This window comes from Filicampus tigris, chromosome 4, assembly GCF_054856515.1.
Source record: "Filicampus tigris isolate MCC_2025a chromosome 4, RoL_Ftig_1.0, whole genome shotgun sequence".
In the NCBI taxonomy this organism is placed as follows: Eukaryota; Metazoa; Chordata; class Actinopteri; order Syngnathiformes; family Syngnathidae; genus Filicampus; species Filicampus tigris.
The window spans coordinates 384,921-440,155 of NC_141220.1; the positions used below are offsets into that span (position 1 = coordinate 384,921).

Here is a 55,235-nt window from a genome sequence, read left to right on the forward strand (position 1 = left end):
AGGAAGGTTCAGAGGAAGTATGCAGAGCGATCAAAAAATAGAGAAATAGAGGAGGCTGACACTCGAAGACACTCTCTTCAGAGCTAAAGCTACAAAGAGCTCATCATTACATGATCAAAATAACAGTGACGATGAGACCGTGTGCGGGTGCACATAATTTTTTTCATGGGTTACTCACATGAGTATCAGTAGATTGACTTTGGTACTCACTAGTGGTTCAACGAATCACATAAGTCAGGGTTCAGATCGGTCATGGATTTTGAGTCACGGATCGGATTTTCAAGATGGCCGAAAGTGTGCCTGTGTCTTTGGCGACCCTCTTGACAATTCGGCTCATTTTACTGTTTTGGCTGATTGGTGCTTCATTCACAACGCTCTGCTTGTGTATGATCACCAAACTTTATTGGACTTGTGATGCGGCGTTGGCAGTTCGGGTGCGTTTGAGCACAACAGGAAAGAGACGTTGCCCGCTTACATCGCGTGGACGTCTTCCATCTCCCAGCGCTACCACCGCTGCGAAAACGGCTCCAGGGCAAACGTGGTGGCAAACTAGCGAGGCTAAAAAGGGAGCAGGTGCATGCTCCTGGACGCACGGACGTACTCCGCCGCAATGCCTCGCCCGGCCGGGCCTTGCGCTCGCTAGCATTAGCTCTGGCAGCACTGGAAAACATTACATCAAAGAGCACAGTCTTATGATCAGAGAGCACATTGTCCAAAACTTTCAAATTTGAGACCGATAGAATATAAGAAAGGACAAGGTCTAAAGTATGTCCTTGTTTGTGAGTGGAGCCAGCCACGCACTGCACCAAATTAAAAGAGTAAATGAGTCTTAAAAAGTCCTTTGCCAGTGGTTTTTCAGGACAGCACACGTGAATACTAAAGTCCCCCATTAACAGGATGCAATCATATCGCAACATGATTTCGGCGAGGAGATTTGAAAAGCCATTCAGAAACTCCCTGTTGTATTTTGGAGGACGGTATATGACAGCGCAGAGCACAGGGACGGCACTGGCAACTTCAAAGAATGTGCCCTCAAAGCTGCTGAACGCTGTGGTGAATATACACTGCTTACATTTAAATTTGTTTTTAAAAACAGTCGCAGTTCCTCCACCTCGGCCTGAAGTTCTCGGCGCATCCAAGTAAGAGCATGCAGGTGGTAATAGTTCAAGCATCGCACTGCACTCACCGGCGCCAGTCCAAGTCTCTGTCAGGCAGAGGAAATCCAAATGGTTGGAAAGAAATAGCTCCCTCAGGATAAACGATTTGTTCGTCAACGACCGGGCGTCCAACAACGCTATCCTTGTGGGAGCATCAGCAGCAGCAGATACGCGTGTCACCTCCTGCAGTTCCCGTGTCGACCTCTTGGGGTCGGTCTTCATCCAGCATTGTCAATGTTTGTTGGGCTTGCCCCCCAGCTGTGGAGGCTCCAAAAGGTTTGTTTTCAGGCCGTTCAAATCCACATCCGTTGTCTGGAGAGGTTTTCAGGTGACGACAAGTGGACCTTTATCAGTATTTTGGGTCTTCCTGAGTCCTAGCATGTCCTGGTTAAGTCAAATGACAGGGGTATAAGTCGCACTGGAGTGTAAGTCGCATTTTTGGAAGAAATTTATTTGATAAAATCCAACACCAAGAACAGACATGTCATTTAAAATTTAAGTGACGAACAATTTTAAATAAAAATACAATAGAGACCACAACAGGCTGAACGTAGCTTACGTTACATTACACAACGCCCACCCTCCACTCCCCGGAAGCCAAGTTGTCTCCATCGCGTAACGCTAATAAATGTGTCCATATAAATCAAAATAATAAAATTGTACACACATGTAGAATTACAAGAAAGTTACGGTAATGTTGGGGAATTTAATGAGCCATTTACAACAGGTAAGATAAATTAAAACTCACCAAAACGGTCGTAGATCGATTCGATCGCTTTGAAAGTGTGTATTACACAAGTTACGCACGGTGTTTGTTTTTGTTCAAAAGCGTTTCTATGTTTTTTGTTTTTTTTTTTAAGAATTTCATTGGCCTTTGAATGCGTCAATCACCAGCTTAGCAAGTTTGGTTGTGAATGCAAACACAATTAACGAATCGTCCATATGCAGGGCTGGTACTATTTACGCATGTAATTTGTTCATTGGCTGTTGTTGAACTCCTGACACGGGAAACATTTGTTTATTGGATCAAGTAAGCAATCAATCAAACATAAGGTCCAGCCTATCTTTTGAAATCCCATGTTGCTAAAGCCATTGAAGGAAGTGCATCTCAGGCTTGTTGTGGACTGTGGGTCTGCATAGAACATATTCTCGAAAAAAATACGTTTGGGTATTATATGCTAAGGAACAAATTGAGTGCCATGAAACCCATCCATCCATCCATTATCTGTACCGCTTCTCCTCACAAGGGTCGCGGGGCGTGCTGGAGCCTATCCCAGCTGTCTTTGGGCAGTAGGCGGGGGACACCCTGAACTGGTTGCCAGCCAATTGCAGGGCACACAGAGACAAACATCCGCACTCACAATCACACCTAGGGGCAATTTAGAGTATCCAATCAATTTACCGTGCATGTTTTTGGAATGTGGGAGGAAACCGGAGTGCCCGGAGAAAACCCACGCAGGCACGGGGAGAACATGCAGTGCCTTGAAACATTTTCAGTATATCACCATTGTACTACAAAAAACAACCGGAATAGACCCACAAAGGTCTGCAGTTCCTGACAGACTTTCGCAAATGAAGACATAAAGTGTTAATTAAATGACACATTTTTGTTACCACAAAATGTTTAAAATTGTTCAACAACATCTGACAAGTTTTTCACATTTCTGTGCATCCTCTGTTGTAACAATGTCCTTGCAATGTAAGCGCATGAATGTGACAAATTAGGACTAACCAGTGCTGGTAAAATATATGTGGCGGAATTCCTTTCAGCACAAATACACTAAACGCTGCAGTCAAAATGCAAGCTCTTTATAGAGACAAGGGAAAACAAATTCTGGTAACATTAGTGCTTCAGTATCTTTAATAAATTACCGGTAATAAAAACATTTCTTCAACCCACTAAAGCAAACCCTGTACAGGATAAGCGGTGTGGAAGATGAAAGATGGTTTGCTGATATACACTGTTACACGTTTCCATATTATTTCACATATATATTTCAAATATATTTTATAATATAATAAATATATTAGTGTACAGATTTTTCCATATGTTACATACATTTACCAAGGATTCTACCATATATTGCTCGTAACTTTACATATATTTTCATGCATTTCCATGTGTTACCATATATTGAATATATATGTGACACTATATCTTTACAGATATTACCAATACATTTTCCGATATAAATTACAGTACATGGTTGTGCATATATATATATATATATATATATATATATATATATATATATATATATATATATATTCACAACGCATGGCGAATTGAAGCGAATGCTGAGCTTGACTCACTGATGCTACTATACTGTACTATGCTATGCTATATATATATATATATATATATATATATATATATATACATACATATATATATATATATATATATATATATATATATTCACAACGCATGGCGCCAGATATCATTGAAGCGAATGCTGAGCTTGACTCACTGATGCTACTATACTGTACTATGCTATGCTATATATATATATATATATATATATATATATATATATATATATATGTATATGTATATATATATATATTATTATTAACACATATATTAGATAGTCATAGTAAATATATTTTAATATATGGAAAGCGGCAATTTTTGGGATATTTTGCATTATATTACAATATATTACATGAATATATAATATGGGCTATAAGATCTGTACAATATATGGATCATTAATATATAACTCAATGTATTGACAATATATAATATATTGGGAAAATAATATATTGGAATATATTGCATATATTTCAAATAATATATTGGTAAATATATTTTTCTTTCGTAAGGGAGAGCTCAGGATTTCACGACACTGTGCTGGCATGCATGGGAAATGTGGTTGACTTGCCAAAATACTACCACTTTTGTCCACATGGCGCTGCCATAATCAACAAAAACCGACATATGACACAGTGTTGCTTTAAATCCGAAATGGGCATATTAGACATCAGGTGGGTTTTTTTGGGGGGTTGTTTTTTTTGGTTTTTGGTTGTTGTTTTTTTAATGAGCAAAAGTGTTTTATAAAATAAATGCAGTGTAAGTTCTAATTATCTTTTTTTTTTTTTTTTTTTTTTAGCTGATCCGAAAAACAATCTGATCAGTGACTCTAAAAAAGATCTGAACCGTAATTTATGTGATTCGTTGAACCACTAGTGAGTACCAAAGTCAATCTTCTGGTACTCATGTGAGTAACATACCTGTCAACTTGTACATTTTCACCGTATTTTATACGTTTTTTGGATCATTTCAAATTGTGAATGCAGTATGACAATTTTTGTACGGGAAAAAAAACATTAAAAACTCGTTTTTAGACCGATCTCGTCTTGCCCACATGGCTCTAATCCGCAGCGTCCGTTAGCGATTCCGACTGCAAACCTCGGCCGACTTTCACGAGCAAAATTCCTCCAAGGCCGGTTGCCCGTGGGTCGGCCTTCTTTTATGTGTTAAAACTTCCATAATTCAGTGCCAGTAGCACTTAAAAAGATTCTGACAGAATTGAGGAGAAAAATTCAAAGTGTGATCTTCAAAAAGAGACCAAAACTATGCCGATACGCCAAATGGTTCATGTACAGCATCAAATTTACTTTGGTGCATCTTTCATTCAGGTAAAACTGCCAGGTGGAATTGCAAAGGGCTATATCCAAAAATGTACGGGCATATTACAACTTTTGTAAGTTTCCGCACAGCCCGGGGTTGACAGGTATGGAGTAACCTATGAAAAAAAATTATGTGCACCGCTGCTCATATGCGTTTTATGTCAGCCATGAGGGTTTTCAACTTTCTCTGCTGCTATTACAGTGAATACGGACTAATCACGTTGACTTAATGTGAACGCGCACCTTTTTTTTTTCCACCAACCATACTGCAGATCGTGCACAGCCCAAACCGTGATGCTTGAGCCGTACCGATCACGGATCAAAGATGATCCGTTGCACCACAGACGCAAAGGCGTGTCATGACTCACATGGCGTTACGCATCAGTGATTTCTGTTGCGCATGCGTACCTGCGTACCAGTTATATGCACCCCTAAGCATATGTGTACTTCACAGTCACAGACATATATGTGAATGGACTAGCAATGCCGATTACTTGCCGTCGGAAGAAGTGAAGCCACCGGCGGCCATCTTACATTGCCATTCGCTAAGTCCACCTAACTTGAATCCATTGATTTCTCCACTGCGTTTTCGGAGATTTCCGGCTGTCTGATCTGTTAAATATGCAAGACGGATCTGGCAGGAGGAGGTGCACTGTCAGGGGTGGGGTTTTTCTTTTTCTCTTTTTTTTTCTTTTTTTTATTTCTCTCAATGACGTAACATACCTGCAAGCAGAAGCGAGTAGCTTACTCATCACAAGCGGATGAAGAACTTTTACTATGACGTCTTTAGAGAACGGTAAGTGACGCTTCGTTATCTGCGAAAATCTACATACTTAAACTGTTATTAATGTCATTACTTGTGAATTAAGCAAATTATACAATGAATGTTTATGGTTGCAACTTTCTAAGTAATAACTTTGGTTGTCGGTACCCACGTAAATTTGAGATGAAATATTTATTTTCCATGAGAATGGGTCTGGATATCTGGATATCTCTTGACCGCAAGGAGCATTCCAAGTCCTCCATTATTCTTGCCGGCCTATGAAATAGCCGCGCATTAGAGGCTAGGCTAGGCTAGCTGCCAAACTGACCTGGAAGTACATAAACACGCATTTAAAACAAAATGCGTTCCCTCGCAAAAAACTTTGTGTTATCTTGCAATTTTTGCGAGGGAACGCAATCTTTGCGAGGGAACGCATTTTGTTTTTGTGAGGGAACGCAAAGTTTTTTTGTTTTTTTTACTTCCATGTCAACTAGGGGCTCCGTAATAAAGCACTTTAAGACAACCACCACTGTATACAAAGTGCTGTACATGGAGCAAAAGTAAGTCATACAACAACAATCAATAAAACAAATAAATAAAAAAAATAATGAAGATAGTAAAACCAAAACCAAGTCTCATGCTGAGTCAAAAGCCAAAGAATACAAATGTGTTTTAAGATGAGTTTTAAAGATGGGAAGCAAGGGGAATTGCCTAACGTTTATTAAGAGGTCACTCCGAAGCGAAGGACCGGGAACAGAAAAGGCTCGATCCCCTCTGAGCCTTTGCTTAATCTTTGGTACCTCTAAAAGCATCTGGTCCGCAGACCTGAGGTGCAGGTGTGTACTGCATAGGGATGCAGGAGCTCAGAGAGGTAAGCTGGGGCGGAAAAAAAGGCGAATGACAGACGGCAGAAAGATACCTGCGCTGCAGACGGACAATGAATAACGGACGCTCAATTTGTAGTAAAATGCCCAATGAAAATGAAAAGATGCTCTGTACTTATGTGTCACCTCCTACATTTTTTTTTTCGTCATAGTTGCATATTAATTTAATACTAGTGTGGCTCAAAGTAACGAAGACGCGTTCTTTATGTGTTTCTACATAATAAAGATAAATGCTGACATTTTGTTTGTGTTTTTTTTAGAATGACAAGCCTTCATTGAGGAAATGGTGATGTGTACTACTAATGCAAAATTTCAACCTTGGCAGGTTGGTACTGTTTAACTGTATAATATGTCCATATGTTATCTTTGTTATAACAAGTGTCACATTTATTTGACTTTATTTGAGGTCTCATTTCATCTGTGCAATATCGATTTTGCACAGACTGATTGACACAAGATCTGAGGTTGGCCACCTCCTTGAGGCACTGCTATGGAGATGTCCTCAGTGACCAACCAGGCTGGATTTTGAAGAGGACCTACATCTCCAAAGGCGTCTTCCTGCAGCGCTTCATCATTTTAAATGGACGTTTCACACTATTTCAGTTTACATTGTATTACACTGCATTATGTGTTAGTTGTTGCCACTCGGCATCTATTGCAGCCTGGTCATCCTGGAAGGGGAATCCCGCACGCCATATGCGGTCCCTTCTCAAGGCTTCTAACTTTTCCTTAGCGTCCTACGGGTTAAGATCAGGTGGGATTGTTCAGTCAAAGTCTCTCAGATTCAGCTGTGGTCATTGGTGTTGTGATAATTTTGAGAATTGACACAGTTTCGGATAAGGTATCCTGTAAGTTGTCATAAATCAACTGCAGCAGAGACAGTGTTGCCAGCATGCAACTGAGTGACTGTACAGGGACTTCGGCTGCAGTTTCTATCTTGATTTGCTGAATTTACTGAAAACTGTGCTGTCCACAAGCTATAAGGTTCACTCTTGCAAAATCAATCCTACGCTTGAGCCACCGCGGTATCACAAGCTTCCTTCACAACTGCTGTAGTGTTTTTACCCCGTGTCTTCAGCAGTGGCTCCCTCTCTTGAGCGATGACATCCACTTTTTCTCAGTCGACTCACACTGTCTTTGAAGCTATCCATAGCACGGTCGACTGTGGCTGCATCGACACTTTGTTTTTGCAGTGTGTCTAAATATCCACCGGCTGATGCGGTCCCAAACGATTCATTTATAATTTTTGCTCAAGTGGCAAAGTGCTAAATTTACCCTTTTAGTACGAAAGGTAGAAAAGTACAAGTGACAGCCCACTTTATCAACAAATCTATTTAATTCATATTATTGGTTTGCTATTTCTGTCTTTTTGCTCCCGATGAAAACCAACCAAGCTTACTGCTATATACTGCCGTCTGCCAAACTGAGCTTGTGATTGTGTCTTGGCGTCACGTCAAGTATTGAACCATTGCAGCTACGTCACGTGACGGCACCATGACAGACGGTGGAAGTGAATGACTGCCTTATAGAAGTGAACGTAAAATGGAGCAATTTAGCGATTGTTATTGTAAGTTATTTTTGCCCATCTAGCTATGACATCCACCAATTCAACAGAAGTTCGCCTGTCGATAGAAGTGGCACATTTAGTTGGTGCTCATAGAGTGCGATATTTACAGAAGCTGGAGTTGGCAAGTTTAGAAACAGACCCTACCTTCTATTGCCTGCTCTGTTCACTGATTTAATCAAATCCCCGACTTTGCCGTAATTCAGAGGCACGATTTATTTAAAGGGTTTGAACTTTCCCTTTCCCCCGCCCACAGTAATGCGGCCTCCTGGGGGGGACGAAAGTTCTTTCAAGCCGGCGATGAGGTGGACACGTCTAGGTTATTAACTGCCATAGTATTACGGAGTCAACCCATCTCCCTTCGTCCACGCGCTCTTAATGAGTGACCACTTTTAGAATTAAAGCGAATGATCTGACCACTCACGTTTTTTGGGCAGCTCTACCTCTAAGAATTGTTTGTACTGAGTACGACCTAGAAAATTTAGCTATCCTTGTTAGGATCGCTCGGGATTTTTTATATTGAACCGGAGTACCTATTTAAATTCATTCATGGCATATACCGTTGTTATGGGTGCAGTTATTCATTAAAAATGGTTGGATGGTTGAAATAAAAGAAAATAAAAAGGAGTCATCTGTCATCTTTCACACCGCTTATCCTGTACAGGGTCGTGGGGAGGTGCTGGAGCCTCTCCCAGCTGACAATGGGCGAAAGGCAGACTACACCCCAAACTGGTCGCCAGCCAGTCGCAGGGCACGCACACACACAGACACTGTCACTGAGCGGGAACTGATCTCACGCTGCCCGCACACAACTCAGGCGTGTGTACCACTACACCATCAGTGACCTTTAATAAGGAGACAAAGAATATTTTATAAATTTAAAGAGAATTTCAATAAAGGAATAATACATCAGAATAATAATAATAATCATGAGTCAAAGTTGAACACGCCAGATGCGTACTACAATCAATAATCATGAAAAAATGTGAAAAGAAATGGTTACAATATTCAAATAATAATCAGAAATGATCAAATCTAGTGATAAAAGATAATAATCAAAATGGAAAAGGACATCCGTCCATCTATTATCGATACCGATACCGACAAGGGTCGCGGGGCGTGCTGGAGCCTATCCCAGCTGTCTTCGGGCAGTAGGCAGGGGACACCCTGAATTGGTTGCCAGCCAATCGCAGGGCACACAAAGACAAACATCCGCACGCACAATCACACCTAGGGGCAATTTAGAGAGTCCAATCAACTTACCATGCATGTTTTTGGAATGTGGGAGGAAACCGGAGTCCCCGGAGAAAACCCACACAGGCACGGGAAGAACATGCAAACTCCACACAGGGAGGCCGGAGCCGGGATCGAAACCGCGACCTCTGAACTGTGAGGCGGACGGGCTAACCAGTCGACCACCGTGCCGCCCGAAAAGGACATCCTTTTATCATAATTGAAGTTGGTATAAGTCATTGGTCTTATGACCAAAAAACAAGTTTCCATCCAAATCTGAACTCCTAATAATTGAGATAATTCAACAAAATCCAGGTGTTAATTGTCACGTTCATACCAAGTGAGATATTAGTAAACAACGCACACAATGAGGAGAGAAGACACTCAACACAATATTGTCTTTTTACTTGCAAGGAGAGTGCAGGGAAGTGTACGATTCAGTTCCTAAAACCCTCTGGCTGGCTCCTGCGCCTCCTCTCTTTTTATTTTCTTAGGAGTCCCTGATTATTAAGGTGTTCCAGCTCTAAGGGAAAGGGGAGCGAAAACGGCTGGAACACACTGAACTTGTTTTGCCAATGTACATGTGTGTGTTTGTGCAAGTGGGTGTGTGTGGGTGTTGGGGTGTGTGGGTGTGTGTGTGTGTGAGTGTCATTATCATACATGTGTGAAAGCAAAACACACTAAAAGCAAGCTGGGCCTAGATTAGAACAAAGCTAAAGCTAAACAACTATTCCTACAATATCCTTCATAATACACATGTGAGACAAAGGCATCATAACACATGAATCATTATATACATTATATACTTGCTCCCCCACCTTTGAGTGAGTTTATTATGTTAAGATCCAGCATCAGTGGGAAAAGAACCAGAGCTTTCACTAGAGGTGACTGTGCAGTACCAGATAGACAAACTACTTTAAGTAATCAAGTTTTATCAGTTAAAGGTACTGTGGTCTGGAATGAGATTCCTATTCAAATAAGAGACTGCACCACTTTTAGCACTTTTAAAGTCAACCTAAAAAAGTGATTGAAAAGAAACCAAATTTGTGAGCGCTAATTTTAAATCAAGTTTCTATTTGCCCCCTTGTTAGTATTATTACTATAAATTTATTTTTTGGTTTTGTTTTGTATGTCACTGATGTGTCAGTTCTATGGGCTGATTTCTTTCTGTCTTTCTCTTTATTGGTGTTATTGTAATGTCACTTCTTTTGACCTGCTAGGGACTGCAGATGGAAAGTAGCCGTTGGCTAATTCTGGCATATTTACATGTAAATGTTCATTAATAGGCACTGTATCTTTTGAATAAATAAATTACAAATTATTATACTTACAATATTAATTATGGAAAGAATAAACCTTAATAATAAAAGGGCATTAATTTAAGAAAATGATTAAACAAGGTAATTGGAATTCAGAAAAGTAAGCTGTCTAACTGGCTCTCTCTCTTAAACGCAATAAAGTGTTGTTCCTATTATTACCTTATCATTGCTGTAATTTGGTTACGTCCAAAAGAAGATAAATAAGTCCTTTTGTCTTACACTAGAGAATCAAAAGGCAAAAATCTATCTTTTATCCGTGCAGCTCCTCTCTATGCCCCACAGAGGGAAAAGAGAGCAATGATCTCTGAAGGCTGAGTCCTTTTATAGGTCATCATCCTTCTTGAAGATTCAAGATGAGGTGAGATTAGATAATTCCACTGAAAAACACGTGATTCCCCTGACATTATTTCATCGTTCAAATCAAATGTGAAGAAACATTTATACTTGTTCCTATGTTAAGGCACATTTCAGGTAATGGTCACAGGTGCAAGAAAATTACAGATGATATCTATGAAGGTGCACATCAACACAAGCCGGCCTTACCTTGCTGCTTCTACAGATGCATTGCTTTCCTGCACTTGCTGTGGCAATGAGTTTTGGAGATAAAATGTCCACATTGTGCTAAAGACATTGGAGTCCTTGTTGCCACAGATAAGAAACATTTCTGCATTGACAAGACAAATTGGTCCTACACCTTGAGCAGAGATACACACATACTACTATCAGGTGCAAGCTCAGTTGTTTGTAACAGAGCAAAAATACTGTGATTTCATGGTGTGGTCTGAATCAGATTATTACTGGTAAGAGTTTTTTTACAGAGACAGTACAAAATGTAGAAATGTTGTATCGGTCACTAATTATACCTGAGCAATTGGCCAAAATTGTTTTTATCAGACATCACACAAAGTCGGGGATGAATTTTAAGGCAAACCAATTTACACAATTTAACACTTAAATGACACTTTTCCTGTCTAGAATTGTATATGTTAAGACTACACTATTTTTGTATTAAAAAAAAAAAGTATTTGATTTCAAAATATGTGATTCTGTTCTTCAAATTAGTTTTGATTCAGATGTGTGAACCATTTACATTTTTAAACATCTTGAAGCAATTTAAATTTGAGTTAAAACAAACAAATAGCGCTACTATCAGGTTTACACTTAAAGCTTATTTTTTTACAAGGCTATGTTCTTTAGACAGTTGGTTGCATCCATGTGAGATTGCAACATGAACTGTAGTCTTTGCACTGTTTTTTACAAAGAACATCTGTTTAATTTCTCTTTGTTTATTGACTATTAATACAATACAATACAATACAATACAATATGCATTTCACAACAGCTAGAGCTGTAACAAAGCACTTTACATACAAACAACAAAATAGCCATAATACAATACGTGAAATCAATAAATTAACATAAAACACGATATATAACAGACACCGGAAAAGAGCCGAAAATTTCAGGTCTCAGGTTGGATCAAAAGCCAGCGAATAGAAATGCGTCTTCAACCGGGTTTTAAAAGTGGACAGAGAGAGGGCTTGCCTAACATTCGATGGAAGGTCATTTCAAAGGGAAGGACCAGCAGCTGAAAAGGCTCGATCCCCTCTGAGGCTCCGCTTGGTCCTCGGCACCTCGAGCAGCGCCTGGTCCACAGACCTAAGCCTGCATGAAGGTGCATAGGAGTGGAGGAGCTCAGAGAGGTACGCCGGGGCGAGGCCTTTCAATGATTTATAGACAAATAGGAGAATCTTAACCCTTGTATTGTGTTGGGTTCAAATTGACTTGAAAATGTTTGACACCAACACAATACAAGGGTTAAATTGAACCCTTAAATCCACCGGGAGCCAGTGAAGGGAGGCCAGAATTGGTGTTGTGTGCTCCATCTTCTGAGCTCCAGTTAGTAGGCGGGCAGCAGCATTTTGGACCAACTGGAGACGTTTGAGAGAGGACTGGCTGACTCCAAAATAAAATGCATTACAGTAATCTAGCCGAGATGTAACAAAGGCATGGATGACTGTTTCTAAGTGCTGATGGGAAAAGAAGGGCTTTACCTTCGCCAGTTGTCTCAGATGAAAGAAGCTGGATTTTACAACAGCGCTGATTTGCTGGTCCAATTTAAGATCACTGTCCATTTTAAAACCCACGTTTAAGACTGTCGGCTTTAGCTATGAAGCCAGGGGGCCCACCGGTAAACAAAGTGGAATGTAAACGAGCCACTGGGACTGTAAACCATAACTTCTGTTTTCTTTTCATTGAAATTTAAGAAATTCGCTGACATCCAGTCTTTGATGTCCTCTAGGCAGGACAAAAGTAGTCTTATGGAGAAGTCTTTTGCTCAGTGGGATATAGATTTGACAGTCGTCCACATAGCAGTGGAAGGAAATACCAGGTTTTCAAAGGATGGAACCCAGCAGCAAATACAATGAGAACAGCAATGGCCCCAAAATAGACCCTGTGGAACACCATACGATAGAAGGGCAGAGCATGACTCAGAGGAACCTAGGCTAACAGAAAAAGGCCCCAATGATGTGCATACTTTCAGATTTCTAATGAAGTTTGAGAGAATTAGAGGCTTCGGTTCTGGAAGAGTGCTCCATTTTTTTTGCTTTATTTCTTGCCTCATGTCAAACTTCTGGAGAGTCATCAGCGCACGTTTTTTTGGAGGGCGACCTGGGGTGGGGAAAAAAACAGATGGCACATAGTCAGGTGACAAGGGGTCCTGGCTCTTCTTTCAAATAAATCGGGATGGCAGTTAGCTTTAGCAACTGTAATGCTTACCCCCATTGTTCAGTGATGTTTACACATAGGACCATAACAGAATATATCAGGGCTCTTGGTAGAGAAGCAACTTTTTTCTTAGCAGCTCACCTCGTTCAGATAGGCGCATTTATAAAAGAAATCAAACAGTATTTTATCTTAAATTACTGGTAATCATTCAATCACTTCATGGTGTCAATGGAAAATCTGCTCAAGATTTGAAACTTAACAGACAAGTACACGTTGATGTTGACATGTCGACTACTAGCATGAAATAAATGACTATAATTGCGAATCTGATCATTTGTTATGTTTGTGTCCAGCAACATGCAGTAATTTAATAATTATGAGTAAAACATATGAACAGTGATCTTCTAACCCTGTAAAAATTGATTGCTGCAAATCCTCGAATAGGGCCTGCGCACGTCGCTACTGGAGTAGCCGCTATGTTGGGTGCACACTGGAGGCGACGTGACTACTGTCATTACACGTAAAACGAACTCGCTGTGTTTCTCGCTTGATTTAGAAGGGCTGAAATATATAAACATGGTGAACCGTTGCTGTGTTAGGGGGTGCAGCAATGCCACCCACGGTCGCAAAGGAAGAAAATTTAACAATAGATGGAGGTTTTATAGGTTTCATGCTTGGTGGAAGACTGTGAGAAGCCTAATTTTGGACACGTCAAAATGAAGTCGGATGGCTTGGTTATTGGCTGTAAGATGAAAACATTTCACCACAAACAACCTTCCGCCTTGTGAATGATTATGATTATGCTGAGTATTATATTATTATGATTATTAATGATTATGCTCTGTACATTTTCATAGTGGTAAGTTAATATTCAAGTTTATAATCCTCTTACTTTCTCTCTTTTCCGGCAGTTTCCGGCGCCGCGAGAGTGTCAGCCCGCTACAGTAGCTCCGGCTCATCGGTGAGCCTTTTCGTGTGTTTTCGTTCTTTAATATTACTCTACCTCATACCTTTTTCATATAGTTGATAGTCGTAACTTGCGTAGCAATGGACACCCAAACTGCGGTATTCTTGCTGCTGCTGATGGCTATTTTTTGCGCGAACGTGTCCGGCGACTTGGCGCGGAGCCGAGCCCCCATTGTTTACAGCCGGAATCAGCTGTTAGCACTCCGTACTAACCATGCGCCGGCTCCCGGGGCGAGACCCGATATCCCCCGTGAGCTGAGGAGGAAGAGACGGGGATCTCGTGCGGGGGTTAAACGCCGGGAAAGGAGGAGACGATACCATCCCGTCCTCCCGTCTGTTATCATGGGGAATGTTAGATCGCTCCCCAACAAGATGGGCGAGCTAGCGGCGCTTACCCGGCACGAGAGGGACTTCCGGGAGGTTAGCCTGATGCTATTCACGGAGTTGTGGCTAACAGCGCTAACGCCGAACGCGGTCGTAGAATTGGACGGCTTCCAAATCATATGCGCGGACAGGACGCTGGAGAGTGGAAAGAGGAAAGGAGGGGGGCTGGCTGTGTTTGTGAACGATAGATGGTGTAATCCTGGGCACATCACGATTAAGGAGCAGCTTTGCAGCAGGGATATTGAGCTGCTTGCTGTTGGCATGAGGCCATTCTACATCCCGCGAGAGTTTAGTCATGTGATCGCGGTGACCGTCTATGTCCCACCAGCTGCCAGCAGCGACACAGCCTGTGATGTCTTGACTGCAGCAGTGAGCAAGCTGTAAACACAGCACCCAAATGCCCTGGTACTCATCTCTGGTGACTTCAATCATGCCTCCCCTTCCTCCTCTCTGCCTTCATTCACACAGTATGTCACCTGCCACACCAGAGACAATAAAACACTGGACCTTTTCTATGCCAACACCAAGGAGGCATACACATCACTGTCCTTCCCCCCGCTGGGCAAATCTGATCACAACCTGGTGGCTCTCCAGTCTGTGTCCAAAACTCTGGTCCGCAGGCAGCCAGCTGTGACCCGCACGGTTCAGATATGGGCTGGAGAGGCCGAGGAGGCCTTAAAGGACTGCTTCAGCACAACTGTGTGGGAAGTATTCAGCGATGCTCACGGGGAAGACATTCGTAATCTTACGGACACTGTTACAGACTATATAAATTTCTGCATGGAGAACACCATACCAACCAGGACAGTAAGGTGTTTCTCCAACAACAAACCCTGGATCACACTAGACATAAAAGCTCTCCTGAAGGAGAAGAGGAGGGCTTTTGCGTCAGGCAACATAGAGGAGCGGAAGACTGTGCAGCGCCTGCTGAGGAGGAGGATCAGAGAATCTCTGAATCTCTTTTTCAATAGGTTCGATCAGATGCCTGCCTCCAATCAGTCTCTCCTGCTGCAGCCTCCACCTACTCCTCCTGCTGGGCGTGTCACCCCCTCCCCCCTTTTCTCCACAGTCTCCAGCTCCCAGCTACATAAGATAGCCAGCACTCCCTCCTGCCCTGCCTTGGCCTTCACAACATCTCAGGTGAGGAACCAGCTCAAGAAGATGAAGGCGAGGAAGGCAGCGGGTCCAGATGGCATCAGCCCCCAGCTCCTCAAATCCTGCGGAGACCAGCTGTGTGGAATTGTCCAGCACATGTTCAACATGAGCTTGAAGCTGGGCAGGGTCCCCCAGCTATGGAAAACATCCTGCCTGGTCCCGGTGCCAAAGACCCCCCACCCGAAGGAGCTCAACAGCTTCAGACCAGTGGCGCTGACGTCCCACCTGATGAAGACCCTGGAGAGACTGGTCCTTGTCCACCTGCGCCCCCTGGTGAGTTCCTCAATGGACCCACTCCAGTTCGCATATCAGCCTGGCATCAGTGTGGATGATGCCATCATCTACCTCCTCCACACTTCACTCTCCAACCTGGAGAAGGCGCGGAGCACTGTGAGGATCATGTTCTTTGATTTCTCCAGTGCTTTCAACACCATCCATTCCACCCTACTGGGAGACAAGCTGGAGCGGGCGGGGTTGGCCAACCACCTCACCACATGGATCCAGGACTACCTCACAAACCGGCCACAGTATGTGAGGACACAGGACTGTGTGTCTGACGTGCTCTTCTGTAGCACGGGGGCCCCACAGGGAACTGTCTTGACTCCTTTCCTGTTCACCCTCTACACCTCGGACTTCAACTACAACACCCCTACCTGTCACCTGCAGAAGTTCTCTGACGACTCTGCGATTGTCGGCCTCATCACAGGCGGAGATGATCGGGAGTACAGAGAACTTACTCAGGGTTTTGTGGACTGGTGCCAGCAGAACCGCCTCCTGATCAATGTGGGGAAATCCAAAGAAATGGTGGTGGATTTCGGTAGGCGCCAGCACTCTTCACCTGCACCAGTGAATATCCGGGGAACAGATGTTGAGAGAGTCTCAACTTACAAGTACCTGGGTGTTCATCGGAACAATAAACTGGACTGGTGCGACAACACAGACGCCCTCTATAGGAAGAGTCAGAGCAAACTCTTCCTACTCAGGAGACTGAGGTCTTTTGGGGTTCGGGGACACTCCTCAGGAACTTTTATGACTCGGTGGTTGCATCGGTCATCTTCCAGGGAGTGGTCACCTGGGCAGGCGGCGTCTCGGCCCGGGACAAGAAGCGGCTGGACAAACTGGTCAGGAGGGCTGGCTCTGTCCTGGGCTGCTCCCTGGACTCTGTGGATTCGGTGGGGGACAGGAGGATGTTGGCCAAGCTGTCATCAATGCCGGGCAACCCGGTCACCCCCTCCAGGGCACCCTAACAGCACTCCACAGCACCTTCAGTGACAGACTGTTACACCCTCGCTGTGCAAAGGAGAGATTCCGCCGTTCCTTCTTGCCTGCTGCTGTCAGACTCTTTAACAAGAACATTGTGTAGTCTCTACAAACTGGTGGACATTAGTGCAATTGTGCAGTCCTCCACCTGAGCTCATATCGTGCAATACCCAATATTCCCCACTACTGTAATACCGTGCAATACTCAACATTCCCCACTACTATTAGTCTAGTTTTATTTTTATCCAATGCTGTTCCTTACATTTCACTACAGCACTGCAGCACTGTCACTTACTTAGAGTATTTTTCCTCTGTACTATGTACAGGCCAAAATGAGTGTTCCTCATACTTTTTATGTTGATGTATGTTGGTGTGTATATACATGTGTATATACACATGTTACTGCTTATATTTACATAGGTTTGATCCCGAATGTTTGCTGTCAATGTTGTACATTAATGGCTACATTATGCCGCCGTCCCTGTGTGACCTATATCTTTGCTGCTGTAACAATGAAAATTTCCCCACTGTGGGATCAATAAAGGCATTCTTATCTTATCTTATCTTATCTTATCTTATCTTATCTTATTAGCTAGACTACAAATACTCACCCCGAGGTCTCCCCGGTGCAGCGGCCCTCTTATGCAGGGACATTAGCTAGACTGGGGATACTACCCCAGTCCTAGGTCTCCCCGGTGTAGCAGCCATCTTGGGCAGGGACATTAGCTTGACTAGGGATACTCACCCCGAGGTCTCTCTGTAGCGGCGGCCATCTTGGACAGGGACATTAGCTAGACTGGGGATACTCTCCCGGAGGTTTCGCTGGTGCGGCGGCCATCTTGGACAGGGACATTAGCTAGGCGGTATACTCACCTTGTCGTCACCCCAATGTGGCGGCCATCTTGGGAGAGGACCCTAAATAAACAGGAAGTAACCCAAATGACCCAGAAATCGACCGGAAGTGACCCAAATGACCCGGAAATGGACCGGAAGTGACCCAAATGACCCAGAAATGAAACAGAAGTTACCCAAATCACCCAGAAATTGACCGAAAGTTACCCAAATGAGCCGGAAATGGACAGGAAGTCACCCAAATTAGCCGGACATGGACCGGAATTGACCCAAATGAGCCGAAAATGAACCAAAAGTGACCCAAATGACCCGGAATTGAACCGCAAGTCTTTTTATCCCTTCAGATTTTTTATGTCCTCCTCATTCCAGGCTATTCTCTATAATTCGAGGTCATTCAACTTCATTCAGTATAATTCAACTTCCTTCCACTTTTTTCAACTTCATTTAGTATCATAAAGAATAAAGAAAGAATATTAAAGTAACACCATCTAATACACTCCTATTAATTCACAGCACGCATAGACGTCTCAATTCACTGTATCGAATAATTAAACAACTAAACCATATAAACAATTCACATTTACCCGTTTTATCATCACGAGAATATCTAACAAACTTGCCGAAATGACTAATTTGACATGACATCACTCACGAGCATGCTGTAGGTGTGCAGTAATCACCTGACAGGATTCAGGAACATTAAATGATCAAACTAACCTTTTGGCAGTTAGACACAACAACTAACGTGACAGAATACAATCAATCTGCAATTATTGAGTTTGCTGGCACGAACAACAGCTCTAGCTGCGTCAAGAAAAAAGAAATAAACACTCCCGTCTCTCGCGTTCGACATTACACGCTGGACTCAAAGACTACTCATCGTGAAGGACATCTCAAACACTGCACAGAGCTTCAATGAAAGTATCAAATGCCAAAAACTACTAAATAATAAAACAATGTGGGCTTTCTCACAGACTTGATGATGTTTTGAAGCTGGGCAGGTGTTTATTGGGGTTTAAGAAAAGTGTACAATGGAAAATAGTTCATGAGTATCTATAGTGCCACTGACAAATGTAGAACATTTATCATTAATGTGAATGTAAATTATATATTACTTTTGTTCTATTAAATTTGAGTTGATTTACGAGACAGTGTAGGTTAAGCAATAATAAACCTGGCGCTTCAACCTATTCTAACTTTTTGTCAATTGGTGTTCACAAGGGTTTTTGTATATACATTTTCCTCTACTATGTATACAATTGAAAGATAAATTACTACTACAATATTGAATAGGTCTCCATCACACTTATATTTAAACTTTAAATATTAGGTAAACCCATTCCAAAACAGTACAATACAATATACTTGAACAACACACTTTCCCCTAGCGTTCACAACGATTTACTTAATACAATATGATGCCATGCCCAAATATTCACACCTATTCTCTGCGCCCCAATGCAGCACATCAAAGAACTCTCTTCCAGCACAACCAAGCTCCTGCGATTGCACTTTATTACCGGCTAGTATCAAAGATTGAAGCTACTCATTTATTGTACCATTTCTGCTTCGCATACAATATTTTGAATATTTACTTTTAATAAGCCATTATAGTGTCCGAACTTGCTTGTACACACATCAGGGGAAAGAGAAAGAGCAAGAGTTAGTGTTTGTGTCGGGATAAGCAAGAAGAAAAAACAAAATAATACACAACCGAGAAATGCTTTTAATAATTTGAGTGGATATTTACATTAATGTTTCTATCGAAATAATGAATATTTAAAATTGAGCAGGTCTTATCAGGAGATTTGAGTGGCAAGTGCTTCTGTTACTGAAAGGTCCTTCCCAGGTCACACATCAAGAATGACACTCTGACCCAAGCAAGGCTCATGGATTGCTTATGGGGAACATAAACTCCTTTATTGACCTTTATTCATTCCAATGGAACCCTAAAAATGTAACTTCACACAACACAATATGAAAAGTCAACTTAACAATAACATACCAAAAGTGGTCAGCAAGAAAAGAAAGGAAAAGTTATAGACCAAACAAACGGCCCTTCTTATCAGCTGAAGGGAACAGAAACACACAATGAAATGGCAAGTGGGTCAGGAAAAAAGACAAACTGAGGTTTGGGACGGTTGGTTTAGAAAGAATCAAACATAGGGACGGAGGGCCAATCAGGGCCTCTATGTTTGTCCACTCCTATTTGTCATCGGGCATCTTCTGCCACCATTTTAAGATGGTCCGCCATTTTGTGTTCACTTAACTATGACTCAGCACAAATTCCACTACCTCATATCAACGTTTACATATGTATACTGTATGTAGGGCTGCCAACTCCCTGAAAAATAAATAATGGACACCTCATCGGCAGGGACGGCCAATCTGACTGCCTTCAACTAGGCATGGGTGTATTGATACCAAAATATCGATGCACCAATCCAGAGTGCTCAATTTTAAACATCGATCCTCAAGATGAAGTATTGATATTTGCAATTAATTCATATATATAATATATTTATTCATCTATAATTTAGAAGGTTGTCTTGTCATACAATGAGAATTTTAACTATGTGTTGAAAAGGGCAAAGAGCTTTCTGTCTTGGCAGAAACGTCTGACTACTGCAGAGTAAAGTGCTAAGCAAGACATTCCACAGTTGAGCTCACCTTTAATCAGTTCAGCAGAACATTTGTTTCACACATTTGTTTTGTGTTTTTTTTTTTTTTTTTTTTACTATTTTTATAGTTAAAGTGCATATCGACTGCCAGTACAGTAAAAATTATGTATACCTGTTTGAACCATTTCTTTTGTCCATGCTATGCTGACATTCATTGCCCATCCCCATATTAACCTTGATCAGATGGATTAACAAAAAAACATTCTTTACATGCCATATCTATCTCTGGCTATAAATAATTTACATTTGTTGTTATTATATTTAGAGCAAATTAACTGTATTTTTTTGTAATGAAGATATAGAGACCTTAGAAAGTGTATTATTTGTACATACATACATTGTACATACACCAAAATGTTGATTGTTTGCACGATTTTGCATTTCTCATGAGAAGCATTGTTTCATTTTGATAGATATTGATTAAAAAATATACGTGGATGGAGATAGTAGGCTACTGTGGTTAGTTGCGTGAAAAATAAAAGTTAAAAAACTTTTTTTTTCTACTTTCACAAGATAATGTGAAAGTATTACATATATCATTTGTATATATTTCATTAGGGTTTCGAATGCGTACCAAAGATTGTGCAAAGGCATCACTACATCTTTCGTCCTAGTGTAGTTGCCGTAGTTAGCGAGCAAACTTCTCCAACCTTCTGCGCATGTGTGACTTACATCGTGCAGGGGTCACAAATAGTGGATTGACAACTCTATCTACTTTGGCAAGCAACATTACCCTGACCAAGGATCCCTCATCCTGATACGCACAAATGTCCTGTCATCTCATTGGTCACAGAGCAGGGGAGGGCCTAGGACCATTACCGTAAGTTGTCATATAAAGGGAACTGTTGTTCATTAATTCCATCGACATTTTACGGACTATTATTGACTCTCACGATATTACGGGACAAAGTGAGTCCGTTTACAACTCAATACAGGACGCGTACTTGTATTTTTAAAGACGTGACGATTCCGTTTTTCAAGGGTCGGTTGGCAACCCTAATGGTTTGCTTCACTTCACTATTTTTGGCATCCTTTTACAATTCTTCCAGTTTGTCCACTCCTCCAAGCAGTGTTCCATCTAATCACACCCACACAATAAAAATAACAATGCAACAATTCCTGCTTATACAACCTCCATTTTAAACTCTGCTAGATTTTAACGTAATTTGTTTTTAACCCTCTGTACTGTAACACTTTGAGATGTCCCCCATGATAAATGAAACACATTATTATAATTATCTAAAAATTTCTCTGTCAAACAGCAAGGTCACTCATTTTATTTCGTTTCTCCTTATTTCACAGCTGTTTGCAACACACGACAGTCAGGCTCGTACATCACCGCAATGTGGACCAAACATTTCAAGACGTCCGTTCCACATCTCCCCACCTCAATCTGACGGTCACAATTCAGAACTTAAGAAAAATCGCTTCATCTCCATGCTACTTGATACTAATAATATTCTATTTTCACACAATACACAGAAGTAAGCAAAATTCAAATACTCATAGGAGGCGATTACAACATAAACAATGCTCAAATAAAACACCATCAAATGACACTCAGAAGGCATGTGCAATCCGAACGTAAAAAGCAACTCAAAATAGACAATTTAACATGCAAGATCACAATTATTGACAAAGGCAGATAATCTTCCCCCTCTTGATTAACTATTGATTAGAACTGGTGACACGGACGATCTTCGATCACTCTATCTCGTGAACTCTGTATATACGTCACAAGCCTTCGTTATGGGGTCGCCCGCAACACGCTGCTAATCAGCTGTGCGTTCCTCAGAGGCCCTCAGTGGCTCTCTGGTGCCCTCGGCACAGGGCTCCCAGGCCCTCATGGTGGCTACCGCTGGCCAAACGGTCACACCTTCACTTTCACTAAACTATGTTAAACAAACTGTACAGCAATCACACCAACAAGCGCAAACAGGACAACTGCACACTTAAAGCATTTTTTACAACACTGCTTGAAGAGGAAATCAACACAAACATTTAATTTGAAGAATATGTTCTATGCAAGCCCACTAGTTGAAACAGGGCACTCTGATAAATATTGCTTTTGTGGAATAAATGTTAATCCACTCGTTTTTAGCCATCTCTGGGGGTGGCCATTTTGTCTTCTGTCGACTGAAAATGACATCACAACTGCTAACATCGACCAATCACGGCTCAGATTCAGAAAACAGGTCAGCCGTGATTGTCGTTGTGAGCAGTTGTGATGTCATTTTCAGTCGACAGAAGACAAAATGGCCGTCCCCAGAGATGGCTAAAAACGAGTGCATTTTGCTGCTTAACTTAACCCCCTGACCCCTACACAGTCATGCAGGCGATTTAAAGGAATCGTATGGTCGACTGTGTCAAAAGCAGCTGTCAAGTATAAAAGCACTAAAATGGCTGAACAACCAGAATCAGTTATTAAAAACAGATCGTTAAAAACCTTTAAAAGTGAACACTTTGTGCTATGCCAGGCTTTGTAACCTGACTGGAACATGTCAGAAATACAATGAGTATCAAGAAAAGGTTGTAATTGACAAAGAACACACTTTTCCAACACTTTTGCCATAAAAGGAAGTTTGGAAATCGGCCTGTAATTAGAGATATCTAAAGAATCAAGGCCAGTTTGCTCAATTACAGTATGCTTACAAAACGAAGGTACAACTCCAGTGGCAAGACTGCTATTCACAATATTGCAGACATTAGAGCCAATACTTGCCCAAGTATCTTTAAAAACCCTCGGATGAACCGGGTCGGTGGGACAAGATGAAGGTTTTAACTGACTATTCTTGTGAGAAATGGTAATGACTGAGAACAAACTGAGAAAACACAGCAGGGGAGATTTATAAAAATATTAACTGTTGGGAATGAAATATTGGCACTAATGAGAGTAACTTTTTTAATGAAGAAAGCTAAAAAACTGTCACAGCTTTCCGAGATGGATTCTAAAAAAGTGTATTTTTTTCAATAATGTCTGAAAAGTATTTCACTCTCTCCAGTTTTACCACTTTTTGGTAGGATCTAAAGCTGTTACACAAAGTTTGGTAGAACTCCTGCCGGCGGTCCTTTTTCCATTTCCTCTCTACTTGCTTACACATGCGCCTGGCCTCACGAGTCATGTCATTGAGCCAAGGTACCAGTTTGGCTCTCGGGCGCATGGGTTTGCGTGAAGTTACTGAGTCCAGAATGCCAGCACATGCAGTAATAAAAGAGTAAGTCGGATCTCTTCTCTGTCCCGGAAATCACCCTCATTCATGTGCGATTGAAAATTGATTGAACACTCTAAAAAGGCAACGTGGGTCCAATGGGCTCGCTACCTGTGGGAGGGGCCAAAGGGGTCGGGTGCCCTGTGAGCTGGGCGGCGGTTATAGGCAGGGACCTGGGCGGTCCGATCCCCAGCTACAGAAATTAGCTCTTGGAACATGGAATGTCACCTCTCTGGCAGTGAAGGAGCCTGTGTTGGTGTGTGAGGCTGAGAAGTTCCGATTAGATATAGTCGGGCTCACCTCCACACACAGCTTGGGCTCTGGTACCAGTCTTCTCGAGAGGGGTTGGACATTCTTTTGTCCTAGTGTAGTTGCCGTAGTTAACTAACCCTATGGTGGGAGTTGCCATAGGGTTAGAGCGTGAGTATACTTATTGCCCCAAGGCTTGGCGCCTGTACATTGGGGTTTACCCCGATAGACAAGAGGGAAGCCTCTCTCCACCTTAGGGTGGGGACACGGGTCCTGACTGTTGTTTGTGCCTAAGCACCAAACAGCAGTGCAGAGTACCCACCCTTTTTGGAGTACTTGGAGGGTGTGCTGGAGAGCGGGTCCCCTGGGGATTCCATCGTTCTGCTGGGAGACTTCAATGCTCATGCAGGCAATGACAGTGAGACCTGGAAGGGAGTGATTGGGAGGAACGGCCCTCCCGATCTGAAGCCGAGTGGTGTTCTGTTGCTGGACCTCTGTGCTTGTCTGTCATGGAAGAAACCCGCCTCCAGTGTGACTGGAGTCTTACCAAGACCAGTCGGAATTATGAAGACAAAACAACATGGACACCCAAGGATGAGTTTTACTGGCCAGCAGAGATGAACGACAGCAATCTGGTTCAGATCTCTGTCATCCCCCTCTTTCCTGAGCCTTTTATACTTGATCCATTTATTGAGAATCACAATGTCAACAGCATTGTAATCGATACAAGCTAACAGAGCACAACATGTGATTTTATTTGATTATAGCTAGATGTGTGTTTGTCTAACCACATCCTGTCCCTTTCCTTGATGTCACTCCCTTATCTATCCTAGTCATCCCAACCTTGGTTAGGTCACAACATCCCCATTGTTGTACTTTATTTCAGTTAACACACTGCCTACCTCTACCCTGAATATGATGAAACATTACATTTGAATATGATGAAACATTACATTTGATAATAATGAAATAACAAGACTTAATAGAAGTCTAAATATAATTGCAGAATATATGGAATGTGGATGCATAATGACACAAGACATGAATACATGATTAAATGAATGAGTACATAAATCCCTTCACATTGTCACGGATTGTCCATAACAAACACCATGTTCAAACATAAGGGTGTCCAAATGTGCACTTGGCACCAGGACACCCTAGGCCGCAGTTTGATGATCGACTGTGTAGTCGTAACATCGGATTTGCGGCCGCATGTTTTGGACACTCGGTTGAAGAGAGGGTCAGAGGTGTCAACTGATCACCATCTGGTGGTGAATTGGCTCCGATGGTGGAGGAAGATGCCGATCTGACCTGGCAGGCCCAAATGTATTGTGAGGGTTTGCTGGGAATGTGTGGCAGAAGGAGTTTCACCTCCCATACCCGGCAGAACTTTGCCCACATCCCGGGGAAGGGAAAGGAGTGGACCATGTTTCGTGCCTCTATTGTTAAGGTGGCCAATTGGAGCTGTGACCGCAAGATGGTCGGTGCCTGTAATGCTGGCAATCCCCGAACCTGCTGTTGGACAACAGAGGTAAGGGATGCTGTTCAGCTGAAGGAGTCCTATCAGGCCTTTTTGGCCTGTGGGACTCCGGAGACAGCTGACAGATACCGGCTGGCCAAGCGGAATGCGGCTTCGGCGCTTGCCGAAGCAAAAACTCGGGTGTGGGAGGAGTTTGGTGAGGCCACGGACTTCCAAACGGCGTCGAGGAAATTCTGGTCCACCCTCCGGCGTCTCAGGAGAGGAAAGAAGTGCACCATTAACACTGTGTATAATGGAAATGGGGTGCTGCTGACCTCGACTCGGGACGTTGTGGGTCGGTGGGGAGAATACTTCAAAGTCCTCCTCAATTTCTCCAACATGCCTTCCACTGAGGAAGCAGAGCCTGGAGACTGAGTTGGGCTCTCCTATCTCTGGGGTTGAAGTAACCGAGGTAGTAAAAAAGCTCCTCGGTGGCAAAGATCCTAAAGGCTCTGGATGTTGTAGGGCTGTCATGGTTGACACGCCTCTACAACATTGCGTGGACATCGGGACAATGCCTCTGGATTGGCAGATTGGGGTGGTTGTCACCCTTTTTAAGAAGGGGGACTCGAGGGTGTGTCCAATTACAGAAGAATTACACTCCTTAGCCACCCTGGTAAGGTCTGTTCAGGGGTGCTGGAGAGGAGGGTCCGTCGGGAGGTCGAATCTCGGATTCAGGAGGAGCAATGTGGTTTTCGTCCCGGCCGTGGAATGGTGGACCAGCGCTACAGCCTCACCAGGGTCCTCGAGGATGCATGAGAGTTCGCCCAACCAGTCTATATGTGTTTTGTGGACTTGGAAAAGGCGTTCGACCGTGTCCCTCGGGGAGTTCTGTGGGGTTGCTTCGGTAGTACGGGGTACCGAGCCCCCTGATAAGGGCGGTACGGTCCCCGTACCACCGATGTCAGAATTTGGTCTGCATTACCGGTAGTAAGTCGGATTCGTTTACAGTGAGGGTTGGACTCTGCCAAGGCTGCCGTTTGTCACCGATTCTGTTTACAACTTTTATGGACGGAATTTCTAGGCGCAGCCGAGGCATCGAAGGGGTCCGGTTTGGTGGCCTCAGTATTGCCTCTCTGCTTTTTGCAGATGATGTGGTACTGTTGGCTTCTTCAGGCCGCGATCTCCAACTCTCACTGGAGCGGTTTGCAGCTGAGTGTGAAGTGGTCAGGATGAAAATCAGCACTTCAGAATGTGAGACCATGGTCCTCAGTCGGAAAAGGGTGGCGTGCCCTCTCCAGGTCGGGAATGAGATCCTGCCCCAAGTGGAGGAGTTCAAGTATCCTCGTCTTGTTCGCGAGTGAGGGTCGGATGGAATGGGAGATCGACAGGCGGATCCTTGCAGCATCTGCTGTGATGCAGACTCTGTATTGGTCTGTGTCAGATACACATCAATTAGTAAACAATGCACAAAATGAGAAGAGAAGACACTCAACAAAATATTGTGATTTTGCTCACGAGGAGAACACAGGGGACTGTACAATTACAATTCCACACTATGCTCTGATCAGCCTGTCCGCCTCCTCCCTTTTTATTTTCTTAAGCATCGATGATTACAAAGGTGTCCCAACTCTAAGGGAAAGGGTGGATGAAAGCAGTTGGAACATTCTGAGTTTCTTTTTGTCTATGTGCGTGTGTGAGTCATCATTATGCATGTGTGAAGGCAATAAGGCACACAAAGCAAGCTGAGCCTAGATTAGAACAAAGCTAAAGATGAACATCTATTCCTAAAAGAGTAGATTAGAACGATACGAACGATAGAGTGATAATTCGGCACAGCCTTTTTTTAATAGTTACATTAGTGAGCACTTGCCTCAATAATTTTATAACTTCAACCTGCCAAAAATTAACATTTAATTTGAATCTGTTTTCCACTAAATGTAAATAATTCTCTTTCATATGGCACTATTCATAGTCATTTTGATTTAAGAAGCGTTTGATTAGATGTTGCTCTGCATTTTATTCAGTTGATCTGAAACTCTTTTCAGATTAAAAATATTTTGTTGGTGGGCAGTGACTGTACCTAATTAGTATTATGGCATTAAAACAAATATTAGTCCGTATTTTCCGGACTATAAATCGCATTTTTTTTTCTTCATAGTTTGGCCAGGGGTGCGATTTATGCTCTGGAGCGACTTATGTATGAAATTATTAACACATAGTTGCAGTAGAATATGATTATTACTGTCATAGCTTGTTAGTGCTGATTTGGTAATTGGTGTATTATTCCTTAATAAGATAAGAAGGCCTTTATTGAGCCAACAATGGTGACATTTTCAGTGTTACAGCAGCAAAGATATAGGTCACACAGAGACAGCGACATAATGTAGCTGATAATGTATAACATTAGCAGCAAACATTCGGAAACAAACCAATGTAAATATACTATACGCAGTATCTATGTGTATACACATACACACTTACATACATCTACATATACAGTATGAAGAAACACCCCTATAGCCTGTACATAGTACAGAGGAAAAATAAGTAACAGTACTGCAATGAATATAAAGTACCACATTGAATAAAAATACAGTAGTGGGGTATGTTGAGTACTGCACAATATAAGCCCAGGTGCATGACTGCACAATTGCACTAATGTCTGCCAGTTTGTAGAGACTACCCAATGTTCTTGTTAAACAGTCTGACAGCGGCGGGCAAGAAGGAATCTCTCCTTTGCACAACGAGGGTGTAACAGTCTATCACTGAAGGAGCTGTGGAGTGCTGTTTGAGTGTCCTGGAGGGGGTGGGGTTGTCCAGGTTGTCCAGCATTGATGACAGCTTAGCCATCATCCACCTGCCCCCCACTGAGTCCGCCGAGTCCAGAGAGCAGCCCAGGACAGAGCTCGCCCTCCTCACCAGTTTGTCCAGCCTCTTTTTGTCCCGGGCCCAGATGCCGCCTGCCCAGGTGACCACTCAATAGAATATGACCGATGCAACCACCGAGTCATAAAAGTTCCTGAGGAGTGTCCCATGAACCCCAAAGGACCTCAACCTCCTGAGTAGGAAGAGTCTGCTCTGACCCTTCCCATAGAGAGAATCTGTGTTTTTGCTCAGTCCAGTTATTTTGTTCAGATGAACACCCAGGTACTTGTAAGTTGAGACTCTCTCAACATCTGTTCCTGGATATTCACTGCTGCAGGTGGAGAGTGCCGGTGCCTGCAGAAATCCACCACGAGCTCTTTGGAGCTCTTTGCAAGTAAGTTCTCTGTACTCCCGATCATCTCCGTCTGTGATGAGGCCGACACTCGCAGAGTCGTCAGAGAACTTCTGCAGGTGACAGGTTGGGAGGGTTGTTGTATTTGTAGTCTGAAGTGTAGAGTGTGAACAGGAAGGGAGCCAGGACTGTTCCCTGCGGCGCCCCAGTGCTGCAGAGAAGCATGTCAGACAAGCAGTCCTGTGTCCTCACATACTGTGGCCAGTTTGTGAGGTAGTAACGGATCCATGTAGTGAGGTGGTGGAACCACTCCCACCCACTCCAGCTTGTCTCCCAATAGGGTGGGCTGGATGGTGTTGAAAGCATTGGAGAAATCAAAGAATATAATCCTCACAGTGCTTCTCGCCTTCTCCGAGTGGGAGAGTGAAGTGTGGAGGATGTAGATGATGGCATCTTCCACACTGATACCAGGCTGGTATGCAAACTGGAGTGAATCCATTGAGGAGCTCACCACGGGGCGCAGACGGACGAGGACCAGTCCCTTCAGGGTCTTCATCAGATGAGACGTCAGCACCACTGGTCTGAAGCTGTGAGCTCCTTCGGGTCGGGGGTCTTTGGCACCGGGACCAGGCAGGATGTTTTCCACAGCTGGGGGACTCTGCCCAGCCTCAGGCTCAGGTTGAACATGTGCTGGACAATTCCACACACCTGGTCTGCGCAGGATTGGAGGAGCTGGGAGTTGATGCCACCGAGACTCGCTTTCTTCCTCGCCTTCATCTTCCTCAGCTGGTTTTTCACCTGAGATGTTGTGAGGGACAAGGCTGAGCAGGAGGGAGTGGTGGCTGTCTGATGTGGCTGGGAGCTGAAGACTGTGGGAGGAGGGGATGTCCACAACAGGAGGGGTTGGTGGGAACTGCAGAAAGAGAGACTGAGCGGGGGCAGGGCTCTGATCAAACCTGAATACTTCCCACACTGGTGTGCTGAAACAGTCCTTTAAGGCCTCCTCTGCCTCTCCAGACCATCTCGAGACCGTGCGGGTCACAGCTGGCTGCCTGCGGACCAGAGGTTTGTACACAGGAGAGCCACCAGGTTGTGATCAGGTTTGCCCAGCGGGGGGAAGGACAGTGATGTGTATGCCTCCTTGGTGTTGGCATAGGTCCAGTATTTTATAGTCTTTGGTGTGGCAGGTGACATACTGTGTGAATGAAGGCAGAGAGGAGGAAGAAGAGGCATTGGTGATTGAAGTCACCAGAGATGAGGAGCTGGGCGTTTGGGTGCTGTGTTTGTAGCCTGCTCACAGCTGCAGTCAAGACATCATAGGCTGTATCTCACAGGGGGGGATGTACACCGTCACCGTGATGACATGATAAACTCTTGCGGGATGTAGTATGGTCTCATGCCAACAGCTAACAGCTCAATGTTCCTACTGCAGAACTGCTAGTGATGTGCCCAGGATTACACCATCTATCGTTCACAAACACAGCCAGCCCTCCTCCTTTCCTCTTTCCACTCTCCAGCGTCCTGTCCTCACGTAGTATTTGGAAGCCGTCCAATTCTACGACCGCGTCCGGCGTTAGTGCTGTTAGCCATGACTCCGTGAACAGCAGCAGGCTAGCCTCCCGGAAGTCCCTCTCATGCCGGGTTAACGCCGTTAGCTCGTCCATCTTATTAGGAAGAGATCTAACATTCCCTATGATAACAGACGGAAGGACGAGGTGGTCTCGTCTCCTCCTTGCCTGGCGTTTAGCCCCCGCTCGTGATCCCTGTCTCTTCGTAGTCAGCTCAGAGGTGATATCGAGTCTCACTCTGGACCCGGCGCAGGGTTAGCACTCAGTGCTAATAGCTGATCCCTGCTGTAAAAAATGAAGCCGTGGCTCTGAGCTATGTCTCCGGACACAGTCGCGCAGAAAGCCACCAGCAGCAGCTAAAATAGTGCAAGTTGGATGTCCTTTGCTGCGTAAGTTTAAGAAAATCCAATGGAAAAAAAAACGAGGTAGGATAAATAAATAAGGTAAAAACACACGAAAAGGCTCACCGGTGACCCAGAGCTGCTGAAACAGGCTGCCACTCGCGCGGCGCCGGAAGTAAAGTACATGTCGTCAATTGAGAATTGCAATTGGTCTTCCTCTTAAAATAAGAAAAAAAAGTCGTACTCTTCTGCTGGGAATTCATTCAAACCATTATGCAAACCATTATTTGAACTTATGAGTAATTTTATCTTAATATTAGATCTTCCTATAAAGAAAAACTTAGATAATTTTCCTTAATTTAAGAAAAATTTTCCAATGCAAAATTTGCTTTTCAAAAGTTTATTCTTCTTGGGCAATGTTACGACCCCTTCTCAAGATGGCAAGGAGCAGGGATCCAACATAGGTGTGAGAGTTGGAAGGGGTAAATGAAAAACATGCACCAACACAAAAGACAACCATTGCAAACAAAAAAAAAAAAAAACAACGACTGGCTACACCACCAGTAGCCAGCCCAAAACACACAAGGACTGGCCACGCACTCACAGCCAGCCCAGGGACTGGCCACGTCACTCGCAGCCAGCCCCCATCACCAGCAACCCAGTCACACACAGGCATGCACACATACACACACACACACACAAATAAAATGGCCACGCCCCAACATGGGCCGTAACACCCTCCTACTTAAAATACAAACCATAAGAAAAACAAAATGGTTTGTATCAAAAGACACGTACCATGCACACACCAAACAAAACAATCAAAAGAACAAAAACAAAGCCTAGTCTTCAGGGGCTTGCCGGGCTCGAGGCGTGCAGCCCTGACCAGAGAATCCACTCCGCCCGGGATTCGCCCCCAAAAATAACAAACCAAGCTGGACACCATCTATCACAAACTGCAAAAAAAAAAAAAAAAAAAAACACACAAAACACATCAAACCACAGCACACAAAAAATAAAACACAACAACCCCCACCAACCCTCACACTGTCCGTGGCTAATTTTTCAGATCCCGGACGAGCCCCCATTATGTTACGACCCCTCCTCAAGATGGCAAGGAGGAGGGGTCTAACATAGGTGCGAGAGTTGGAAGGGGTAAATGGAAAAACATGAACTAACACAAAAGACAACCACTGCAAACAAAAAAACAAACAAACAAGGACTGGCTACATCACCGGTAGCCAGCCCAAAACACACAAGGACTGGCCACGCACTCGCAGCCAGCCCAGGGACTGGCCACGTCACTCACAGTCAGCCCCGAACACCAGGAACCCAGTCCCTCTTAAACTGGTGCTGGTGTCACACCTGAAGAAAATTAACTAATTAGGTTACTCTGATTGGGTGGGTACAATCAGGGCAGAGCAGGGGAGAGAACACACACACGCACGCACGCCCCACACACACAAATAAAATGGCCACGACCCAACGTGGGCCGTAACAGGCGAAAAAAAAAGGGGAAAAAAGGGCTTTTTTTTTTTTCTTAAAAATCTTTTTTTTGCAGTGTCCCTCATCGGCAACAGGCAATCAGTGATGAGAACTTAATATCGCATCACACACAAGCACCGCACAAGCCAAATAAAGAAAAAATTAAAATGGAAAAATCACACGTGCACAGTTTGGTGATAGGTGAAATAAAAATGATTCGGAACACATGCCATTGAGGTCTGTGGGACTGAAAGGTATACAACACTGTTTTTAGTGTTTTATTTTATTTTTTTTCAGTATTTGGCTGCATGTAAGGTAGGCGGCACCTGTGTGCTACATAGTACAGATAAATCCATTCTTAACAGCATTTGGCTGTCGCCGATGACTCGGAAAGACTCCGCCGGCCTGAAATACAGACTGAAGCTCACTGACGGACTCACCAGACTGGCTATGCCCACCAGACTGACGATGCCCACCTATGCAGTTTGCGCACAACAACCGTGTGAGTTGAGTCAGGCGTTGAGTCATTGGACTAGACATATTGAGACAGTTCATCCACTTGCAGCGCTGAGGGCTCAACTAAACAACTAGGCCAGTGGCATCTCTCTATCTCTATGGAAATTGTAATCCTGCAAAATAATCTTTTTTAATAAATGTGCCGGTAATCTGACTACTGCACATGTTTTTTTTTTTTCTGTAACTGCAACAGAATGCAATTACATTTTTTAATATCCTGAATACGTAATGCTGGTACATTCAGTTACTCCCCAAACCTGTGTACCACAAAATGCAAAGCAGGTTCCATTAATGATGTAATGTACTAATGTACTATAATCATTTGGAATGAATGAGTTTCATTTTGTGGTTGGATGAAGTTAAAGTTGCTTTGCACCAAGTGATGATTATTTTCTGAGACCCATAGAGAGACCAAATGTCAACATTATACTGTGTTTTCCTGAACAGAAAAAGCTCCCATTTAAAGTGAGTCTGTCATGGAAAGTCTGAGGGTGTCATAACGGAACGGACAAGGCCTGTTTAAGGACCAAGAGTGGGTATGTTACAGGCTAAAAAGAGTGTGTGTGTCCGTGGGTGTGTGCATGTGTGTGCATGCGTTTATGTGTGAGTGTGTGCGTGTGTACGCATGTGCGTCTGTGCGTGTGAGCATGCGCTTGTGTGTATAGCTCCCATCTGGAGACAATCTCTGCCCCATTGTCCCACCAATATTGCTTCGTTTTTTTTTTTTGTGACTAAAAGAAGTAAAAGGAGAAAAAATATTTGCAGGCATAATGTATCCAGAAACATTATTAATAATGAGACTACAAGTAGAAAACAAGAGAGGGAGAAAGTGAGATAAAAGCAGCATATTGGCAGGGATGTGTGAATATCAAATAAAAATAGTTTTATATCAAAAAAGGGATATTCCGTAAAGAACTTTAAGAGTGCCCCAGATCACAGGTAGATCATAGGGGAAAAATATTATCTGAGCCAGTCAGTAGATACATTTACAAGACAATAGTACATTATACTATTTAAAACATTATTTTACATTTTTGTTGCAATCAGACGGTGAAAATGTGGATGATGCTAATGCAAATAAATACTTTATTACTATCACATAATTTACTCTGTTTGATTTTGCTTTTTTTTTTTTACGGTAACATCGTGTTTTCGTTTAATTCGTGGGGTCGTATCCCAGTAGCTTTAGAAAAAAAAGTTATGATTCCGACTCAAGAATGTTTTGCAAACAGTTACAAATGTGCTCTGTGGAAATGTGAGCCTAGACGGGATGTGTGTAAACATTAGTGAGGCTGACATTCAGCCACAGCAACATGAGCGAGTTTTCTGTTCAACACAGAAAGTGATCAAACAAAGGGTTGATTCAGATGCTGCTGTTAGGAAGCCTTATTCCTGCTGGTTGGGCAGGATGTTAGAGCAGTAGACCGTGCGACAAACAGACGAGATAGAGTGAACCCAAGAGGAATGATTTTGGTGGTGAAGAAAATGAAACAGAATTAAGAGGTCTCATATGAAGCCGGACAGGAATTCAACATGAATGGTCAACATTCTTATAAAAAAAATGTACATATAAGACAGGAATTATTTGGCACAAAAGAGATGAGGTGGAGGGGTTGTGAGGGGAACCAGACAAAGCAGTTAGAGAACTTATAAATACAATACACATGTACTAAGATAATGCACAGCACCTATTCCACGTTTGGGGTATGACGGCGCCATAACTTCCGGTTGCTAGGCCAATGCATAGATATATAAATGTCAGCATCAAAACTTCAAATAATATGAGATACCTTTCTAACCGCTCCAGTTATCCAAGTGTCAGCAAACGATCAAATCATACCTATCTGATCGAATGAGACATTCTCTGTTTCCAGTACACACAGGTCCGTGTGTACAAAATCTCACATGGCTTTTTCGAGACGGTCAACTCAACTTTGTTTGTAGAGCACATACCAACTGTAACAAAGTGTTGCATACAAAGAGTGAATGCTTCATTAAAACCTTCTAGGGATGGCTATTTAGCCATTGGTTTAAAGCCACACAATAAACTGATAAAATATTTTTGCAAGGCGTGATGTGTGTAGAAAGATTTAAGTTTTCACGAATGTTTAGACCAGTGATTCTCAACCAGTGTGCCGTGGCAATTTGGTGTGCCATGAGAGCTCATTAGGTGTGCCGTGGGAAATTATCCAATGTAAATTATTTTGACAAAAAAATATATCTATTTCCTGATTTTTTAAAAAAAACGGTTTTGTTAATTTATGGCAACCATATAGTAACAGGCAAAACAATACAATTTTCTTCCACGAAATGACAGAAGGTACATAATGACCCTGTTTAGCCACTTTTTGTGAATTGTTTTTGCTCAGTGATGTGCTGTGAGTTTTTTCCAATGTGAAATATGTGCCTTGGCTCAATAAAGGTTGAGAAACACTGGTTTAGACTATCAAAATCAGCGTAATTTTTCTTGGCAAAAGATTTAAAAAAACATTTGTAGATTTAGGTTAAACGTGCAACCAGGGATGCTTTGTTAAAAATTTCGAGTGTGCTCGTGATCCAAAAAAACAAAAGAAACACTGTATTTTCCGGACTATACGTCGCTCCAGAGTACAAGTCGCACCAGCCATAAAATGCATTATGAAGAAGAAAAAAACATATATAAGTCGCACTGGAGTATAAGTCGCATTTTTGGAGGAAATTAATTGTGCGCTTAGTACACATCATTTCCATCGAGCTACGATGGTAACATTTAGCAACATGTAGCATACAAGAAAGTTATGGTAAGATAACTCACTAAAACGGTTGTAGATCGATTAAATAAGTCTTTTATTTATCGTCCACCATGTAGAATGTTTCAAAGTCTCAAAAAGTATTTATGTATTCGGTTGTAATTATCTATGTTAGTCTCCTGCGCTCTGCTCATTACATGTGTGGCTGCATGATGACACACACACACACACACACACGCACACACGCACACACACACACACACACACACAGCCATAGGCACAGCAACTGCCTGTTAGTGGTTCATTCTTGTTCAACCATTGTCTGTAAGTAACTTAGACAATTGTGTGTAATAAGCACGCAACACTTATATACGAGCTGAATTGTGGATGCTTGTGGGTTGTTGACTGAACATACTAATCGCTATCGCTAATGCTAATCGCGATTGCTAATCATGAGCATAGGCTCATCTTGTTCATGTCTATAAAAATACATGTGAACATAAACATAAACATTCAACTTTGCTGCACACCTGGAGTCTGTTGAGTTTGTTTGTGAATGTTTAGCTGTTTGTATAAGCTTTTAATTACTTAACACAATATTAGATTTTGCTGGCAACCAATTCAGGGTGTCCCCCGCCTACTGCCCGAAGACAGCTGGGATAGGCTCCAGCACGCCCCGCGACCCTTGTGAGGATAAGAGGTATCGATAATGGATGGATGCAATATTAGATTTTCACCGTTTAAATTATTCATGCATTTTAATAGCTTTTAGGATTTATCTTTATGTTTCTTTATGTGGGTTACAATAACATGTGAAATGATATACACTACAGGTTATCCTGCCCGTTGTAAAGCCAATATGTAATGCAGGTTTATATGCAGACTTAGAACGCCCTCATGTGGTTGTTTGGTGTTTGCTGATCTTGAAAAGGAAAGGGCTACGATATAAAGTGTTAATAATTTCACACATAAGTCGCTCTAGAGTATAAGTCGCCCCCGGCCAAACTATGAATAAAACCGCGACCTATAGTCCGGAAAATAAAATGAATCTTAAAATAAATAAATTTGGCTGTAATAGAAGTCGTATAGTTGAATACTTTCATATTATTCTGCCACTTGTTGAAATTTCATGTCATTCACTTGCCGCTGCAGTACACGAAGCCCACTCAAGAATATGCATTACACATTTACTGTATGTAACGGCATTACACATTTTTGGTCATCACACATAATCAGTTTAATGTTTTATATCAAGCAGGAATGGAATCAAGAAATCCTTTGTGTCTGTGTATTTTCTGTTTGCGCCAATGTGACACACATCCACACTCACCCACACACATGCATAAACACTCATGTACTCACACATGCATTCACATAGTCTTCACACACATGCGTTCATAAAGTCTTGTGTATTGGAATATTAGTTAAAGTTCACACACATGCGTTCATATAGTCTTCTGTATTGGAATGTTAGTTAAAGGATGTTTACAGGAACAAAGGGAGTCTTTGTGATGAATGGAGGGCTGGAGTCATTCTTTGGGGAGAATTTGGAGTCAAGACGCCCTGGTCCACCAAGGGATGCAGAACCAATTTGTCAGAATTAGAAGAAGGTGGGCAGGAGCACAAATCAAAGGCTTTAAAAAGTTTACAGACCATTGTGCAGGAAGCACAGTAGTGTGGCTTCTTCCCTCGTGATGAGGAGGTTAACTTGTTCAAAGCATTGATAAAGATTTTGGCCATATTTTACAAATTGGCAGAAATTGTGGCCGAAGATCAAACAGCTAATAAGAATGTGTTCAAAAACCGCACTCTAGAAAACCGACGAGGTGATGTGGCTAAATGTATCACCACTTATTGGATTACAATGGCTTTAAAAGTCCAGCACAGCTGACAAAAACGAAAAGAGAAAATCAAACTGAGGGGTGCGAGCTAGTGTGGCCCCAACTGCCGCGGAATGTGGACTGCTCCGTTAATTGATTTCGATCAGTCGGTGGACATACAGGCCCCCACTGCAGAAGTCATAAGGTTCACGGTGATGTAAGTCATCCAAAGAGAGCCACCAAGGTGTGGCGAGCCATTTGCGGGCCACAATAATTCTTTGGTGACTGTTTCTTCCCTTACAGGCCCAATGGGACATGAACTCTTTGTCGTTTGCCATGGGAATCTCATAGCTGAGAGTTCATGTCCCATTAGGAGAAGAGGGAAGCCCGGGAGGCGAAACCATCTCTCTCCTCTTGGCCTTTCAGACGATGTGCTTCTCACCCAATATGTGGATGATTCGAAATTATGAAATTGCAATGTTGCTGCCCCACGGTCACTTTCCTGGGCCATGTGGTGTCACGTACCAGACCTGCTGTTTCAGCAGCTCACCGAGAGTCCATTTTGTCAACATCCAGAACCACACACAGTCAAAGAAATGCTGTCATTTTTGGGACTCACGGGCTATAGTCGCAATTACGTTGTTGACTATGGGGAAAAAACAGCTTTCCTACGTGCTCTGGTTGCGGTTCCTGGAATACACAACCGGACGTCTCTCCCTGCTGCGGCATAATTGCACCAGGCTCTAATATGACCTTCGGTAGCTTACAGCTAGAATTCTAAAAGAATAATAAAGACAATTAAGATGAAAATACATTCAACTTGTATTAAACTGCGCAGCTTGGACCAGTATTCACTAAAACTACCTAAAATTACAAAAAAAAAAAGAAATACATATTTCACTTTTCACCAAGTCTTTTTTAAATGTAGAAAAGATCACATGAATAAAGTTAGGGAAAAGCACTGTAACAAAGCGCGTGTAATAAAAGCAGAAATATGCATTGATAAAGTCCATCAAGGGCGGCACGGTGGTCGACTGGTTAGCACATCTGCCTCACAGTTCAGAGGTCGTGGGTTCGATCCCGGCTCCGGCCTCCCTGTGTGGAGTTTGCATGTTCTCCCCGTGCCTGCGTGGGTTTTCTCCGGGTACTCCGGTTTCCTCCCACATTCCAAAAAGGCAGGTTAATTGAACACTCTAAATTGCCCCTAGGTGTGATTGTAAGTGCTGATGTTTTTCTCTGTGTGCCCTGCGATTGGCTGGCAACCAATTCAGGGTGTGCCCCGCCTACTGCCCGAAGACAGCTTGGATAGGCTCCAGCACGCCCCGCGACCCTTGTGAGGATAAGCGGTATCGATAATGGATGGGTGGAAAGTCCATCAAAGAAAATATCAAAATTCAGTTAGTTGTAATGACCACTGTCTCACGTCCTGCGATTAACGGGACTAAACTCATTCAAACCATATCTAAAAGCACGATAACTCTTATTTGTTAGCAATCTTTCCGTTACTCTTTACTTTGAATTGCTTTCCATCTTATTTCATGAAACCACGACCATAATTTGTGTCAGGAACAATAACTTCTCAGCCATTAACGCTCTTGTCTGTCGTATGAACACAAACAAAATCATTGAAAGGGAGCCCAACTTCACTGTGACGTTCACAGACCTACAAGCAACTGTGACTGCAGTGATTGCTCAATCCAATAGCCCCTTGCACAAGTGAGGCAATGAACCGCCCCTCTTGACAAAACATGAAAAGATTGAAACTATTGTTCCAGAGTTTGCCACGCGCCACCAAACTCTGCAATTGTAATAAACGTTTTTAGTGTAAAGCGTGTACTTCAGTACTGCTGTATTGTAATATGTTACTGTGGCATGTTACTTTTGCGCACGTTACCCCGAAACCTGGTAGTTTATTCCGAATCCGTATCATCTGAATCGGTACACCGTAACATAGTTGAAGGTCCCACTGTAGCTAGTGGCATTTGATACGCGGGGACCATTCCAAGTTTACCTTCCACTACAGTAATAATGACACGATTACAAAGAGAGCGAATGCACGGAATACAGCAACACCCGCAAAGAACAAAGACGCCCATAGTCACAATCAGTGATCCCAAAACCGATGCTACCAATCCCTCATATTTACCAAAACCAGGAAGACATCCATCTTTTCCACGACTTTTCGTCCAGCCCCAAGTGTGATGCCATTTCTAAAGAGAGGGTCCTTAGCCCCTGGAGTGCACGAGTGAGGCTGCCATCCGGTGCTGTGTTATTTGGAATATATGTGCAACACTCGTCCTTAAATATGGAACACACTCCACCCCTCTCAACCAGAAGCATGTCCAGCACCATACGATTCTGGAGGGCCACCAGGTAAGTCGCAGCCAGCTGCCCATGAATCGGGGCCACTGCGTCTGCCGTGTAGTTGGTCAGCCTCTGCTGATTATAATGGAGATAGTTAATTCGATCCACATTTTATATTAGGGGTAACCCATAAGAAGATAGTTTCAAATCTGGCCGCAACTTGATCAACTAATTTATACTCATCTGGAGTATTTGAACCCCGTGGAACCCCAATTGCATCGATATAGACCTGCGAAGCAACCCGGGTCGCATCGGAAAGATAATCCCGGGGGACCCTTCGGAGGTTGTTCCACCCGGGGGTCAGAGCCCTATCTTGCAGACTCTCTTGTCCTTTGGAATAGTGACAGGCAAAATTAGGGAAATCAACGCACATACACCTGTCCATGTCTTAACCAACCACCCATACAACCTATTCCCCCACACCACCACCAGATGTGCACCCTAGTTATACTGAATCTCTCCGCACTAACATTGCCTGTCAGATTGTACACATGAGAACAAAGTTTGAGGGGAACCCGGCCTACCTGGACAGCTTTCTCCACCTGCGTCCTCCCCAAACAGTTCCTCACTATACAAATATGATTACTCTGAAACTTGGATGATCGCAGGATCGACATCGGGGATTACAAGATTACATCGTACGGATGGCAGGCTGGACTCACCGGATCTTTAGTCATTACTTCAAACATGCAAAACCAATTGGGCTTCGGTGATGGCTTTATGAGATTAAAGAGAGCGATAGTTGATCCAAAAACCGAGGGAACAATTTGGAGAAACGGTCTCGGCTGTGCGCAAACAATGCAATTAACTGCTCTGGTGCGTTTAACAACATCCACGGCTGCTTCTACCCACAAATTGGTCCGAGCATCCACTCCTGTGGATGCAAAATACCTCTGCGGCAATGTCAAAGTCTGGGTGTCAAACATTTTGACCCTTGGGGGTTGTGGAAACATTTTAGGTTCACCTCTTTCTGGTTTATTTAATTTAAAGTTTAAAATTCCCAACGGGTCCTTTCCTGTTACATCAGCACCAATCAAAACATAATAGCCGTCTGGGTCCCCCCTGCATGCATCCCATTTTTCCACTTCTTTGTAATTAGAAGGGCCACAAAATGAGGTCACCGTAAGCAAGAGTTGGGTGTTTGTTCTAGAAGCGGCCAATCGTCCCTTCACTAGTTGAAACATTTTTAACTTGTTGTCAAGTCCCTGTATACGCAATCACAGACCCCCACCCATCACAATCGGACTGATCATATATACACAAATACAGCGCGATCGACTTAAATGATTCAGTGTCACAACCCAAAGCGCTACAAACATCAAATTGGTAAGTGCGTGTAGTACCGATGGTGTAATTCAAAGTCAAACATTGAGAATAAGTTGACATACAAACGTCTGTACCGGCGCGTAATGGGGCCCTACGTCGACCCCTGAACACTAAGCGACTTTCTTCTCCGGCACGTTTAGATGCATTCTAAATTCTAGGGTGGTGATCAAGGCAAAACAAAAGTGGGAAAACAATCATCATTGTTATCGCAGCCGCGACACAGGATGTTATTTCCCAACGGATTACTCTCCCTCTGGTTCCTCCTGATGTGCTGGGGCGCACTGTCCCGTATGGAACCAGGTTGTTCCTTTCCCCTTCAGGCGGAGGGCGTGGGATGTCCTCTCGACAACCTTGAAAGGCCCAGTCCACCGAAGCCCCGTCTACTTCCTTTTTAAGGCCTTCAAGTACACCCATGGTGCCGTGAAGATGTTGTCGTCAGATTGGTCACCTCCTTTCTCCTTGACTGATACCTGCTTGGAGATCAATTGGACCAGGCGATTGAGAGACTCAAAGTACGGCTTATACCTGAGTGGCTCCATTTCTTCTTTCGTGCCAGTCACTGCCATCGGGCCGGGAAACTGGTGTCCCCTCAGCAACTAAAATGGAGTGAACTGCGTCTGTGGGTTCACTGAGCTGCAAATGGACATTAACGCGAGTGGTAGCGCCTCCACCCATGTTAATTTGGTTCCGACCATGATTTTGGGAATTTATAGACTTCAAACTTTGATTCATCCATTCCACCTTCCCTTGTGACTGGGGGTGGTAAACGGCACCAAAGGTGTGTTTCAGGCCGAGCACTGTCTCAACGTTTTGAAGGTGTTCATTTTTTAAGTGCCGGCTGTTATCAGAGCGGATGCGCCTGGGAAAGCCATGAGTCGAAATGTACTGATTGACTAGTACCTTGATGACAGAGGCTGCATCAACCCTTTTGCAGGGATATGCCTCAGGCCAGCGCGCGAAAGCATCAACAATTACCAATAGGTAACGCTGGCCATGAACTTGGTCAATCATGTCAGTGAAATCAATTTGAATTTCTTCTCCAGGATGTCGAGGCAGAGGAAATGTGCCCTGGACAGCCTTCATGGTGGGTCGAATATTGTACAATTGACACACCTCACAATTGATGACAATACTCTCAATGGTGTCACGTATGTGTGGATGCCACGAGTGTGCGAGTGAGCGTGTGACCTGTGCTTCACCTATATGGGTGGGCGTGCGCTTCCTCCACCAGGACACGGAGCCGGCGAGCCGAGGGAATTGGTCGTCCGTCTAAAAAACGCCACAAGCCTGTGGCGTCCTGGTAGGCTTTGCTAGCCTTCCTGATTGTTGTCTCTTCAGGTGACGCGCAGTTTTGATCATCCAATAATGTTTGTAGCGTGATTTTTGGAAATAATGTGATAGGTTCTATTTCCGCACTCACCATTTGACATGCGAGATGATACCCAGGGTTTGTTTAGCTGCCAAATCTGCTGCTTCATTTTCTTTTTCCACCTGGCCTTCACCTTGGCCAGGTGAAGGCCAGGCTATGTACCTTGCATTTTATCACGGCCATTTTAAGTGGCTTCATCCGGAGATGCATCATCCCTTCTTGATGTTTTATTGGAGTCCCTGTTGCTGTCAGGAAACCTGCCCTCAGCCACTGAATTAATTCAACATGCACTGCACTGCAAACGTATGCCGAATCTGTAAAAATGTTGAAAATTTTTCCTTCGGCTAGCTCTAGTGCCCTTACCACTGCTTTCAATTCTGCCAACTGTGCTGAGTGCTTCCCCTCCATCTTTTCTGCCTCCACCACTTCCATGCGTCCCTGAGCGTCCTGGCTCACCACTGTGTAGGCCCCCCGTAAACAGTCAGTGCTGGGATCCCTGAAACAACAACCGTCTGTGTGCAATGTGATCTCAGCGTCTGGGTGTGGGGTACCTTGCAAATCTGGCCTGATCCTGGACTGCTCTACTGTTCTTGTTGCGCACTCATGTGGCTCTCCCTCCTGGATAGTATCTGCCATGTTGATTCCTTCATGTGTGTATGTGATGTTGGTGCATTTAAAATTTTCTCGAAGCGACTTTGTCTCAGAGAAGACAAAGTGAATGCGGTTGAAGTGATGAATGCCATCACGCCGTGTGTTGTGAGAACAATCAACGGGTGTGACATCACGATATGCGCTGTTTTTTTGCAGTATTTTTGCCAAGCCCACCATGTAACGTGTACAAGGTGGGTGTCGCTTTTCCGTTTGACCCAGTTGTACACTTATGTACATTAACACGTGTCTCCCCCCCCCCTTTCTGGAAAAAAACACCACACATAATGGTGATCTTTTCACAAACATCGAGGTAAAAAGGTTTGGTGTAATTTGGACAGTGCAAATCTGCAGCAGAGGCGAGGGCTCGCTTGAGCGAAATTAAAGTGCTCTCTGCTTCCGTGTTCCAACACAAAACGGCCGTCCGGTTGCGGTTCCTGGAATGCGCAACCGCGCAGGGAGTTGTCAATTCCCCATAGTCAGTGATATATCCCGTGAGTCCCAAAATTGACAGCATTTCTTTGACTGTGTGTGGTTTTGGATGTGACGGAATGGACTCACGGGGGGCTGGTGAAACAGCAGTTCCAGTCCGTGACACCACACGGCCCAGAAATATGACCGTGGGGCGACAACATTGCACTTGCGCCCTGGAGACCTTGAAGCCGCACGTGTACAGGTGGCACAAAAGCAAATCCGTGGCCTCAAGGCAGACCTTGTCAGTGGGCGTGGCTAACAAAAGATCATCCACATACTGGATGAGAAGCGCGCCATCTGGGAGGGCAAGAGGAGAGAGCAGGTTTTTGAGTTCATGATTGAAGATTCCCGGTGACAACAAAAAGCCTTGAGGCAGCCGTGTGTAACAAAGCTGTTCGCCGTCATATGTGAATGAGTAGATGTTTCGCACTTCTTCAGGCAGTGGCAGATAGAAGAAGGCATTTGCCAAATCAAAGAGGGTGAAAAATTTGTGCGTGTGGTCAAGAAGACTGAGTGCTGTGAATGGGTTTGGCACGGGAATAGTAGGTGTGGTAACTATAGCATTTATGGAGATCATGTGCCATGCGATTCTCCCCCATCACTTTTTCCACGGGTAGGACAGGAGTGTTCCAGGAGGACGACGACGGCTCCAAGACTACCGCAACCTTCAAGCCTGCGATCGTCCCCCAAATGCCCTCCCCAGCCTCCGGACTGCATCGGTACTGGTTCTGCCAGATGGGAGGAGTGAAGAGACAGCAAAAACAATCGGGGTGACTGTGGAGCAGAACCCAACATCCGTAGGGCCCCAAGTCCACAGCCCCGACAAGAGTGCAAATATGGCTTCCGCCCCGGGGTGATCCATCTTTTCTCTACCGTGATTGCGTGAAATTTGGTGGTGTTCCAAAACAGACGAATTGTGTACACACGCCGAAATGCGATATGCTGACAATGAGGCGGAATACTCAAGATCAGGATTGGCAATCGGGACCAAATCGACAGCTTCAACACACTGCTTCAACATGGGTCCCAAATCCTTGGCCTGATGGTGAGCCCCGATGGCCAATGTGATGTGTGGTTCAGCCGTGGTGGTCATCTCATACCACTCGCTTTGCTCCGGCGCAAGGCACACATGCGAGGCGATGCCTGTAGGTGTCACAAACAAGAAGTCAGATTGCAAATTACACTCATGACCCTCAAATTTGGAAAAAAAGCATCTTGATAGACCAAATCGTGTGTGCTATCATAGTATAGTGTGCAATGAAGTGGGTCAATGGGTGGATTAAAGGGGTGCAGGCTGCTAAGCCACGCAGACCAGAGTTGGAAGAGGGCACACACGCCGTTTGTAGAAGGGGACTCAGGGTTCAGCGTACTCATCATTTTCGGCCACAGGAGCTGTGGAGAGCATGACGTATGCCTTTCCCGGTGGATGAACACAGTCCATTTCAATCCCATCCGGAAAAGCAATTCGGAGCCCCCTTGGCCCACAAAAGATGCTTGCTCCACACTTATGAGCATGTCCCGTCCAAAAAGATTCACTGGACATTTGGGTGAGTAGATGAATGCATGAGTCAATGTTTGTTCCCCCACTTTCACAGCAGCTGGGTCACTCAATGGCAGAGATTCAGGCAGTCCCGAAAAGCCCACAAGGGTGACAGACCAGTCACTGACTGGGAGATGTGGAGTCAGTTCACGCAGGCTTGAGTATCGTGCCCCCGTATCGATCATCATGGATAGTTGTTGTCACCGGAACGCAGGGTCTCCGCCAGACCCTGCGCATCGAGGCTCACTGGCACCCCTATTGGCGGGCAGGGAATTGGCCAGAATATTGTGGCAGCAGATCAGCGTTAGGAGGCGTATGCACGGGTGCCGGCAGTGCCAAACGAACTGGTGGTGCGGGCAGCTGAGGCAAAGATGGCTGCTGCTGAGATGGCAGCGTTATCTGCGGCACAGGTTGAGTTTGGATGTAGACGGGCGTGGCGCCTGGCTGTGGTTGGGCCTGCCATGTCGCCACTTGGTTGGGACAGTCCCTTGCCCAGTGCCCCCAACCACCACAAGCGTAGCAGCACCCACCTCGTCTCCCTAGTCTGACCCCACCCCTTCCTTCGTATCTCCGGCCCCGTCCTCGTTGTGGGGCCTGGCGTGTGTAGGAGAATTGGGCAGGCGCAGCACCGCCATAACCTTGGACCGGACCACCACAGGCGGAGCAGGAGGAGCAGAGGGCATGGATGCAGTCTGGGCCTCCTGTTGTACCATTTGTTTTTCCTTTTTGATGTTCGCGATTGCACGTTTCGCCTCCTGGACTTGTAAATGCAACAATTTTTTTTTTAACATTTCATTTTAGCTTGTATAACCTTTTCTCTTTCTGAATATCTGGCATAATGGTGGAAAAAGTGTGTGCGCCACTTGGTTGGATTTGCAGTTGACATTGACGGGTTATCTCAGATGGCATTTGCCACCGGCCGAGGAACTGAGGGGGCGGGAGTTTCTCCGCCAAGCAAACACGATCTGTTATACTGAAAGGTGTATAACCACGAATATTGGGATCATTAGTGGATGGGAGTAGTGGTGCTTGAATGGATGAATGTGTTTGTGAGGGGGCAAGGGCAGCATGTTTTGTTTGTCTGGTTTGATAAGGTTCCCTAGCTGTCTCCTTCTCCAAAGGTGGGGGCTGCTGTGGCAGTGTGTGTGTGTGTGTTTGTGCCACCTGCCCTATGATCAAATCTTCCTCAGACTCGCCTTCTGTCTCCGCTTCCTCCCTGAGTGGGGCAGATATATGTGCAAAGGTCATGTTTTTAGAAAGTGAAGTGTTATCTTTTTGTGTGTGACGTCTGGCCCACGGTCGTCCCTTCGCTGCACTCTGAGATTCTATGCGCTGCTCATTACTAGCAAAGCCTGTACCGCAATCATCCAACTTCACCCCTACGCGGTCCCTAACTTCAGCCCTTACGGAATCCTGCATAATGTTCCCCATTCGTCCACAACAAGGTGGGTAAATGATCCCCGTAGGGAGGTGAGAGCGAGGTATTTCTCTGGCCTCTCTCTCCTGCCAATGAGACATCAACACCTTGTCGTTTGCCGTGAGATTCCCACGGCCGCCCAAAAGAAGAAGACACACTCACCATTGAATTATCATGGCCTGTAACTGGCCCTGGACACGGCCTGCCTCCCCTGGGTGGCTCGCCTTGGACTTGATACTTTACTGTGCCGCTTATTATCTCAGCCATGGGGGCATGAACGCCCGCTTGGTGGTCAATTTCAATCATGGGAGGCATGGGCCTTACTGGTCCACCTCTCGCAGTGGGGGCCACAACTGGTCCGCACTCCTCCGGTTGGATTTTGTTTTTTTTACTTTTACTGCTGCTCTCAGCCGATAATAAGTGGCAATGCAGTTGTCCACGTCACGCTTTGGATGGATTTACCTTTTCTTCATCTCGAGGGAAAAAGCCACAATCCTGCGTGTCTTTCACAAAGATCCGCGCATTTTTTTACCGCATAGTTCATATCTTGAATGGCTATCGTCTCTCCTCTCCTCCCTGCGCTCGCTTCCCACAGCTGTCTGACTCATGTTTTCGGCTGTGCTGAAAATTGTACTAAATATGAAATCCGTCCAAGCTTCGTCAACCAGCTTGGTATAAGGCACCAACTGTAAATCAAACGTTCCACAGTTACAGGAATAAAAGTTATGTACACAACTAAATTAACCAGGAGGCCATACGTCGACCGCCGAGCCTCCGTCGTTCTTACGCTACGCGGGGAACCATTTCACCCCACCGCTCAGCGGAGACAATAATCTAATATCCCACAGTTCACAGACAAGTTACCAAAAATCAAACTCATGCGAAACGATTACACATCGCCAAACAGCAAGTCCCGAATCAAATAAAACACCATCAAATGACACTCCATATGCATGCGCATGCGCAATCCACACACAAAAGGCAACGCAACTTCAAATAGACAATTTAACATGCAAGATCACAATTATTGACAAAAGCAGATAATCTTCAAACACTTAAATGTTGATTATAACTGGCGACTCGGACAATCCTCGATTGCCCTATCTCGTGAACTCTGTATATACGTCATGAGCCGTAGTTATTTGAGTCGCGTGCAACACGCTGCTAATCAGCTGTGCGTCTCTCTTAGGCCCTCAGCGGCACTCAGGTGCCCTCTTCGGCACAAGGCCCCCAGGCCTTTCTAGTGGGTACCGTTGGCCAGACGGTCACACCCTCGTCTTCTCTAAACTACGTTAAACATACTGTACAGCAATCGCACCAACAAGCGCCAATAGAACAATTAAACAACAACACTGCTCAAGTAAATATCGCCAGTAACAACACACAAGCAACAAAAAATATTATCAACACAGCAAGAAACACTTAAAGCACTTTTTACAACGCTGCTTAAGTAAATAACGCCAATATCAACATGCCAGCAACAAAAATAAAATCAATCAATATACAGCAATAAATCCTGAAACACTGCAAGCACTTTATATAACACTGCTTAAGTAAATTATGCCAATATCAACACGCCAGCAACAAAAATATCAACAATATACAGCAACTAGAGAATGTAATTTCTAGATAAATTGCGTGTATAGGCGAAGAAAGCTGAAAAGAAACTGCAAAATGCGTTGGAATGAAGTTGAATAAAGTGGAATAAAGTTGAATGATACTGAATAAAGTTGAATAAAGTGGGATGAAGTTGAAGGAACTCTATGAAAAATTGTAGAATATTTTGGAATGAGGTGGAATCGATCCAACGCTGCCTGCACACAACTCAGCGTGTGCACCACTAGACCATCAAGGACCTAACTGGAAGGCTGTAAAACTGAAATGTTGAATTTGGAAAAGGGACTGAATGGCGAATTTAATGTTTTTTTTAAGGTTGAATAATTTGAATTTTTGGGAAGTATGAATTGCAGGTGTGTTGAAAAGCTTAACCAATGTGAGTTGAATGAAGTTGAATGAAGTAAAATGAAGTTGAATGAAGTTGAATGAAGTGGAATGAGGTTTAATAATACTGAATGAAGTGGAATGTAGTTGAATGAAGTTGAATTATCTTGAAGATGTACAATGGCCTGGACTGAGGACATAATAAACAGAAGGGGAGGAAGAAAAGACGAAGTAAGAAAACATTTCACTTCCGGGACACTTGGGTCACTTCCGGGTGACTTCCGGGTCACTTGGGAAACCTCCGGGTCACTTCCAAGTCATTTGGATCACTTCTAGGTCATTTTCGGTTCATTTGGGTCACCTCCGGTCCATTTCTGTGTAATTTGGGTCACTTCCGGTCAATTTCCGGTTCATTTGAGTCACTTCTGGTCCATTTCTGGGTCATTTGGGTCACTTCCAGTCCAATTCTGGGTCATTTGGGTCACTTCCAGTCCATTTCCGGGTCATTTGGGTCACTTCCGGTCCATTTCCGCATCATTTGGGTCACTTCCGGTCCATTTAGGAGTCATTTGAGTCACTTCTGGTCCATTTATGAGTCATTTGAGTCACTTCCGGTCCATTTCCGGGTCATTTGGGTCACTTCAGGTCCATTTCCGGGTCATTTGGGACACTTCCATTAAATTTCCGGGTAATTTCAGTCACTTCTGGTCCATTTCCGGGTAATTTGGGTCACTTCCGGTTCATTTCCCGGTCATTTGGGTCACTTCCTGTTGATTTTGGGTCCTCCCCCAAGATGGCAGCCGCATTGGGGAGACCTCGAGGTAAGTATCCCCAGTCTACCTAATGTCCCTGCCCAAGATGGCCGCCGCACTGGGGAGACCTCGGGATGTTTATCCCCAGTCTAGCTAATGGCCCTGTCCAAGATGGCCGCTGCACAGTGGAGATCTCGGGGTGAGTATCCCCAGTCTAGCCAATGTCCCTTCCCAAGATGGCCGCCGCACTGGGGAGACCTCGGGGTGAGTATCCCCAGTCTAGCTATTGTCCCTGTCCAAGATGGCCGCCGCACTGGGTAGACCAAGGTGCAATAACACCGGTCCACTGGAAATGAATGGTCAATTTTTGTGGGTTTATTAAGTGTGAATGAGTTGAATGTGTGGAAAGTATGAATTTTGGGGTTGTTGAAAAGCTGAATGTGAGTTGAATGACTTGAATTTTGTGGAAATTGGAATGGTGTAAATGTGAAAAGGTAAATCTGACAATGGAAATGAATGGTGAATAGTTGAATTTTTGTGGCTTTTTTAGGTGTGAATAAGTTTTAGGTGTGGGAAGTACAAATTTTGGGGGTGTTGAAAAGCTGAATGTGAGTTGAATGAGTTGAATGACTGGAATTTGTGGAAATTGGGGAGGTGTAAATTTGAAAAGTTGAATGTTCCAATGGAAATTAATGGTTAATAATGGAATTTTGTGGGTTTTAACGGCCGTGACCCCCCGAATTCATAAAAATTATCACCCCCCCGCCTCATTCCACCCCCCGGTCCAAAAACCCCAAAAAAGTGTCAGTGATTGAGATGCTAACGGCAGAGGCTTTTTAAGGATCATCACCTGGCTAATTTTCTATTCGAACCCGCTGTGGACATGCTTCAAAATGCGCCACTGGTACTTTACTACTTACCCAACTGCGTGTGCTTACTTCCCTTGCGAGCCATGGGGTTGGTTTTGTCGTATTGTATAATTACTTGGGTCCAACAGACAGCCAGAAGTCACATTCAACAAGTTACTTATTTATTTTCCATACTTCCCTTCATTCACGGCCTTCAAAATAAAAGCATACCAGCAAACCACTACACACAGCAGGTTTACTACGGCGTATTTCTGAAAGTAGGAAAGACGCCAGAAGAAGTGTATGAACTCCACCTTAATGTTCCAGTGTCATACTTGAGTGTTGCGCGCAGCTTAATATACTCCCGGACACAGGTTGTTTTGAAACAGTTGACTTCCAAGTCGGGGGGCATCGCTTCAAAAGACAGCGACAACAATGACTGCTACAACCATAAAGGGACCGAGATGACTAGACTATGCATTTAATTTTATTGCCAAAGTATTTTTCTTTGCAGCAGGAACGAATCTGCGTGCTGCATCCTCTCTCTCCTCCTCTCCGTGTGGGAAACTGTATGTCATTGCAACATGTGACATAATGACCGATCAGAGCAGAAACAATTCCTGATGGGTGCGTGGCATGTGTTGCAGACCTGTCGCCAACAGCACAATGCGTTGGTCACATGAATCAATGCAGTAGTTGTCGCTCGCGCCGACGCGAGAGTACAAAGAAGCCTAAAAAGAAGCCTTTCACTGAGTAGGCTGAGATTAAATTTGGCCGCCTCGTGACCACGTCAAACGCATGAGAGCTGATTCGTGGGCCGGACTTCCACTTCCGGCCATGCTTACTCCAGACATTTTAAAAAATTTGTCAGCCCCCAACCCCCGCCCCGCATCCGGCCGGGCAGGTGGGTCTGACCGGCCCGGCCCAGGGACGGACTGCCCAGCTCTGGCCATTACCAAAAATGTGTAACACAATTACTATCTGATCCATGTATCACTAATATACTAATTCACATAAAACCATGATTATCCATATGCGATACAACTAACATCTAGCTAACATATTGGCTAATATGAAGTCCCCCATATCCTTCAGTAGCTATCTCTCGCTCTCCCCATCGTTCTGTTTTGTTTGTCAAAAAAGTGTTTGTCCTAAGGTTTTTCCCTTCAAACTACAGGAATACGAATACAGATTTTGTTGGACATTTGGAAAAACAAGATTTCCAATGTTTTTGTATAATCAAAAGCAGAGACGCTAAAGGAACTCGGATAACTCTGCCAGCCTGCCACAACTCTGGACTTGCCTGCTACCCTACTCCTCCCCAAAAAAGAGGAGCCGAAAGTGGTCTGGTAGGAAGGAGAAGAGGGACAAGCGTGGAGGTATCTGAGCTAGGAAGAGGCTAATCCAACTCTCCCAACCTTACCACCTATCCTCCTGGCTAATGTGCAGGCAATGGACAACAAAATGGAACATATACGACTGCTGAGATCAGCGAATCGAAAGTTGAGTAATTGCTGTGTGATGGTTTTCACTGAGACATCGCTATGTAACAACGTTCCAGACTGTGCCGTGTACTAGAGCAGCTGAGCATTCTACGGCTAAGGGAGTTTACTGTGATTCTGCTAGTTGCTGTTTACATAAAACGCAACTCCAGCAACAGTGACAGGAACACAGCAGTCAATGAACTGTACTAGGCCATCCATGAGCAACAGACAGCAGCACATTTTGGTGGCTTTTAATCATACTGATCTCAATACAGTGGTACCTCTATTTACGAAATTAATTGGTTCTGGAAGAAATTTCTTAAGTAGAAAATTTTGTAAGTAGAGACGCATTTTCCATGTAAATGCCCTAATCCGTTCCAAGCCCCCCAATATTCAGACATAAATGTTTTATAAAGCATAAAAATGAATCAAAACATGTAACAAACACATGTTACAATTAGATTATTGCACAATAACTGTTGTGGATAATGTAAAAAACAAAGAATAGAGTTAAAGAATAAAAAGTGATGGTCGTTTACCTTTTAATTGCTGTCCTCATCGCTTTTTGCCCTTTGGTTCATGTTCTCTCTCAGAAGTGGTTTTTGCCTGGCGTTTTGTAAAGAACTGATTTAATAATGTGGCGACTGTCAATACATTACGGTCATATTCTTTGGCGAGATCAACCAAATGCATCCCTTTTTCATACTTTTTTATCATCTATTGCTTTGTTTCTATGGAAAAAAAAAACGATTTTCTCCTTTTTTTCTTTTCCCAGTTTCTAATTCACGTAAAACTATTGGAACACCTCATGGCCCGAGGGGCGACTGAGGACGCTGCATAGACATATATATCACATATATATCTATCTACCTGTCTATCTCCACACATCACAGTCACTTACGGCAGAGGTCCCTCTTAGCCAATGGGATGCCAGGAAGATGCTACGTAATAGCCAACGGCAGAGCAGCTTTGAGTATGTTGCGATCAGGAAACTCTGGAGCTGTGAGTAGCAGACCATACTGTATTTTTACCTTTAGTATCCTGAAATTTCTTTCGTAACAAGAGGCAATATTTTCCTGTTGAGGCGTTTCGTAACTTGAACATTTCGTATGACGAGGCGTTCGTAAGTAGAGGTACCACTGTACTGTCCTTCAAAATGTCATCAACATGTACATATCCCAACAAGTAGAGACAACACCCTGCACCTCTCGTCTCCACCACTCACAAGGGCAGACATAGAGCCTTCCCCCTCCCCCACATGAGAATCTCTGATCACATCACCGTTGTGCTAATGCCAGCATAGAGAGTTGCCAAACCAGTTTTGAAGCAGCTAAGAGTGTGGCCAGAGAGGGTGTCATCTGCTCTTCAAGACTGCTATCGTACAACAGACTGGGAAATGTTCAACCATAATAATAATAGTAATGATAATAAGAATAAGAATAAGAATAAGAATAAGAATAAGAATAAGAATAAGAATAAGAATAAGAATAAGAATAAGAATAAGAATAAGAATAATAACCTCAAACCATGACCTTCAAAATCACCACGTGCATTGATGAAAAAAACCCATCACCACCCAGTCTAACCAGAAGCCATGGCGGACAGGGGATGTACACAGGCTGTTGAACGCCAGAGACATTGCCTTTAGAGTTGTGGATGAATCTGGTCTACGAACAATGAGAGCCAATCTGTCCCGTGGTATCAGACAAGCAAAACAAGACTACACCTCCCACTTCAAAAACAGCAGAAATGCTCACAGTCTACGGCAGGCCATCCAGGCCATCACAAATCTATGAGCAACTCTTCTCTGCTCAACATTGTTTTTTTACATATATTGTCCTATTTTTTATACATGCTGTATATTTTTTACATTTGATAGCATTCTGGTACTTGTAATTTTGTTCTCGGTGTATTCCTAAAAAGAAACAAAATTGTTATTGGATTGACTTCAAATTCCATTTCTTTGTATATGCTGTGTCTGTCAGGTAGTTGCACACTATTTTAGCTCATCAATAAATATCAACAAGAACAGAAAAAAAAACCGCGTGTTGATTTAATCTAAATTTCTCAGTGGCAATTCATGCAGTAACTCAAATTCAAAGACAAAGTGACTGCCCAACTAAACTTTACTCCAAATGGGCTGGCGTAAACCACCCCCACCCCCCACCAACTCCTCCGTGTGTAATTGCCTTGTTTCCAAAACAAGGTTCACGCCTTGATGTGGAATATTAGCTAAAAGCCTTGGTGTCAATTGACAGCTCTTTGGGCACAGTAGGTAGAAGTGTCAAATGACAGCCTTCTGGAAAGAATGTTTTCAAACCCGACAGTATTGGTGAGCTGTACAGAGTATGAGTGACTCTCTGTGAGGATAAGAGTGCTGGAGAAGAAGATTGAAACACTGCAAGACTTTCGTGGAAACAAGGAATTTATTGACTGTTTTGCAGTGCCTGAACAGGCTACGGAACCTTCTAATATAAACGGACTAAGTGAAATCTTCGTTGGTGGGACCAAATCTGGTGCCAATCCTCCTGCTACAGACCTGGCTGACACACTTTCTTTGATGTGTCCAAATGAAACGGTCCATCTGATCCCGCCTGCTGGAACAGTGTTGGCGCCAGACCAAAGTCATCAACACCAGCCAGGACCTGGTCTGAAGTTGTCCGTCGCAGAGGTAAACCCAGCAGAAACGTTAAAGTTCCAGCACTCACTCCACCAGCTGGAGTCTCACTGCACAGCCAAAATTCCACATTCATGAAGGCTCGAGCTACCACCACCTCCACAAAAAAGGAAATAGACACAATTCTAATTCTAATTGGGGTCTCAATAACACAGCATATAAGAATGGCAAACACGGAAAATCTAACACTTTTGATATATCAGTCAAGGAACTGACAGAGATCCAGCCGAACATTCTGTCTACACATCCAGATGGCATCAAGATCATTACTCACACAGGGTCTTTTGATATTCTCAGAAGAAAAACTGGCTCTGAGATCCTGAAAAAATACTTTTCTTAGCTGTTGGAGAGCCTGTGTCAGTATGGAACACACCATGTCTTCATTTCAGGCCTATTCCATCAATGGGGAAAGGAGCTTCCCCGGGCCCGCCAATCGGAGGTGACATGCGTATCTGCTGCTGCTAATGCTCCCACAAGGATAGCGTTGTTGAATGCCCGGTCGTTGACGAACAAATCGTTTATCCTGAGGGAGCTATTTCTTTCCAACAACTTGGATTTCCTCTGCCTGACAGAGACTTGGACTGGCGGCGGTGAGTGCAGTGCGATGCTTGAACTACTACCACCTGCATGCTCTTACTTGGATGCGCAGAGAACTTCAGGCCGAGGTGGAGGAACAGCGATTGTTTTTATAAACAAATTTAAATGTGAACAGTGTATATTCGCCACAGCGTTCAGCAGTTTTGAGGGCACATTCTTTGAAGTTGTCAGTGCCGTTCCCTGTGCTCTGCACTGTCATATACCGTCCTCCCAAATACAACAAGGGGTTTCTGAATGACTTTTCAAATCTCCTCGCCAAAATCATGTTGCGATATGATCGCGTCCTGTTCATTGGGGACTTTAATATTTATGTGTGCTGTCCTGAAAAACCACTGGCAAAGGACTTTTTAAGACTCAGTGACTCTTTCAATTTGGTGCAGTGCGTGGCTGGCTCCACTCACAAACAAGGACATACTTTAGACCTTGTCGTTTCTTATGGTCTATCGGTCTCAAATTTGAAAGTTTTGGACAATGTGTTCTCTGATCATAAGAGTGTGCTCTTTGATGTAATGTTTTCCAGTGCTGACAGACCTAATGCTAGCGAGGGCAAGGCCCGGGTTTTTAACCACCTCACTGCTAGTCAGTTCTCTGATGCCTTTGACCAGCTTTGTGTTCCCG

General features: G+C 43.9%; 1 long non-coding RNA gene across 1 annotated transcript; it reads left to right on the plus strand.

Annotated features, from left to right (window-relative positions):
- Nucleotides 1-4,155: 4,155 nt before the first annotated feature.
- Nucleotides 4,156-8,607, plus strand: LOC147148045 (uncharacterized). The gene is made up of 3 exons (XR_015086663.1): nt 4,156-5,586; nt 6,698-6,762; nt 6,880-8,607. It is a non-coding gene; the product is annotated as an uncharacterized LOC147148045 (long non-coding RNA).
- The last annotated feature ends 46,628 nt before the right edge of the window (nt 8,608-55,235 follow it).